Genomic DNA, 67,329 nt, shown 5'->3' with positions numbered 1-67,329 from the left:
CTTTAAGTATGGCAATAAATGAATAAATGTAAAATGGCATTCAAACTCACATTGTTAACTTTTAACACTAAATAAAGCGCTAGGTTTACCTGAGGTGGTCATTGTCATACTTTTCTGTTGTTCACCTGTAAAAAATAGAAGCCGTTTCTAATATATCAATTTGTGGTGTTTGTCAGGATAAAAACTCCTTTTAATATGGAAAATATTTCTTCTATCTCGTGCTGTTGGTTTTTATATCATTCATTTAAAAATAATTTTCTTCATGTGCTCAAAATTTTCCTTTGTCGTTTCATTATATTACACAACTTACTTTGTAAACTAATTAGATTTGTTTTCCCTCCATATATGGGTTTCTTTGGTTGTCATCAACATCTGGTAGAAATTTTAAGTCAACAGCACGTTTAGAAATCTGTTTTCTTAGAAAAAGGTGACTGATACTTGCTCAATACTTATTTACCCCACTGTACTTTTATATACCCACTGTATACAACATTTAACGAAATATAGATATATTTAATATCATATATGGCGTATAAGATCTGCATCCCTTTAAAAGTTCGTTTTATTTTTGACTGCCTGAAGATAGTGGCCAAATATCTTGCTTGTTTATTAAAGTATGAGAATGAAGTGAATCGTTACCCCAACCATGTGTTGACATAATTACAAAAACCTGGTTAATCATAAGGACCTCATCAGTACTCTGAGGTGAGTGACCCGTGAATGAAACAGTACTGATAAAAGGGCAATGCAGAACAGTGTAATTAGTTCTCACTAACAGACAAACAGTGTTCAGGCAAAGGATGTCAAACGTCACCATAAACAGTAAAACACTGCTGTTTGATGTATTTGAGTGAACTTTCTTGTGGACCATATAAAATACAAGCCACATTTAGTGTTTGTTTTAAAATGTCCATGCAGGTTTTCTATGTGTCGTATAAACATAAACCATGCAAAATTCTCTGAAAAGCCTAATTTCAGGCCATATGTTCTAATTTATGTGTAAAAGCTGTTGACAAAACTAAAGTTGTTATATATATATGACACATTGTGGTATAAGTCGAGGAGGAGTGTTGAGTGATATGTTTAATCTGTTAATTCTGCGGCTATACATGCAGAAGAATGTTCAATGTTGCAACTGAAAAATCTGACAAAGCTTTTTGTTTTTTTTCCCCCTTAGTCTGACATGCATGCACATTTTGCAGTTTCAGCTGTGGTTTTAGAAATGTGGTAAGGCTTTGAGCCTTCAAAAACACAATAGAGAAGATTGATGAGCTAGAAAATCGTTAATTTTAGCTCACAGGCATAAGCGGAGACAGAAAATATATATTTTTTTCTGATTGTTATTCTTTCTAAAGATCACACTATTGTTCTTGCAGAGTTTTAAAAATGGTCATCGACAACAAGTCTAAAATGTTTGGCACACTGTAATCCCGAATAAGTTGACAAAACTCAAAAAATTTGAGGTAATCAGTTACGTCAAATTTTTTAAGTTATGAAATTATCTATTTTAAGTAAACAGAAACATTAAGTTTTGAGTTTGTTGTACTCATGCAAGACACTTCACCTAACTTAAAATACCCAAGTTACTCAGCTTATACGTTTTAATTGCAATTAACTTAATTGTTTTAATTTTTCCAAACTTTAAATACTTAAGTCACCCAGCTCATACATTTTAATACCAATTAACTTAATTGTTTTAATTTTTCCAAACTTTAAATACTTAGTCACCCAGCTCATACATTTTAATAACAATTAACTTAATTGTTTTAATTTTTCCAAACTTTAAATACTTAGTCACCCAGCTCATACATTTTAATACCAATTAACTTAATTGTTTTAATTTTTCCAAACTTTAAATACTTAAGTCACCCAGCTCATACATTTTAATACCATTTAACTTAATTGTTTTAATTTTTCCAAACTTTAAATACTTAGTCACCCAGCTCATACATTTTAATACCAATTAACTTAATTGCTTTAATTTCTTTCAACTTTAAATACTTAAATCACCCAGCTCATACATTTTGATAGCATTTTTTAAAATTAACTTCTCCATCGTCAGTTTCACAAATAAAATAAGGCATTCGTTAAAAAAATAATAAGTGCACATTCTGTGAAGTGACTCGTTTAGTGTAAACTACACAGAAACTGTATATATATATATATATATATATATATATATATATATATATATATATATATATATATATATATATATATATATATATATCGTTGAAGTCAGAATTATTCGCCCCCATTTATTTTTTCCCCCAATTTCTGTTTGACGGAGAGCATATATATATATATATTCAGTCTTGGTTGAACTATGATTCTGTCATTTACTTATTCCAAACCTGTTTAAGTTTCTTTCTTCTGTTGAACACTTAAAAGGTTATTTTTGACCAATTAGAATTCCTATTAGAAAGTCAGTGGTTACAGGTTGTCAGCTTTACTTAACTTTTGTGTTCAACAGAAACAAGAAATTCAAGCAGGTTTGGGACAAGTGAAGAGTTAGTAAATGACAGAATTTTACATTTGGACAAACTATCCCTATATATAATAAAATGCACCTATACGAATTAAAGGTAAATAAATGTTTTGAAGTTACTACCCCAGAGACAGTCTTTATTAAGTAAAAAAAAAAAACAATCAACTCATTCTTTAAGGTTTCCATGCTACGAGACTTTTTATTTTCCATCATCCATGCCAAGCAAAACTTTTTGCACAAGTTCAAAGTCCTTTACTATATATTATGTGAAGAGCATACATTAATCCATACAAGACAAGAAAGGTCTGGAAGTGTGCTGTGGGTGGTGTCCAATTCATTCTTCAGGACAACAGAGACCCTCAGTGAATGCAGGGCCAATAAAGCATCTTCAGTCAGCAGGATTATCAATCTAAAAATATAATTCAAGGATATTAATGTAAGGACAGTATCAAAATGACTGAGCCAATATTATATGATTCATCAACTATCCGTGATTACAAATATGTTAAGTAAAAGTTTTCAAAACTTTCATCTTTTTATTAAACATGCCTAATTGTGAAAAGAATGAATGAAGTCTTACCAGGGTGTTCCTAAAGAATCTTAAGTCACGCTCACGCAGCAAGACCAAAAGACCTCTGATAAGAGTAGTCCGTCATGAACTGACATCATGCAGTTCCTGGAAATCAAGTATAATAAATGATGAATAAATGATTTTAAATCAATTAAAAAAAAAAAAAAAATTCAAATTATATTTTAATGTATACTTTAACACGTGACCCCAAACATACCTGCTCATCATAAGCCTTTAAAAGATTAGCCAGGGTATCTGCTGTCTTGCCAGTTTTGGATGCTGTTTGCCTTGAAATTGTCATCAAATTAAATAGGTGGTGGTCCAGTTGTGCAAAGAATTTGTGGGGAAAATTCTCATTTGTAACATGTTGGTACTCTGCAAACAGCAAAAAGAAACAAGAGAGAATTTCATAAAACAAACCCACACCACAAAATATACAATTCTAGAAAAAAATTTTATTAATATTATTATTATGTTTCATTTACTTATCTATTTTTTACCTCAGATAAAAAATCAGGTGTTGATCAGATGTTGAAAGCAGGATCTTCATGTTGTAAACTGAACTCAAGGTCTAGCTGAAGTTTCACTTTCCTTGTAGTTCCTATCTGTAGTCAGCAACACCCGACCTTCAATTCTGTAAGTACACAAAGTCACAGTGTCATTTAGCTGAGAGTGGAAGTAGTACAATTGCATGATGTCTAACGTTAACCTCCAAAACGGTTAGCAATAGAGCTGATTATCATGTTAGTTGCTTTGATTTGATGAACACAGATTTAATTTAAACAGTATTGAAATTTCTAAAACTGAATAGGACGACAAAGAAATTTAAGGCCTGATTTTAAAAGCTAGAAATAACAAAACTTACCTTATTGTCTAATGATGTAAAAATATATAGACTAAAATATTTATATTTTTAAGATATAAATATATTTTAAGCTACAAAATTTGCACATCAGAAAACTATGTCTTGTTTACCACGTCTTGAATATTTTGTTTTGTTATTATTTTATTTAATAACATAATTTTGTATTAATGTGTTATAGATATGCATACTTTGTTTTTTAGGCTGTTTATATTCTCTCCAGAGTAAACATTTTAAAAAATAGATTGAAAAAAAAAAAAAAAACTTTTATCATACCTTTAAAATACATTTGACCTAAATGACATTTAAACTCATTTAACTGATCGCATTAATCAGGTAATCATTGATATGCAGAGATGTCGTCTTAAGCGCGAGGAAATATTAAGTGTTGATCAGTGCTGGTGATTGAGGTAAAGTTAGTTTTATATTTACACATTCAGACTTTCTCCTTAATAATATAATTTCAGAAAGGTAATTTTTGCATATTCTTAATGGTGAAATCATATTAGCAGCCAATGACTTTCAAAGTACAACATTGTTCAGTCAAAAAAAATAGTGCATTTAGTGTAATGTTGTTTTCATGTCATACTTGCATGTGATTTCAGAACGAATAGACAAAGTACCATGGTAAACAATTTATGGAGCGAGTCACAAGTTGTTACTAAATGAATGTATGAATATAAAACCAACTTTATCTCAATGTGGTAGTGTAAATTGAAGCTCTGCTCTGTACCTGCTTAGGTGAGGAGCGCAGCTTAAATGTTCTCCGTCAGGCTATCCACATACATGGATCAGCAAGCAACAAGCTGCGTGTGACAGAGTTAAGTTTTGAGACTACGTTTTTGCGCGTCATCAGAAAATACCGTTAAGTGTTTAGGCGGAGATCATTTGAGTTATGATTAACGTTATGTTTCTTGCGCCTTTCGTTTCCGAAGTGCCTACAGATTGCAAAGATAATACCACATTCACACACTGGATGGAGTTCAGCGCAGCGCCATGACATGCGGTTGTGAGAGCGCGCGTCTCCATGACAACTTCAGCACAGGCTGAGAAATGGCATACTCGCGCCAAGATTTAATTTTTTTTGAAAAATGTAATCTGCCGATTTTAAATAATTTTGTCTTTATCACACTCTGTTAAAATTCAGAGTTAACACGTAACAACTAACGCTAACGTTGCACTGATTCTAACATTTTAAACAGCAATGTTAACGTTAGTTAGCAACAAGTGAGGCTAAACATGTTTTCTGTAATGTACGACATGTAAACGCACCCTGATTAACTGTACATTACATTAAACTGTTACTGTGATTATATTAATTAAAACATACATTTAATATTTCTTGGATTTGTAAATATTTTACTTACTGTAGTGTGAAGCGAGGCCGATCCGCCATCTTGAAAAAAACGAATGAAGCATGAGCACGTACGTAAACCTGGATGACGTCAGACGCAAAATCACTGGGCTGACAGATTTTGAGTTAATGAAACTTTAAAGAGACATTTTGTATAAATTAAACCCAGCAGAATTGTTCACCTTACTTGAAAGATTAAATTTTTTCAAACTCAAAAATAAGAAAAAGTTCTAAATACTCATCAAGGTTAATTAAGATAAACGAATTTTAATGATTTAAGTTAATAGTACTCAATTCAATTAATTAGTTACAGCATTAGGGTTTACAGTGCAATTGTGGCTTTGACAATGCAGAAATCTCTGTGGTTTTCAGCATCTAGAGTATGTCAACAGGGACTCCTGTGTGGTATTTTGTAATGGTAACTCAACATGCAATTGTATTGAGCCACTGCTCTGTGTCCTTCGGTCTCTGAGGACTGAATGAGGGGAAATTTGGCACAATAAGTTGAACAATGGAACTAAAGTCAAGCTTTCAGGTTAGCATCATCTTCTGCTCTCTGTGTTCTAATAAATCTATAAAATGATACAGCATTTTGCAGTGTTCCATGGGGTTGTCGCTGTGTTGGGGAATGTTCATTTTGAAATAAAAATCAATGTTAATTCAGCACCATAAAACAACACTTTACTCTAAAACACTGTGACACTAGGATTTTAACAATGCAGCAATTTTGCTGTTTAAGGTAATAAAATAAGATCAATAAGACATGTGGACCAACCAAGGGCCGCCAAAAAGAAAAGTGGTGGCTGATGTCGGCCAGGATGTCTCTGTCTTTGTTTTTCTATTTTAGCCCTAGAAGATGATTCTATGCTGTAGCTAAAACATTCATTTTGTTCCGTTTTTCCATGAGCATTTAAGTCCATCGTTCACTTTACTTCCTATAAAGGTACCTGAGGGATTTAGACAAAGAAAACTACAACATTATCAGATTGGCACTGCACACAGACACTAACACAAACACAGCCTGTATCCAGGACAGCGTGTTCTGTTGTTTCACTGTTTGAAAAGATGAGATTCAGTCTTTCATCTGGCACAAATCGTTTGATCCAACAGTAAAATAACATTGTCCTAAAACAACATCCACTAACAAGCAGCTGAGGAGAATTTCATCAAAGAACTGTCAACTGGAAAACCTCAAAAAAAAAACGTCTGTAGTATAATGGTTTGCATTAACTTTGGGGATTTGTCATTTATTTGTAATATATTCACAAAATATTACAAATAAATGACAATAAACCCAAGTGACTAAACATGACATTTTAAAGCATGTACAATAAAGTATATAATTGTTTAATAAGGAATGTTATAATGAACTGCTTGATTTTCTATAATTTTGCAGACTAGAGACAAATGTTCATCCTAAATTGTGGTTGCATGTTGCTCAAATGGTTTATTTCCAGACAGTTTCCAGCAACTGTTTATGTGCTAATTGTGAAATTGATAGTTTAAACTGCTTCAAGAAAAGCAACATTGATTGTTTGAACTCCAAAAAACAAAATAATTAAGAAATAAAGTCAAGAGAATAAGATAAATAATAAACAAAACTGGTCTCAAGACAAAGCCCTGCAGAACACCAGTTTTAAAAGAAAACTGTAATTAACTGTGGCCTGTGAGCTAAGACTGGAACAAATGAATACCAATATTACCTACAGATTTTTATCTTTCTAAGAATCCTGCACTTAGATTGAGAAGAATAAGTATGTATAAACGGTAGGTTTTGAATCAGCGGCTGACAAAAAGTAATTTCTGATCTTAAAAAGTGCAGTCTAAGACTAAAACTAGATTAACCTGCTAAAAACTGCCTCCCCCGCCATCTTGGTTGTATTTTTTTAGGGAATACTGGTAATGTATACTGTCCTGCCTTGCAATCAACTACATCAAAGTAACATAGAAGGTAGAATAAATAAGATGCATGATTAGGAAAATACTGCATGCATATTTTAAGCCTTAAAAATATGACATTTCTGTTTAGATCTGTTATTTACACTGAGTAATACACTCTCAGAAATAAAGCTGTGCAATCTATCACCAATCTATCACTGGGGGTGGTACCTTTTCGAAAGGTACAAATTTGTACCTAAAAGGTCTATATTAAAACATCAATTGTACATATTAGTACCTCAAAATTTTAAGAGGAACACTTTTGTACTTTTTAGGTACTATTATGTACTCTTGAGGTATTAATATGAACCTTTTAGGTACAAATTTGTACCGTTCGAAAAGGTACCACCCCCAGTGACAGATCGAGTACCTTTATTTCTGAGAGTGTAACTACTTACAGTATAAGGAGCATTGGTCCCTTTGATAAGTCAATACATCACCTCTATCTGGCACCATAACAGCAGTTGGATTTGATTTGTTGTACAATTCTGTTACAATATCACCATCTGGAAGAAATAAAAAAATATAATCATTTTAAAAATATTTTTTTATCGTCATCCCCTGCTAAGCAATCTTCCAGTGAACTTTGTGTTGTATAACAGAATTGGAGCAGCTCAGAGGATTTGGGGTTTGTTCAAGTTCCACATAAAATCAGAAGATGCCAGGAAGCCTGGAGATAGACACAGAATAACCAGGTGTATGACCTTAATCACTTAAAATTCTAAAACAAAAACACACATTCGTGTGTTTATGAATGTAATAGCATTACACATAAACAAAAGTGTTCAAATCTTTTTTTCAGGTATCATGTTTATTTTAGGATGACATTAAAAAATCTGTATTAAAGTGGAATCTTATACATACAGTTGTAATTTAATCTGCAAAGTAAATAAAATATCCATAATAGGCCTACAATAAGCAGTTTTCCATATTTTGTGATTCATGTTTTTGCTTTTCCCCATTTATTCATGCTTTTGAATTGATTTTTTGAAAAAAATAAACATTCTTGATCTTTCTTCCAACAACTTTTAACTTTGAAAAGTTAAGTGAGTGACTTTTATTAACATTTTTATTAGTTTAAAGTAATATATTGTTTAGCTTGGTGTTGTATATTATGCTACAAAAACCTTAAACCCCAGTAATAAACTGCCAGTACATTTTCTGTTATTTTAAAGACTTATTTCTCTATATATTATTTATTAAACATTATTTTATTACATATGGCTAAAAAAGTATCAGCGTTAAACTATAGAGTTGAATTTCAAAATCAAATGTCGACAGAGAAAAGATGAAGGTCCTCAAGGTGCTCAAATGTACTTTTCATCATTAATGGTGCCATCGCAGAAGTGCAAGTTACCTTTGCAAGGACACTGACACAACCTCATACCATGACAGACCCTGGCTTTTGAACTTGTTACTGGTAACAGTCTGGATGATCCTTTTCTTCTTTTGGTAGCACAAGGCATCCTTTTTTTAAAAAAAATACCTGAAATACTGATTTATCTGACCACAGTACACGTTTATAAATTGTGATGGTGCATTCCAGACACCTCTGAGTCTAGAGAAGTCGACGGCACTTCTGGACTCTGTTAAAAGAGGGCTTCCTTTTGGCACAGTACGGGTTTTACTGGCATTTGTGAATGTATTGTGGTACTGGACAAAGGTTTGCCAATGTAGTCCTGAGCCCTTGTGGTGATATCACTTATAGATGAATGAGGATTCTTGATGCAGTGCCACCTGAGCGATTGAAGATCACATTAGTTCAACTTAGGCTTGCGCCCTTGTCCTTTACACACTGAAATTCCTCCAGATTCCTTGAGTTTTTTAAATTTCATGCACTGTTGAAGGTGAAATATCCAAATGTTTTCCTAAAATTCTTTTGAGCAACATTGTTTTTAAACATTTCAATAAATTTCTCACGTATTTGTTGGCAAACTGGCCCATCTTTGCTCCTAAAGGACTAGACCTTTCTTGTATTATTTGGTACCAAATTATTATTGTAATCACCTGTTGACGTCACCTGTTCCAAATCACATTATTATTTAACCAGTTTTCCTACTAGCCCTAAATTGCTCGTCCAAACTTTTTTTGAATGTGTTGCAGGTCTGAATGACAGATAAGAAGGTATATTTACAAATGAAATGATGTTGACCAGACAAAACATGAAATATTTTGTGTTTATATTGTCTTCAAATCAATAAAAGTGTTACGTTCTTTTAGATGTTAATGTTAAACTAAGAGTATGTGACATACAATAGTTTAGTGTGTGTGACAAGAGGATGGAGAAAGAAATGACTTGAAAACCAAATATCACTGCAATAATTTATTGCCCATACTTGTAGTGAAACCAGTGAAAATATATTATACAGTGAAATAAAAATATTTACTATAAAAAATGATATATTACCTGGGGGAGAGGAAGTAGTTGGATGTGCTTATATCAAAAATAAATATAACAAAACCCACTAACTGTATTCAACAAACTAAACTAAATATGAAAAGAAAAGCATGAAAAGAAACATCTTTTACGTACCAAACGTCTTAACTAAACTACTCTAGCAAAAAAAAAAAAACATATACGAAGCAGCACATTCTCCTGACCCTACTATGAACTAATACAAAAAAAGAATTTCAGAGTTATATATGTATATCACGCGACTTACTTACTCACTCCTACACCCTCTCCAAGGTATCACTCAAACATATCCATTAACTAGACAAGTTTACAAGCAAACAGTGTGCACTTTCAGATCTCCAAACTTTAGACAAGAGCATAAAACACAAGCAAAACACATTCTCTCAGACTAGCACTAGCGAGAGAGACTGTCCTCACAGAGACCCACAGAAAGAGTAAGAGCGAGAAAGAATGAGAGATGGAAAGAGGTCGAAAGAGAAATCACCATTGTAGTTTGGGCTCTGCTTTTATACGCTACGCCGACCAGCGATTGGTGGCGCAAACCCAGCATCAGCGACCAACATCATCAGCACAAAATGCGGATCCTCCAATGCCGTTCGTACCTGAAACACACGCATGAAACGACACACCCACATACAAACAAACGCACAAACAAATACCCAAAATACATTCTATAATAAAAAATGCTTTTTTTTATTATTTGCGTTTCCATACTGTCTCAACTTTTTCTAAGTTGGGGTCGTAAATTTTGAAAAATGTCGAGATGCTAACGATTATCAGTTTCAAACATTCTTCAAATATTTATTTGTGTTCAGCATAAAAAAAAAAAAAAAGATTTGGATTCACTTGAGGGTGAGTTAATCTAGAGTTAATTTTTATTGTAGGCGAACTATCCATATAAGCAGACATACACATTAAGAACATGCACAAAAACACACTCTCTGTCTAATGGTGGCTTTGGCGCAGTTCAAACTGTTTCAATTCTGAAGCAGCTCTGCCGAATCATGCTGAAGCATGGCAAAACTGCTGTGTTTGTGTCTGAGAGCACAGCTGTGTAGGCATTGCTGGGTCAGTTGGGCTTGTTTTTGTGTGTGTTTCCCCAGGTGTTTTCCTACTTTGATGGTCAATGGAAAACCCTTCCTAGCATCAACAGACTCACTTTCAGTGGATTTAAAGGGTGAATTAGTGATTGAGCCTTCTCGTTCTGTTCAACAAGATTGTGAATCCGCAAAAATGTTGTTTTCCCAAAACTCTTTCATGACAATTTTGGTTTCCACCTAAGTTCTGTTCCTGGACATGACAAAGTGCACAGTCGACAAGGTTAAAGAGAAGAAACAGAATCTCTGGTGCAAAAGCAGCCAGCAATTCGTGAGTAATAGAAACCACATGTATGAAATTTTGATTTAAGTGGTAATACATGAGAAAACGAAAGCTTCATCTTTTCCTGTAACTCTATAGTTCTCCACAGTTACTCTTCAGGCAGGAGGGAGGAGATGTGAAGGGGGTTTGATGAGGTCAATCCCTCGCTGCTTGATAGTGAAACTGAAAAATCATGGTAAAAATATGGCCTCATGGCACACGCTACAACATTTCCTGTAGGGACTGGACTGCGAGGTACAAATCAATGATAAATCAAATTTTATCTTGCTTGTTTTTTCCTCAAAATCAGTGCAATCCATCATTTATTTGAGTTTAAAAGTTATTGCATGTCGTAAAAAGTGACAAAAAGCCTTTAGCCTTTATATATATATATATATATATATATATATATATATATATATATATATATATATATATATATATATATATACAGTTGAAGTCAGAATCATTAGCCATTAGCAATAATTAGCTCCCCTGTTTAATTTTTTATTCCAATTTTTGTTTAACGGAGAGATATGTAGTAAGATTATAAGATTTACATCTTTATTTAAAGGGATAGTTTGCCCAAAAAGTTGAATTAATCATTTACACATCCTTTAATTGTTTCTTTCTTTCGTTAAACACTATTTATTTATTTGTTTGTTTGTTTATTTGTTTGTTTGTTTGTCTGTTTATTTATTTGATTTTATTTGATTTATTGGATTTTTGATTGATTGATTGATTGATTGATTGATTGATTGATTGATTGATTGATTGATTGATTGATTGATTGATTGATTGATTGATTGATTGATTGGGTGAACTATCCCTTTAAGGCACTGATATTCATTTTTAGTTGCATATGGCTTTGTTTAACTTTAATCAATCATTTCATTTCAAAACTAGATGATGGAATGTTCTTGATTTCCTTCATTAAGTCATTTCATAACCCCTTCTTGACTTTATCACAAAACACATGTTACTACAATATAATAACACACATATACAGTTTACCTTATAATGAAGTTTAATTATGAAAAGTGTCTGTGAAACACAAATTTAATATGTCTGGTTGTGAATTACTGACACATACCTGTAGGCTGACAGATCTGCAACATCGTAATTGTACAAAAAACGTGTTTGTCGTTTATACAGAGCTAATAATGGTATTTTTTCAAAAATGTTGTTCATTTTTAAAGGTTTATTTTCAGAAACCCAAAATGGTGTTCATGGTTAAATAAATGGCCAAAACAAATTGTTAAAAAAAGGTGTTGTTTAAAGGTTTTCTCCCCCAGTTTGCGTCAATTGATAGTGGAGATGTTCATATTTTTAGAGAGTCATCGTTTTGAAAAATATGGGAGAATTTTCTTATATGGCTTACTCATGGAGTAACCCAATACAATTAAGTAACCCAATTAAGTTTATTTTACACACTGTACATGTTACAACAATGTATTAACACTTTTATGATCTGGATATTGCAATGTGATTATAAGTTTATGACTGTGAAATACTAATCTAATGAGTCTTTGTCTCTACACTCTACACTGTAAAAAATCAAAAGTTGAAGTAACTTAAAATTTTTAAACAATCAGCTGCAAATAAGTATTGGGGTTATTCTACTTCAGTTTGAAGTTGTGCCAATTATTATAATTTAGTTTTTTTAAATTAATTAATTTATTTTAATTGATTTATTTATTTATTTTTGAGTAACTTAAGTTTTTAAAGCAACTGGCTGCAAAGAAATTGAGAGTTTATTTTTTTTAAGTTGACTGAAAAAGCTGATTTTAGTCAAGTATACCTTACGGAATAAACTGATTCAGCTCAATTTCAAAACATAATTTGGCAAAACTTCAATATTTCTTTGCAGCCGGTTGCTTTACAATTTTAAGTTAACTCAACTTTTTGTTTGACAGTGCAGGAAGTACATTTGAACATTTGAAGTACAGTTGAATTTACAAAAGTAAAGTAAACCCATTGTAACTTGGAACTGTTAAGGTGAATTAATTTTTATAATTATGCTAACTGTACTTACTTTTTAAAGGTATTGAACTCAATGTCATTTTGCTAGATACAGAAAAGCTGTGGGGAAAACAAAGGTGTTTTGGAAAAAAGTAATTAGTTTACTTTTATTTTAAAAATTGAGAACAAATAGCATAATTAAAAAAATAAGATACAATGGCTTTTATTTTTGTTGCTTTTAAGGCAGTTAGTTTACTTGCTTTAAGTAACAAATCCTTTTTACAGTGTAAATGAAGACACTACACTTAAATGAAGAAATCAAAATTTTACATCTCAACAGATTTTTTTTCATTGAAAAAACAGTACTAGTCATGCAGTTGAATAGTTTTTATGAGTAAACTCAACACTGAGCTCGAAAATATGTCCACCTAACTTAGAATTTTATACTGAGTTCACAATTTGTAAGTTGGAACTTTTACTACACACTGTTTAGTAAATATTTGATCTTAAATTTACAGTAAACTACTTACTAATAATTGCATTACTTTCACAGTAAGGTACTGGATGTAAATTCATAGTAAATTACTGTAAGGTACTTCATAATAACAATAACTCTGTAAATATTTCTAGATCAAAAAAGTGCCTGTGCAAGGTGAAAAAGTTAAAAGTTAATGTGCATTAATTTCTATGGTGAATAAAATATTAATAGTTTTTGAATTCCTATAACTAAAGTGCAAAAGATGTAGCCATTTTACAGTAATTTGCTGTAATCATGATGCCAGCCTTAATTTCATAATAAAATTCTGAATACGTAAAATTTAACAGTCAAATCTTGTAAAGTGACACTAATGTAATTTACTGTAAAAAATACAGTTCTGTTGTCAAATACTAGGAATTTAATACAGTGTAAAATATAAAATATCTTGCAACAAGAAGACACTTGTTTGTGTCCTCTTGCCCTTTAAAGTAAATATTTGATCAATGCCTAAAGCTTTGCGCTATGGCCCTAAATATGAGGAGAGTAAACTAGCTTAGTTCACAGAGAGTGCATTTCAGTGGGAGCCAATAAACTTACACCACAGTCGGTTACTCAACAATAATCTAATAATAACGTCATAATTCTCTGAATACCCCTCAAAAACATCTTATTTCTCAAAGCTGCTCCTCTGTAGGCCAAATGCTCCTCATTGTAAATCAAAACAGAAACAAATTTATTTTTGATTATTCCTAATAGAAAACGTATACGTATAGAAAAAGTAAAAATCACTTTCAACACTTTTTTGTCTTTTTGTCAGTTACAAAAAAATAATTTACAAAAGTTACAGCAAAAAATATTCAAAATATCACACAGAATGGGGTAAAACGGTGGCTCAGTGGTTAGCAATGTCACCTCATAGCAAGAAGGTAGCTGGTTTCCTTTGGGTGCCGGTGTCCCCCCTTAGTCCAAAGACATGCGCTACAGGTGGATTGAATAAACTAATTTGGCTGTAGTGTATGGGCTGCATGGTGGCATAGTGGGCAGCACGTTCACCTCACAGCAAGAAGGTCGCTGGTTCAATCCTTGTCTGAGTCAGTTGGCATTGCTGTGTGAAGTTTGCATGTTCTCTCTGTGTTGGCGTGGGTTCCCTATGGGTAATATGGTTTCCCCCACAGTCCAAAAACATGTAGTATAGGTGAAGGTAAGCTAAGTTGTCCGTAGTGTATGTGTGCGATATATATATATATATATATATATATATATATATATATATATATATATATATATATATATATATATATATATATATATATATATATATATATAATAAGGATATATACAGGATATAAATGATTAAAATATTACAAAACATATTAATTTCTAGCCTACATGAAGATTTAAAAACCACTGCCTTACTTTCTTCATCTCGGGAGGCTTTTTCAGTTCATTAAATTTGCTTTTGTATAATGTTATTATTATTAGCAGTATTATTTATTATATCATATTTATATTTGTTTTATTAAAAACAAGCTTAGATTTGTCCACCTGTCAAATTTTAGACCATATGGGGCATGGCATATGTATTTGGAAATAACTTTTTTGACCACACTTTGTTTTTATTGTTCATTTATTCGTTTGCTGGAAATAAGAACTTTAGAAATAGTTTTGAAACAAATCTTTGCGCTTAACAAACGAAATAAATTATTTATAGGCTTTATTGATGTCTGTGCGGTAAGGTTTCCCTATCCACGAGAGCAAAAGTAAAAGTGAACTTACTTTACGTCAATATATATAAGATATTATATATTTTTCATATGTAAAGATATTTACGTATTGCTCTACATCTTGTATGTAGTGTGTAAGCCAGGCGCACTTTGTGCCAGACAATAGATCGACTTTGTTCTGGTCTAAAGAACAGACTATTTACAGTTTCTCAAAATAGCAACGCACTAAAACACGCCTGCTCTTTTAGACCAGAACGCCTATGGGCGCACATTTGAGCGCAAATGCATTTGCTATTTAAACAGTATGGCGCAACACCTCAAAATGACCCTTGCGCCGAGCTAAAAGTAGCAAAAAGCGTCGCGCCTTGCGCCACATTGCCTCGGGTGTATGATAGGGCCCATAATCTTTAAAATAATAACATATAAAAATGCAGCAAATATATGACAGACATTTACAACAGCAGTGGATCATTAATTAAATCTCTTTCCACAGAGTGAAACATCATCCATCGCAGTTGTTTAGGTTGGGCACAAACAAAAAATATATATTAATATACACTGCTCTATCTTCGTTTAGGAAGAATTCCCCCTTCCACCCTATCTCCTCCTTTTCCTCCCTTTTCTAAAAGGGAAGCTCTTGAGACCTATCTGATCTCGGATCTCCTGATATGCTCATAGCATGCCAAACCTGCTATAAATGCTAACCATATCTAGGTGGGAACTCTTAAAATATAATTTTCTTTGAAAATGTATCTTTTTGCAATGAATTTTGTTTTGTATTTGTATTTCATGTTTTTTGTCACTTAATTTTAATGTAGTTTTGTTGTGGTCAGTTATCTACAGCATAAGCAAAAAGGATGAATAACATCTGAGACGAAACGCTTTAAAACAAGTCCGCTATAGTATAAGCTTTAGCGCCAAAACTATCCATTAAACTGGTTTCATGGTTTCAGTTTAATTTGTTTAATCAAGCGATATAAGTAGCATGAGCTGAACAGTCTTTACAAACTATTCCCAGCACTGATAGTATTCTTAGATTACCTCAGAAGAATAAACTCGGTCTGAAGGATGAGAGAGCTCAGAAACGCGTTGAGTGTATAGAGAGGCTCGCCGCATGTCTCGCCATGATGTGCGATTTTTAAAATGAGAGTCTGAATAGGCCTATTTGTGCCAGTCTGTGAGATAAAATTGGTTAAAACACCAATAACGAAGGGCATCGCATAACAGGGTTTTATACGTCCTGCAATATGCAACATCAAGAGGGTGACTCCATAAGTAAGGTAAACTGCACACACTTGATAATGTTATGCATGGACGTGTCTTGAGGCTTGTACACACCGGGATGTTTTTCGTTTGTGTTTTTCAAGAAGTTTTTCCGGATTCAAACCCAAGCGATTTTCACTGGCGTCGAGCAGAACAGTATGCAAAATCAGTCCTTGATGTTAGATGGAGCTACACAACTTCAAGCTTCTGACACCCACTTGCAACACAGAAAAAGAAGACAAAGTTGACATGCTTGTTGTTATGAATGGTTCAAGTACCAGCTTCAGCTCTAGTGATGAAGAAATGATTACTGTTCATGAGTACAATAAGCAGCTCCACGTTCATCATCTCTGGGCATTTTCTTCAATGTGCGCTCGCATTGACAGTTTTGCACTTGAGCGCCTCCAAGTGCTGTTTACTGTAACTTCAGTAGCTCCGTGCACGTGAACAAAAGTGACAACCTGATTGGTGGAGAAGGTTTTGATGTGGCACATCAAAAAAAAAAAAAAAAAAACGAGCATTAGGTGTTTTTTTAAAAATTACGCTTTTACACCTGGCCTTTTGCGCGTTGGTGTGCTTTGCTCATTGATGCCCTTTATTTAGTCATGAGACGGTAAACGTCGATGGAATACGCTAGCAAAAAAACGTCTCAGTGTGCACAGGCCTTTACAGCGCAAAGCATTACTTAACCTTTAAATGTCAACGCTTAATCAGTCATCAATAAGGTATAAATAAAAAGCATCTCTAAATAAAATATAAAAATTGTGTCATCATTTAGGGGCCGATCACATCGAACACGCATTTACAGTCCCAAAAACACGAGGCACACCACACTGTCTTTTTTGTTAAAGGTGCAGTAGGTGATCTGCTAAAAAGCTAACTGCTTAGCATATTATCTTTGGACGGCAGGGAGGGACTGTGATTCAAAGCCACACCCCTGAAATCGCGAGCGCGCACACCACGTCACAACAGCCCACAGACAACCCACTAGTTCATGTCACTCGCCAGTTAGTTAGTGCCAGCGCCATGCAGGAATTACATGTAATACTTTGCCACACTTACATGCTATTTCAAAGCGAATATTCAGAGTAGCATGGTAAACAGTATAGGAAGGCTATCATTGTTCAAAAATGACCCAATGTGAATATAAAAGCAACTTCAGCTCAGTAAAGTAGGTTAGGCGGAATAGCGCTATTTACTGGTGTTTTGTTGTTAAACTAAATATAAATCTACATTATAGATGCTGTCAAAGAACCTTATGAATCTGAAAATAATCACATTAATCTTTCACCGGGAGATTTCAGTGGCTGAACAACACGTCTGTGCATATAAGTCATTCATAACAGAACACAATCTAACATAAAATAGTTTCAAAACAGAACATCACCTGTCTAACAGTAATACTTCAGCCATCTTGTCGTCCTTCCTCCAATGTGCTAAAGTAACTCCAATATTGATTCAGGTTTTTAAAAGTTTCAATTCAGCATTTAAGTGGTCCGTCTTGTGACCGCGCGGCCTCTTTAAGGGCGAATTATACCCGTACCTGACTAAACAGTAATCGGCCCAAGCTCGGCTGTCCTTCGGCGCATCCGGCTCCGACTCGGCATCTACGAGCGGCCCGTAGCTCACTCGCGCGCATGAGTTTGTGATGCAGACGGGCACTCGCTAATGGTGGATCTGCGTGAACAGATGCGCAGAAGTCAGAATTTACATTTGCTGACAGACAGTCTGACCTGCTTATCGGAATTAAGGGAGATGATGGTCCGACTCTATTTAATTTGATGAACATTTTTTAGTTTTATGCTTTACCCAGAATATAAAAATACATATAAACACATTTAGATCATTTACTGTAATCATTACTATTGGACTGTGAAGAGACTTTCAACCAGCACAACAAAAAATGTTTCTGAAGACAATCACCTACTGCACCTTCAACAAAAAAAAGGAGCACTGTGCGCTATTTTAGGTCGCTAGTTAACGACTGAATCAGTTGGGTATTGTGCGAGAGGATTGTGGTTGATAATGATATAATTTTAATATCTAATATTTTTGTGATAATAAGTCACACAGTTCCACATAACTCAAAACAGCAACTACAAGTCTCTCCTCTATCTTCAAATGTCTCTGTTGTTGTTTTGACAACACAAACACTCCAGGCACCTCAACAGAAACACCAGCCCTTTCTTTAATTTGAGTGGAAAATAAAACAGACGCGACTGACGTAACGCCCTATTCACACGTGTAGGCTTCAAAGCTTCCCATTCATTTTGAATAGGTGACGACAGGTGTTGCCGAACTGCATTGTGGATCCGTCGGCGCCGCTTCAGAGGCATTGTTTGCTGCAGAAGTTGGTACTTGCTCAACTTTTCAAGCGCCGAAAGAAGCGTCAGCCAATCAGATCGCTGTATGCAAATACACCAGCACAGACAGTGGCCTATTGCTGACTAATTGTATTGACTACTGCTATAATGATCGCATCAGCCCCACCCAACTTCAAACACACCTTCTGACAAGCATTGATGCTGAAGCCCCGTGTAAATGGAGGTAATGCACTTTTTGCACTCAGAGTTGACTTTTTTCAACTGCAAGCGCACGGCGCACAAGGGCAAAGATGGAAGGCGCAGCAGGTGGTTAAAACGTGAGGTGCGCAGGGCGCATAAGTAGCACGCAAAACGCTCACAGCCATTAGTAAACCATTCAAAAGAGGCACCTCTCAAAGCATAAAGCACGTTCATCGGCCCCTAACTCACATTTTCTTGTTCTCACCTATTTTACTTTATTCTGATGTTGAACAATAATATACAATAACTTGTAGGGTAATGTGTTTAGTTGTTAAAAACTTGAACAGTAAATGCTGAATTAGGATTGTTCTTTTTTTTTTTTTCAGACAGCTAAAACATTTCACAAAATGTGTTCAGCTGCACAAAAAGATTGCCATGATGAAAAGCCTTTAATAATGTTTAAAGATTTGACATTTCTCGTGATATTTATCTATATTAACTGTTAATTTTTTTGCCATATCACCCAGACCTAATTCTACTATTATTTTTGTGAATAATTTTGTTTTTATTATTGTTTCTATACAAGACATAGGTTTCAATTTAAATGCATACTGCTTCAAAATGATGGAGTAAAAACTGAATTATTCCTCTATTGACAAAAGTCGGATGATGCTAAGTCAAATCATGCTATGAATGTTGTTTGAAGGCTGTTCACGGTCACACTTTATTTGATGGTCCGTTTGTTGAATAAAAGTTTAGTTGCATCTTCATGTCAACTAATTCTCATTAGATTATAAGTAGACTGTTCAGTTGGGGTTAGGGTTGGTTTAAGTTGACATGTACTTGCAAAGTGTTTTATAGTCAGTTAAATTTGTGTTGAAGGAGCATATCAACAGATATTAAGCAGACAGTCTACTAATACTCAAATGGACCATCAAAATAAAGTGTTACTCTGTTCACTCTGTGTCAGTATGTGCTTATTTATGAATGTTTGCTTGTGTTCAGCAGATTGTTTGTGTTGTGTTGATAATTCACAGCATTCCCAGCATACCGCTTCAGAATTTGTTGAGAAACTGACTTTTTATTTGTTTATTTTTTAGCTCATGCTGGTTTTACCTGTCAGCCCTCCTTCTCTAAAATTTGAGCACATTGTTAGAGCTTTGCGTCTAATACCATTATGTGTTTGGCACCGAGATTCTTCTAAGTCTTTGATTCTTCCAATGCATTACTTGAGCATTAACTGCAAGATGAAGTTGAGCGCAAATTGCACAAGAAACACAAGCAAGATTGATTCATATTTTTATTATCTTTGATCTCAAGGCTCTCATCACTTCATCAAGCCAAGAGCGAGAGAAAAAGATGATGACACGAGGAGGAGACCCTCTCCATTTACATCTGGCTGAACATCAGGTTAGATCACCTCCATATGTACAATCTCATGAAACTACTTGATCTTTCTGAACATCTCTGAAGCTCTAAGGATGTTAAAAGTTATGGTTGATTTCAGTTTTTTGCACAATCAATGTTCTTGTTGTAACTATGGTACCATGCTGTTTTTACATTGCTGTGGTTGCTGATGAATCCATAATTATAAACTATGATCCATGTGTTTGTTGGGATAGTTGATCATGCATCAATTATGGTCTGCCTTAGTCATGCTTGCATAGACACACAATTGTTCAATTTATGTCTACTATAAATATGAATATGTTTATTAAGTATATATGTTTAATAATCTTTTATGTCGATCCAATAATCAGGGTTGCCAAGTCCAAGAAAATTTTACAGCCCAGTCACAACTCAAAAACCAAATCAAAAGGAATGAAAAGTAGCCTGTTTTTTTCCCTTGTCCAATCAGAGTCAATTACTGCGTTCTCACAAAGAAACTGTAGCTTGTCTGATATTTTTTAATAAACATATTTGTAGAAACAGTACACGTCAAAGTAACTTTGGGAGTAAATTCGTGCCCACACTAGAGTTCGAGCATGCAAAATTCTGTTGTACCATGCTTCAAAAAGGGGTAAGATGAATCAAGTTAATGTAACACTAGAGCAAGCAGTTGCTCATTCATTTATTCATTTTCTTTTCCGCTTAGTCCCTTTATTAATCAGGGGTCAACACAGTGGAATGAACCGCTAACTTATCCAGCATATGTTTTACGCAGCGGATGCCCTTCCAGCAACAACCCACGACTGGGAAACGCCAAGCATTCATTCATTAATATTCCTTCTGGCTTAGTCCCCTCACTAATCTGGGGTCGCCACAGCACAATGAACCACCAACTTATCCAGCATATGTTCCACACAGCAGATGCCCAATCAGCTGCAACCCATCACTGAGAAACACCAAGCAGTTACACCATATTTTACATTAATGTACAAAGAAGTCCTGTTTTGAATTCTTTTTCTACTGGGCTCACGCGTTCACGTGATGCAAATTCGTAGGTCAGAGTTCACCAAGCTTAAACTTTGAAACACATTTCCCTCATTTAAAGGTGTTGTATGTAAGTTTTTTATTCTTCTAAAGCATGAAAATGCCATAATATGTTTCCAGATCTTTAAGAAACATGCTGTAGGTGAACATACTTGTTTATCTGAAAAACAATGCTGAATCAGGTATTTTTAGTGTTGGGCAAGCTGCCTGAAAAAAGTAGTGAGCTAAGCTATTAGCTACACTTTGTAAAATGTAGCTTAACTACACTAAGGGCATACTCACACTATGTACAGTTGCCTTGAACCGGGCCAAAGCATCCTTGTCCCCCCTTTCGTCTCCCCTGATGGCCCACATTCACATTACATTCGGGCCTGGGCATGATTACCTCATCGATAATGAGTTCAGTGAGCGATTTTACTCAGCACAGTGGAGATTTCTTCAGTTATATTGTTGAAGTCGTTTGATATTCAGTGACACGCAGTCAGATATTTCGCCGAACAGATCAGCTATTTTTGATGTTCATAAACAATCATAAAATCCTTGTGCTCCAGGTAATAGGAGGTTTGCTGAAGGTGCAGCTGTCATGCAGTGAGGGGTTTGCCCCTTTAATAATCCATAAGTTTGCGTTCACTGAACAGTAAGAATGATTAATAAATCCATATCAAACAGTCCTAAAAAAGTCATGTCTCGCTTTCAGTTTTGGGTTCAGGCACGTTTTGCACTCACACAGAAGTGAACTGTGTCGATTCAGATCACTCACACTTCTCAAACGATCTGGGAAATGGGCCTGGGCACGGTTCGGATAGCATAGTGTGAGTAGGCCCTAAAAGCTACCCTCTGGGAAATGTAGCAAGCTAAGCTAAAAGCTATCTGGCAAAAGTAGCTTAGCTACATCAAAGCTATTTTTGCATTTTCATTTTTAATCAGAGCAACTTAAATCCAAGTCAATCAGATCTTAAAACTGATCTTAAAAAATCTGATTAATAAAACTGTCAATGAATCATATGAGGCATAAATGTTCTGTTCAGTTATTTACTGTAAATAATATGCTGTACCAAACAGAAACAATCTATAGTACCAGCAAAACGAAAACTCCAATAAAGCCAGGTGTTACCATTTATAATACTATAGTAATTTATAGCAAAGGGAAATGTTTAGGAATAAGCATTATATTATAGTACGCGAGGCAGTGGCGCAGTAGGTAGTGCTGTCGCCTCACAGCAAGAAGGTCGCTGGTTTGAACCTTGGCTCAGTTGACATTTCTGTGTGGAGTTTGCATGTTCTCCCTGCCTTCGTGTGGGTTTCCTCCGGGTGCTCCGGTTTCCCCCACAGTCCAAAGACATGTGGTACAGGTGAATTGGGTAGACTAAATTGTCTGTAGTGTATGGGTGTGTGTGTGAATAGTGTTTCCCAGAGATGGGTTGCGGCTGGAAGGGCATCCGCTGCGTAAAAACTGGCTGAATAAGTTGGCGGTTCATTCCGCTGTGGCGACCCCGGATTAATAAAGGGACTAAGCCGACAAGAAAATGAATAAATGAATGAATTATAGTACATATTTACAACTATTCATTAATGAATTACACTATATAATGTAGTATCATTAGTAACTATCATGAACTAATAGTAATTACCATAGTATACTTTAGCCAACACTACAGTAAAGGTTATTTTATGTCTTCATTGTTTCTTAGTATTTGCCTGTTTGCAACCCTGTTTGCCTATTGTGTTCACCTGTTGCTTGTTTATTTTCTCATTTAGTCCTGTCTTTTAATATGTTGTTATTCAGTTTTGTATTTTACAGTGTCAGTGTGTCATTCTTGTTTGTTACATCAAATATCTAAATCTATATGTGCTGCAGTGGCATCTGACACGAAATGTTGTACTGTTTTACTTGTACCGTTTTATCATGGATGCCTCTGCAGTCATGCAAAAAGCACTCTTAATATGTGGGGCACTACATGTGAGCAGTTACGTGTGCCACTTAACTCCACGCTGTTAAATTTTAAATTCCTTGCTGTTTCACATTACCTAAAATCAGCAAATAAACCTGGTCTCGACAAAGGCACAGTAATCAAAAACAGGTATGAGAAGGTCATGCAGTCCAGTGCTCTAGTGAGGAGCCCCTTTAACATGAAGTTTTCCCGAGAGACTTTATTGGGTCAGACACAATGAACTGAACCGAAACCAGATCCTCCTCAAATCTCCTGAGCATCTCGCTCAACTTTATTTTGCCCTCGTCTACACACCAGCGTTATAGTTACAAATTTGACTTAATTGGTTTCATTTTCTTGTAGGTTCTTAACGTTTCAGACATTTGTTAGTTTGCCCACGTTTGGATACTAGCTTAAAATAAGCATTTTTGTTCTTTAATATTTAAAAATATACATAAAATGAATATATTTGAGACTAAATCTGGGGTTTTTTTGTCAAAAAACTGGAAAATGGTCTTATTATAAGTGTTTATTTCCTGTAAAATAAAATGTTGATGGTTAGATTTGTCCAAATTGTCAGCATTATATATAATTATTATTATTTATTATATATTTTTTTTATTCTGTGTTCAGTTTCAACCAATCTTTAGAAGATTAGCTGCAGAGCTAAAGTTAATTTTAGACATTCAGGCCTTTGCAATTCTTTCAGCTTCATCTACTTCTGCAAAAATGCTTCACTAGAATGCAAGGCGTATCACACTCTTAGAAGAAGTTTGGTTAATATAGTACCTTAAGCAATGCAAATATTTAATGAAAATTAAAAGAGAAAACGGAAACAACAAAAAACAGATTCCAAATTCCAAAAGTAACTTTCACCAACACTGATTTTCAGTCATTTTTGTTTAATCATTATTTTTTTTCAGTTTTAAGTTAGTCCAGTGACCACTGTAGATTTTCTTTTTTCAATGAAAGAAATGGACCAACAATTTTGTCAGCTTACAGTATGTACTATATATTTGATTTAATATGCAAATCTCAAGCTCCAGCTGCGGCCATTTTAATTGTTTTGTTTGTCCTACCTCGATACTGCCTGTAGATAGCATCAAATCTCTGTTTTGACATCCCATTACACTGAAAAAAAAATATTTATTTCATTAACTAGAAAAAAATTAAGGTGATTGTAAACAATTTACATGGGTTGAATTTAAACAAACAAATTAAATTATTTGTTAAACAATTACAAATTAAGCCCATATAAATTGTTTGCATTTGCAACCACTTACCTTAAAAAATAGTAAATCCATGAATCAAGCTCACAATTTTAGATGGGTGAACCTAGAATTCAAGATTGAATTATATATTTGGATGCTTTATGATTGTGTGTCGTTCTGGAGAAGCTCATATTGAAAGTTCTGTAAAATGTCAGGTTACAGAGTCTCATGTTGTCATACTGTATATTATCACATACAGCATTTAGGATTAAACCCCAGGCCCCTGTGCTGTATCAACACTACAGTTTGCTTGACTTACCAAGGTTTTCAGCAGCAGGTTCTGTGTAAACTAGCTGTGGTGTGATTAATCTAACACTGTGAAGATAAAATACCTGCATGACAGTCAATTTCGGGTGTTTTCAAGTGTCCTCCTCTCATATGGGCTCATCTGCATAAGTAAACTATCAGGCTGGTTTGCTGATGTGTGAACAGAGCAGCTGCATTAATGCTTGTTTGAGCTGCCGTGATTTACTCCTCATATAAAGAGTTGTGAATGGAGAGAGAGGATGGAATCTGCCCTGAAAGGCCAACTAGCGTCTTCCCTCAGATAAACGTTGTCACGGTATTCATTGTGTCAGGAGATTTACACACAGTGCTGTGTTTGTGAACCACAAATCTACCAGAAAAGCATTGAGCTCTGAATGTCTTTAGATCAGTGAATGAACAACAGAAGCAGGCGGTCAGCTGCTCAGTAAAGGCATCTGGACTCATCGGCTTTGGTAGAAATACCACAATGGACAGAAACTCTTTAAAATCTGTTCACATTAAGCATGCTTTGCAAAGAGTTATGTATCTGATATGCTGTATGCTATTGCATTTTAAATGCAATTTACATTTTTAAAGTTTTGAGAAGTTTTCTTAAACCTCCGTGTCCTATGTTCCAATCCTTGCGCGACGCAATTGTTGTTTGCTAGTTACAGCTCAACGCAAGTGTCATTTTGACGTTTTGCACCACTCTGTTTAAATAGCAAATGCATTTGAGCTCATATGTGCGCCCATAGGCGTTCTGGTCTAAAAAAGGAGGCGTGTAAAGGTGCATTGCTGGCACATTGCTATTTTGTGGAACTAAAATACACTGTTCAACAGACCAGCTGAGAGGAGGTCTAAAGTCCAGCTCAGAGTGCGTTAGTAGTGCGCCTCGCTTAAACATTGCTTAATACACACAGGATGTACAACAATATGCAAATATCTTTACAAATGAAAAAGAGTTAAAGGATTAAAATATTACAAAAAATATTATTTTCTATCCTACATGAATATGTAGTAAAATATGAGTAGTAGTATATTTATATTTGTAGTCATTTATTTATTTTTTTTGTAGTAATAAATTTTATCAGTAGTATATTTATATTTGTTTTATTAAAAACTTTATTAAAAAAGCTTGGATTTGTCCACCTGTCAGGTTTTGGACCAAAGCATGTGTATTAGGATATAACTCAGTTTTTTGACCACACTCGGTTACTATTGTTCATTTATTTGTTTGCTGGAAATTAGAACTGAATTTAGAAATAGTTTTGAAACAAATCTTAACAAACGAAATTTATTATGTAGGCTAATGGATGTCTGTGCATACAACATGTTTACTTATCCACAGAAGAAAGTGAAAGTGAAAGTAAAGAATGAGGAGACTCATCTTTCATTCTTGCGCTGCAGATGTTCTGTTAAACTGTGTTCTCGCTAATGAAGTGCTCAGTTTTTCCACTAACAGTACAAAGTCTGCCGCGCGACGCAACTGACTCCTGAAGGGAATGGGAGATGAGACTCTGTTTGGTTTTATTCTCAAAACACACCTATAACTCATAAAGAGAATATGCTCAACCCTGTTAGACCATGTGCCACGGCACAAAGCCCGATTTTCCAACGTTAAAATAGCAAAAGATTCTGACATGCCCTTAATTCTTTTTCACCCTGCACTTATTTGGACTTTGCGCCTAGATTGTAAAAATAGAGCCCTTAATATTTTGACACTCAGTGCTTAAACTAGGTATTGCATTCTTGGATCAAAACAAATAGAAGTGCAGGTTGCCAGATTGAGTACCAAAAGGAGCAATTCTCACGATCGAACCTAAAGGCTGATTTAAATCGTGTTCTATATATAAAAGCAACAACACACGATAGAAGGAATATTTACCATAGTAAAAGGAGTTTTTGTTCTAACCAACTCCTTTAATTGATAAGCTTGCAGTTGATCAGCAGAACGCAGTAATTCTCTTTTGAAACAATGAAACATGAAACAACAACATAAACAGAGAAGGTGGAGAACAAATGCTAATTTTGTTTTGTTCAACTTTATTTAACGTTTGCAATATGTTCGCATGCAATCTGGAAACTTAACTATTTTGTCTTGTCAGTTTAGTGGCTAATTTGTATGACTGAACCCCAACCATCATTGAGGGATAAGCAAATCGAACTAAACTCTATATTTCTTACTAGATTTCATATGAATTAGCCACTAAAATAAAACGTTAAGAATTACTGGAAGATAGCGTTTAATCTTTCCATATAATGCAAGTTTGTACCTTGCTCACAAGGAAATTGCAGTGTTTGCCTGGCCTAACAGTTGCAAGTTGTGAGTGTTTTCAGAGTTGAAAATCCAGTGAACTATTAACTAAACATTCTCTCTGACTGATCATTTAAATCATTCAGTGGTTGACTAGAGACTTGCTGTGATCAAATCATTTGGACTTTTGAACTGTTAACTGAAGAATTGCTTTAACCAGAACATTTAAATCCAGTGAGTAGTTGAACATTTTTGAAATACCATTGATCAGTGGCAATTATGTAATATATATGTGTGTGGATATGTTAGTTTTACTTTCTTTGAATTGGAAATCATCTCCAATTCACTACTACTCCTCAGTTTATCAATGTCAGACTTTCTTGCCTATATAAACACTGAAGACCTTAATCATAGAAATTAAATGCAACACTTGACAATGGTTTTCCATGTTTAATACTGTAAAACTACCTAAATTGGTTTGACTAGAGTACTGAAATGTATAGTTTGTGCAAAACCTCCACATATCTATATACATTCACAGGCCACTTTATTAGGTACACCTGTCTTATTTCTCATTAAATGAAATTTCTAATCAGTCAATTACATGGCTGCAACTAAATACATTTAATTATGTAGACATGGCTAAGATGATCTGCAACAGCTTAAATCAAGCATCAAAAATGGGGAAGAAAGGTCATTTAAGTGACTGAATGTGGCATGGTTGTTGGTGCCAGATGGGCTGGTCTGAGTATTTCAGAAACTGCTGATCTACTGGCATTTTCATGCACAACCATCTCTAGGATTTACAGAGAATGGTTGGAAAAAGAGAAAATATCCAGTGAGTGGCAGTTCTGTGGATGCAAATTCCTTGATGTCAGAGGTCAGAGAAGAATGGCAAGACCAAGGTTCCAGCTGAAAGAAATACAACAATAACTCAAATAACCACTTGTTTACAACTGAGGAATGCAGAAGAGCGTCTCTGAATGTACAACATGTCCAACCTTGAGAATGGGCTACAGCAGCAAGGTGCCACTGCTGTCAGCTAACAACAGGAAACTGAAGCCACAATTCGCACAGGCTCACCAAATTTGGATCATAGAAGACTGGAAAAATCAACATTCAGATGTTAGGGTCAGAATTTGACGTCAACAACATGAAAGCACGGATCCATTCTACCTTGTATCAATGGTTTAGGCTGGTGGTGCTGGTAAGGGATATTGTCTTGGCACACTTTGGGCCCATTAGCACGAGTTGAGCATTGTGTCAATGCCACAGATTACCTGAGTATTGTTGCTGAGCATGTCCATCTCTTTATGACCACACTGTACCTATCTTCTGATGGCGACTTCCAGCAGGATAACGCACCTTGTCATAAAGCGCAAATTATCTCAGACTGATATCTTAAAGATGACAATGAGTTCACTGTACACAAATGGCATCCATAGTCACTAAATCTCAATCCAATAGAGCACCTTTGAAATGTGGTGAAATGAGACATTTGCATCATGGATGTTCAGCCAACAACCCTGCAGCAACTGCATGATGCTATCATGTCAATATGGACCAAAATCTCAGAGGAATATTTTCAGTTCCTTGTTGATTATATGCCACGAACCACGAAGGCAAAAGGGAGTCCAACCCAGTACTAGTAAGATGTACCTAATAAAGTGGCTAGTGAGTGTATGTGTTTTCTGTCTCTGTCATTTTAGTTTGCGTTGTTATTGAGAGGAAAGCATGCAGTGCATATTTACAACTTGACACCACTTTCAGAATGTCTACTAACAGTAGTCAGTATCCATGGTGTTTAAAACTCATTTTACCATTAAACAAAGAATGGGGAAAAAGAAAATATATCAGGGCCTTACAAGATTGAGTAAAGCGTCAGACCTGATACCAGTTTCTACATTCCTAACAATTTACTCCATCCGAAAATAACGTAATCATTGCTGTCTTCAATCATCGTCTTCTGTGTGTGTTCGTTTGCGTACTGTAGAGCATGCATGTAAATCATCTGTCTCCTCCTGTCACTTTCATCCAAGAATGGGCCTCTCTTATGTTCTGCTACCCTCCATGTTCATTCATTTGTCAGTGAGATGAGTGTCAGAAAAAGCACTCTCAAGAGACACATAGACAGAGTGATGGAAAAAGATAAAACAGCTAATAAGGCAAAGCATAAATAATGGTTTGGTGCTTTTCGGGGGATCCCAGTTAATCAGAGCAGCTGTTTTTGATTACTTCGGCCTGTTGGGAGGGATGCATTATGAACCCCGTCCACAGAGCGTGGAGACTGTAACCCCAACACTACGTCAAGCGGGATGGGGGTGTAGGGTTGTTTGTGTGCTTGTGTGGGATGGGGAGGGAAGGCAGAGGTAGTGACCGGGCTGCTGAAGAACTGTGCAGTCTGCTTTTTATTAGTGTGTGGAGCATTTGGGTTCTGGCCTAAAGTATCCCAATATCCTCTCCTATAATCCACTCTCTCCCGCTGAAGGGATCCAGCTGTGGGTCAGCGCTAGGGGAAGGATACTCTGAGGCCTTCAGAATCAAAAGTGACATTTACTGCAGGGAGCTACATGGCGTTTCATTGCTTCATCTTGTATTAGGACTAGAGCTGTATGTTTTAAATAAAATGCTATCTTTTAAATTATACTAAGAGCTTAGCAGATTAATAGATTTTAGATAGGGCTGTACCATACTGAATTTTGGCAGGAATGAAAACAAGTTTGTGAAATTAGTTGATTTATACTCTTCTCTTTATGGAATCTTTATGTTAGTTTGTGCCATTGTAAAGACTGTGGGCCCAGTCACATAGTATTGCCAAAAGTTTTTGATACCCTTCCAAGTCATTGAACTCAGATGTTTCAATAAGTTTCATGACCACAGTTGTATAAAATTAAGCACCTATGCGTGGAGACTGCTTCAACAAACATTTGCGAGAGAATGGGTTTTTTTAAGAGCTTTTTGGACAATTTCATGCTCCTATCTTTTTTAGGGATGGCTCGTTTCTGTTACAATGTCAATAAATACATGGATGAGCAAGTTTAGTGTGAAGGAACTTGATTGACCTTCACAGAGTCTTGACCTCAATCAACAAAACACATTTAGGATGATTAAGAGCTGAGATTACCTGATCTCACAAAAAATAATGATCCATATGTCCATAAACATTCCTAAACATGTAAAAAACCTTCCATGAATAGTTTAGGATTTTAACTTAAAAGGGTTAGACAGTTTCAAATGAATTCCTACAGATTATGATCAGGATGCCATTAATGTTCATGAGCATGTAAACCAGAACAAAAATTCTGAAAACATTTGCTAGTATAGTGTATCTGGTGCCAATCAAAGAAGTGGTTTCTCTTAGGAGCTTGCTCTTATCTTGTTTGGGAATGGCTCATTCCTGCTCCAAGGTCAATATTGACATGGATGTGCAAGTTTGGTGTGAAGGAAGTTGACTGGCCTTCCCAGAGTTTTAGCCTCAACCTAATTGAACATCTTTAGGATCAATAAGAGCTGAGATTGCGAGCCAGGCCTTCTTATTCAATTTCAGTGCCTGATCTTACAAACGCGCTTCCCGAAGACTAGTCCAAATTCCTGTGAACACATTCCTAAACATGGAAAACCTTCTGTTAATAGATTTAAGCTGTTTTAATTCCAAATGTTGATAGTTTCATTTGCATTCCTTTGGCTTAAGCTCAATATGCCATTAATGTTCAGAAGCATGTAAAGGGAGATATCCCAAAACTTTTGCCAATATAGTGAACCAGTCACCAAGCAGAGAATAGGCTTCTCTTAGGAGCTTGCTCCTATCTTGTTTGGGAATGGCTCATTCCTGCTCCAAGGTCAATATTGACATGGATGTGCAAGTTTGGTGTGAAGGAAGTTGACTGGCCTTCACAGAGTCCTAACCTCAACCCAATTGAACATCTTTAGGATCAATAAGAGTTGAGATTGCGAGCCAGGCCTTCTTATCCAACAACAGTGCCTGATCTCACAAATGCGCTTCCTAAAAAAATAGTCCAAATTCCCTTGAACACATTCCTAAACATGGAAAAACTTTGTGAATAGATGTAAACTGTTTTAACTGCAAAAGGTTGGCAGTTTCAAATGATTCCTATGGCTTAAGCCCAAGATGACATTAATGTTCAGGAGCATGTAAAGGTAGATATCACAAAACTTTTGCCAATATAGTGAACCTGGCACCAAGCAGAGAATGGGATGATCAACCCTGTTCCTGGAAATCTACCATCCTGCAGATTTCAGCTCCAACCTTGATCAAACACATCTGAACTAATTAATCAGGGCCTAAACAGTACTTGATAATTACAGGCAGGTGTGTTTGATCAGGCTGAAATCTGCAGGAAGGTAGATCTCCAGCAACATGGTTGGTCACCCCTGACCTACAACACATTTGCAACCCCTTAGTTATGTGCAAAAAATTCCTCAACATTTTAGCAATTGCCCAGTAACCTTTCATATCACTCAGAATACTCAAACTTTTGCACTGAAAGTCCTTCAGAACGGCTTAATGTTGTAGCCACAAACCAATTTCCTGGCAAAAGCCCACAGCACCCCAAAAACCTCTATGGATAATGGAATAATAATGGAATAAAGGTTTTTCAGACCACCTTACCTAACCAGTCAAAATGCTATGTATTTGGGTACAATGCCCAAAGTTTCTACCAATTTGTCATTCACAACATTCATAATTTAAAAAAAACAACATTATTCTGGTGGTTTTGGCTAAAAGTTGTTCAAAATATTTGGTTTGCTATTCAGCAGCATTTAGTTCACAGGAACATCATCTTTTACAACAGCACATGGTTAAAATAAAACCAAAGTCTTTTTTGTAGTTAAACTCAGACCTTGCATAGATTTATTGTCATGATGTGATTGTAGATTAGTAAAGTAATGAATTGAAACAAAGGTTAATCCAAAAGGAAATACATACCTTATTGTTTATTAAATTTCAACATCCAATGGCAAGTCTTCAGCAGCAGAAATATTTTCAGTGGCATGGGGCATATATAGTCAACTTAATGCCTTAAATGCAATCATTCCTTTACCTTTACTATTAATTATAGCACAAAACTTGAACAAACATCTCACATCTTATGTATGTGCTTGATCAGTGCATTAACTGAAGAACGAAATTAGTAAACCAATGAAATCACACGGCATTTTAAAGCATTTTGAGCCTCATTCACACCACAAATGACTTGGTAAGGGAAAATACAAATGAATTTTCTGGGCTCTAAAAACAAACGTCATGGAGGGAAAGCACGACTTTTCATGCAAGACTGGAAAATTGCTAAATTGCAAGGTTAAATTTTTTTCCTCCAGCTTCCATCACTTTTTCTGAAAATTGAAAATAAAAAAAAAACATTATTCTGGCTGTTTTGGCTATAAATTGTACAAAACATTTAGTTTCCTCATGAGATCAGACTTGTAATTAATATTTTGTTATTACATTTACTTAAGGCAAACCACTTAGGCCCAATCCCAATTCTATTTTTGTACCCATACCCCTTCCCCTTGCCCTTCCCCTTGGCCCTTACAACCGAGGGTTAAGGGGAAGGGCTTCAAAATTAACAATTAATTGAATTGGGACAGCACTACAGCACCAGCACATGTCATCATATGTCATCGCGATCTTTTGCTTCATATGAAATCAGATGATCACAACTTTTTTAGTGATTCCAGTTGTGTTGATTTTTAGTTTTTATCTTCAGGAAATCACTGAAGGAATATATTATGTTATCATAACAATCTAATGTGGCCATATTCATCTATGTATAAACACCAAAAACAACATTAACTTTATAGCAGACACTGTAAAAAGCTCATTCCCAGCCACAAGACATTACTGACAGCGTATTCGAGCATCATCGAGTGACAAAATGTTGTGGGACTGCTATACAGGAGCTATTATTATGGATATAGATTGTGAAATTTAGCTGTTTTTTTTTTTTTTTTTTTTTTTTAAAGCATGACAGTAAACACAAACACGGTTGTTAATATATTAAAACGTGCTTGTTTGTTGTAAAAATTCATAATAATGACAACAAATACTAATTTGTGGATCTCATTGCTTCCAGGTGCAGCTGTGGCTGGTGTATTCTGGGCAATTTTCTTACTCCTTGATTTCGAGTGTGATCCTGAAAAATCTTCGTTTGAAGGGGTGTATACCCCTTGCCCTTAGCCCTACGCTCAAGCTTAAAAGAAATGGGACACCACTACCCCTTCACAGGCACACACAAAACGAGGGGAAAGGGGAAGGGCTAAAATTGGGATTGAACCTCGGTGTCCACAACTCACTAATTATCTAACAAAACGAATACTTCTCTAAATAGTTGCACTATAAAAACCTGTATTTGTTATATTTCACATACCCTTTGATGTCTTAATTATTCAATGTAGCCTATATAATAAATCTGTAAGCTAGAAGGATGACTTCTGACTGCTGTCTGCCTGCGAATTTATCCCAGAATCAGTAATATGACGCCTAGTTTGGAGGGGTTTGAGTAAATAAACAATTACCCATAAACAGATTACTTTGAAGCAGATATCAGCACCTGAGGATGTTTGCGAGCATATTAAGATACCAATCCCAACATTCGTCAATCTATCAAACATTCTTTCACTGTGTTTCACACAAAGATATGAAAGAGATCCATCCGATCACTCAACTCTCTCACACAAATACATTTCATACTCTCTCTCTCTCTCTCTCTCTCTCTCTCTCTCTCTCTCTCTCTCTCTCTTACACACGCACACACACACACGCACACACACACACATACACACACACACACACACGCATACAAACACAATTCCTGACTGACTCCCAAGGGAAGGGCCTAGATTTATGTATGTTTATTTACTCCAGCACTAGCAGTCTCCTGTGGTCTCGCGGCGTTCAGGATTCCCTAAGGAAAACCAGGAATTTCTTTCACCACAGATTCAAACACCCGACCGCACAATTCCAAAGAGCTCTTTATCACTTCTTCTCATCAAAGAAAGTCTATATCTCGGATCTTAATTTCCCTATTTTGTTAAAGGCTGTGTGCTCTAGTTTCTCGGCTGGTCCTTTAACTCATATCTGCAGTTCTTTTTAATGTGTTTGAGGGGTTAATTCTGTATTTGTTTCATGTTCTGGACAGATTCTGCTCAGATTTAGTATTTTAAAGAAGATAACTTAATACAGACATAATATTTACTTCAGTGTGGACTGAATGTAATGTTTTTAGACACATCCTTACATGCCATTCCAATTAGATTTTTTTTTTTACATTTCTTTTACATGCAGTTAGTAAAGGGATAGTTCACGGATAGTTTTTTTTAGTTCAATGAAAATACATTCATTATTTATAATATAAAATATACTCAGAACCTCACATGGTTTCAAACCTTTATACAATTCTTTCATCTGTTGACCACAAAGGGGGAAATTTTGCAGACAGATGTAAACCTATAGACCCCCATAGTTGGAAAAACGAATATTATGGGAAAAGTTTCTTTTTTTGTGTGTTCCACAGAAGAAATAAACTCAAACTAACTTGTAACAAGTGAAGAGTAAGTAAATAACATGTTTTCAGTGAACTGTAACCCTTTAAGAATTTTTTTTTGCTCATTTAAGTAGGACTTAAAGATTTATGAAGAACCTAACAACCTAACATTTATGTAAGTTTTAACAAGTGTAATGTAACCAAGTTAGATATTATGAGTATGGAAAATGGCTTTTCCTGCATTTATTCTGCTTCAGGAGTCAGTCAGTTGACTGTAAACAACACAACAAACAATGCAATAAATAGTTTTGAAGAAAAAATTGCTTTGTCGTTGAACCTGAGAAAAACTTGAAAAATAATCATAATGACGTAGTCTCCATGCTATACTAATAATAATAATAATGATGAAACCATTTTTAACTGCGGGGACATATCTTTATTATACAATTTGGCTGTATTATTTGTGTCAATAATACAAAAAAAAAAAAAAATGCTGGAAAAATAATTTTATATTTATTGTCCCCCCTACTGTTAAATCAGATTTACGCACATGTCAATGAGTAACCGGTCTTGGACTGCAGGGTGATATGGCTGTGGCCATATTTACTAGAAGATCGGCTATCACTCTGATGAACTGTGTGCTTGTATACTCATCAACAAATGACCATTGCATGCTTACTTGTCCTTCTCATCGATCTAGAGGAATGCTTACACTTGTGTGGTGTTTACCAGAATATCAGCTATCTACTAGATGAACTGTGTGTCTATATACTCACCTGCTGGGTCTCCTAAGAGCGAACTTTATGTGAGATCGATAACATCTGCTATTGACACTTATATTGCTGTGAATGAAGATCACGACGGCATATATATCAACGATTTAAATTGCCTTTGTGATTAGTGACTTTGTTTTGAATAAAACCTGTGAAAAGACCATCTCTGTCTTCCTTATCTACCAGCGTGACAAAGACACATACATTATTTTCAATTCCAAAGGATACAGCTGGAATCACTATGTAAAAACTAGTTTTTGTTTACATTTCTTCTGAATTGTACCTTAAAAACATCAAATTGTGACATAGCAAAAATGAAGAAAAACAGCTTTTATTAATACACTCAAATAGTGTGAATGAATTTTATCTTCATTGTCGGACCTTCATTTAGTTATTTATATGAAATTATTATTTCATTTTTTTTTCCTCCATGAATTGTCAGACTTGAACATTTTCAGTAAATAGTATTGTCAAACCAAAGGAAAACAAAACTAATATGATATATGGTAGGCAGTTAGCTCTCTGCAACTCTCAAATGGTCGCCCACTAAAACTAAAGCCTGATTTATACTTCTGCGTCAAGTGACCTGCGTAACCCACGGCGCATGCAACGCGCGTGGCTGTGCATTTATACTTCTGCGCGCTGTCTCTGTTGGTCTGCATTAACACTTCCGAAACGCTGGTGGGCAGTGAGGTGTAAATGTTCCTCTGTGTCGAGTTTCTTCTCTGCTGGTTTGTTTTCCTGAACACTTCCAGGATGTAAAAGGGGCTCAAAGTTGCTCATTTTGAGGCAGCAACCGGCGGACGTGCAGCAACTTTAACTATGAGGTAAACACAAAACAAAACTTTCCATCCGGAGCTCCTTCACGGGATTCCACACTTTTAAACAATCGCTACATTGGGTTCGCGCCATTCGCGCGGCTCTCGGTCCCGCCCAGACTAGTCAGCGCTACCAAGCCGACCAATCACAGAGCTTGCGCTACGCGTTGTTGCAACGTGTAGTTACATTTTTTGAGAGGTGCACGTCAGTGACGGCCACGGCGAAGGGCTATGCGTCAGCGCCGTAGCATACGCAGGTGTTTGACGCAGAAGTATAAATCAGCCTTTAGCAGGGCTGCCGAAAGTGGTGTTAGTGAGGCCAGCAGGGGGCGCTCAACCTACGGTTTGTGTGGGTCCTAATGCCCCAGTATAGTGACAAAGACTCTATACAGCTCAGTGAGCAACGTCTTTCGCATGAGACAATATACCGAGGTCCCGACTCTGTGGTTGTTAAAAATCCCAGGATGTCCTTCAAAAAAAGAGTAGGGGGTTTAACCCGCTACATCCTGGCCAAATCTGCCCACTGGCCTCTGTCCATCATGGCCTCCTAACCCTCCCCATATCAAAAATTGGCTTCATCACTCTGTCTCCTCTCCACATGCAGCTGATGTGTGGTGTGCGGGCTAGCACAAAATGGCTGCCGTTGCATCATCCAGGTGAATACTGCTCACTGGTGGTGGATGAGGAGATTACCCCTCCCAGATTAAGGAGTTTGGGGTCATTTTCGGAGTTCTTCATGGGTAGATTTGAGTTTTGAGGTTTTGATAAATGTTTAACCATTTACTGCATATTAAATATCAATACTAATTCCATTCCTTTTTGTCAAGTGTGGCAGTGAAAATGCAAGTCAACAACCTGAATACGCACCTTAACTACGTGAGAGTGGATTTTCTGATCAATCTCATATCTATACAACATTTCTGTTTGAGATTTCCAAATGAATGCTCCTATTCTCAAAATGCACGCATATATGTTTTGGATTTTCTTTGATTCTCGGGTCGGTCCTGGGGTTTATTTATTGTTCACAGAAAAATGATGTTGAAATTATAATGATTTCATTGTGTCCATCTAAGTGAAGTTACTAAACCTTCTTTTAGCATTCTGACAACATGCTTACAACACCAAACAATACAGTGAGTTAGAGAGTTCATGGCCACAACTAAAAGAATCATCAGATGAAAGGAAGGCCAGAATATTGTTAGCATGACCCAAATTAAACACAACTGTCGGACAGTGACTAATACGGCACCACTGGGAGCCAAATGTGTCCAAAACAACCTAAATATTCTGTGCACAAAGTAGGCAGAAAAAATTGTGTGATCTTTCCCATAATAACCTAGACTTTTTTTTTTTTTTTGAAAACATATTTGTGCATTATTAAATATGATGAAAAAACATATTATTCAATTTAACGTGAAGATGATGGGCTCTATTTTGATGATCCAGACACAAAGTCCAAAGTGCAGAGCGCAAAAGCATTAAGAGTGTGTCCAGATCCACTTTTGCTATTTTAAGGACGGAAAAATCCACTTTGCACTTTGCGCATGGTCTAACAGGGTTGAGCTTATTCTCTTAATTACTTAAAGGTGTGTTTTGGAAATAAACCAATCAAAGTCTCATCTCCCATTCCCTTTAAGAGTCAGTTGCGTCGCGCTGTAGCTTATATGCTATTTACATGGTTTACTTTGTAAGTGGAAAAACTGAACACTTCACTAGCAAGAAAACAGTTAAACAGAGCATCTACAGCGCGATAATGAGAGATCAGCCTCCTCATTCATTAATTTCACTTTCACTTTCATGGATAGGGAAACATGTTGTATCTACAGACATCCATTAGTCTATACATAATTAATTTAGATTTTTAGGTGCAAAGATTTGTTTCAAAACTATTTTTAAATTAAATTAAACAAGTTCCAATTTCCGAAAAATTAATAACTGAACAATAATAACGAAGTTATTTCCAGATACACATGCTATGCCCCATATGGTCTAAAACCCGACAAGTGAACAAATCTAAGCTTGTTTTTAATTAAACAACTATAAATATGCATATAATAAATAATACTACTAATAATAATAACATTATACAAAAGCAAATTGTCATGAATAAACTGAAAAAGCCCCCCGAAATGAAGGCATGGAGGCAGTGGTTTTGATATTTATGTAGGCTAGAAATTTTTTTTGTAATATTTTAATTCTTTTTCATTTGTAAAGATATTTGTGTATTGCTGAACATCCTGTGTGTATTGAGCAATCTTTAAGTGAGACGCACAACTAACGTGCTCTGCGCTGGACTTTAGACTAGCTTTGATCCGGTCTAATGTGCAGTGTATTATAGTTCCTCAAAATTGCAACGCGCCAGCAATGCGCCTCAACACGCCTCCTTTTTTAGACCAGAACACCTATGGGTGCACATATGAGCGAAAATGCATTTGTTAATTAAACAGTGTGGTGCAAACGTCAAAACGACTCTTGCGCCGAGCTGAAACTAGCAAACAACAATTGCCTCTCGCCTGGTGCTACATTGAGCCGGGATGTATAATAACAGTCCAATATGAAGAATATGTTTACGCTTCATCGTTCATCTTTTACAAAGTGTGCCATAATAGGAATCATGATTCTAGGTGATTCATGAACACAGCATGACTTTATGAGCTCTGTGTTTGTGCTGAGCCCAATGGTGAAAAATCTATTGAGGTTGAAGGAGTTCATGCATGTCGTATTTGTGGTGCACTAATGTGTTTTTGTGTGAGTGTGTGTGGCTGAATCAGGCAATCAGCCATTTACAACAAAGAGATCCTCTTCTCTTAGAAATACCACCCTTTTTAAACTGAAATGCACATCTAAATGTTTAAAAAGAATTCGTGTTGGCCTCTGCGCAAAAAGCTCCATGTTTTGAGTCAGATCATGTTTTTATCACTTCTTTTTTCAGTGTTGTGACATTTAAAGTGTCAGTACTGATGTGTGTTTTTATACAAAGAGCAGAGCGCACATTGGGATTTGGCATTAATTTGGTTTGTACATCAATTCGTTCTGGTCCTCAAACTACATCAGTTGAGTAGTGTTCTAAGAGTGCTGATTCCACTAATTTTTCCATTTTTATCACCCGTTACTTGTCTTTGTTTCAGAAATATCAGCCTGTGTAAGATGTTTTTTAAAGTCTACAATTTAATTGATTTTTTTAATTGATGTTTTTGACTGACTTTTTAAATTTTTACTAAGTAATTGGGTTGTTCGAGAACAAACAAGTGACGGGATGATTACAGTATTGAAACAAATGGGTAATAGAATGATTCGTTCAAAACTCTAGTTCATTCAGATACAAACAAATAAAAAAAGAGTGACCCTGGATTAGAAGACCCTTATTTTTGTCTTATGCTGCACAGATATTGTATAGGTCAAAATGATAGATTTTATAAATAAGTAAAATCATTTAAATATCATTTAAAGGCCACATGTTTTACCCCTTTTTTCTTTTGTGTCTCCAGAATGTTTCTGTAAAGCTCAAAATACCTAGCAGAGTATTAACTATACCTTTCTGAATATGTGGTATTTGATCTGTTAGGACAGTGTAGCTGTTTTTTTTTTATTTTTTTTTTTATGCAAGATAATTAATTGCACAGATAATTAAATGAATCTCCTTTACTACAGTAAGAACTTTTCCAACTGTTTTTGATGTAATTGTTGTGAAGTTAATTCAAGCCTTTCTGCAACGATGAGTCACACATAATGCCGTTACAAAGTTTGCGTGGTTGCACATGTTCATACAAACTCACACACAAGCATACATGTTTAACTTTGCACTGGATACACATTAACGTCCACTGCTGTATGGACATCCATTAGGTTAATGTAAAAAAAAAGAAACCTTATTTAAAGTTTAGCACAACGATTTTGCTGTCTTTATTACACACATGCACTGTTTTAAAAAAATGTTTTAGGGTGTTTTTACACCTGTGAATTGATTTAGTTGTTCCGAAACAGGGATTAAAATTGTTAAAATGTTGGTCTTTGTTCTTGGTGCGATTTGCTTTCACATGGCAAAGTTTCTAAATGAACCAAAAGAGCTAAAAACAAGTCATGTGTGAGTTAACTCTCCTTACATTGGTCAGAGTTTCAGGGTTTATTTTGCTGAGTCTCGCTCAGCTGTTATGCGTCCTTCTTTTAATGTACAGCGATGAGCAATAAGCTGAAAGCTGCACTTTAATTTTGAATGGGGACGCCCACAAACATCGTCACCAGATATAAATGAGAGGTAAGACTCTCTCAGGCATAGCCCCTGGCTAGACTGCAGTTCGGTCAATGTTCCTAACAAATAAACAGCTCTCGTTAATAGTTCAGCATGCTTTCATTTTTTTTATTTAACATGAAATGCACATTTAGGAATGACATCCTGCCCTACTCATAATTCTCTCTTTTTTTATAGCCATATATGCCTATTACATATCCATAATACACAGTGATAAAGCCGGGCTCTGATCGTTTTGCTGTGCCAGATGAAGTCGCAAGCTGTCAAAGACAGCCCTATTCTCTCACTTTAAGCTGCATCCATGAGCCCTCACATTTCATAAGCTTTACATTGCTGTGTCAGAATCCTTGCTAGTAAAATACAGCCATACTTTAGAGCGCGTTGTTTAAGCACAGGGTCTGCTGTCACAGGGTCTGCTGTACTGCACGCATTGTGTGTGTGTGTGTGTGTGTGTGTGTGTGTGTGTGTGTGTGTGTGTGTGTGTGTGTGTATGTCAACTTAGAATCCAACATGGAAATCATTTTTGTTATTGGCATTGATTGTTTCAAAATTCAAATGGCATTTAATCAACTCAAGCTCATTTTGGAAACGTAGCCCCGCGGACGTTTCTGGAGCCCGTGATTTACGTGGCCGGAGGTACGTACGGACGCGTTAAGTTTTTTTAAAGTGAACGCTGCGGGGCGGTGTGGCGCTGCTCCGCCCCTCCTCTTCACGCTCGGCCGACGGCTCGCCTCCAAGTGGAGGGCTTTCCCGATGCAACCAGTTTGTCCGCTTAGCTCACAGCATTGCGTCGGCGGAGCCGAAGCCCCGGAGGAGGAGGAGGAGCCGGCCGCAAGGACGACGACCGGGATCGAGTCCGGGGAAAAGCGGTTCCCAAAATCAGGTAAGACGAAAAACAGAATCCGAAAAATAAGGGCGAGAACGCGGCGAGATCCGACAACTTGGTCGAAATCGAAGACGAGGGCTTTTGCTTTTTTTTTTCTGGATGGCTTTTGCGAACCGTCGCTCGGGTTTAGGGAAGGAGGAGGAGGAGGAGGAAGAGGAGGGCGGCCAAGTCGGCCAATCTGGCGGCTTTTCGCGCGAGAACGGCGCGGGCGCGATCGGCGCGCGCTCCCAAGAGGCGCCCGAGACGCGAAAAAGCACGCACAGCGACCTCTCACGGATCCGCGAAAACAAAAGCCGCTCTAATACGTTCCTCCCGGGACGTATCTCGCGGTCCGCAGAAACGTCCACGGGGCTATGTTTCCACAATGAGCCCGGGTTGCATTTAATGCCTGTGCTTTTATTTCTGGAATAAATACGGCGTTTTGGGATTAATCATGATTAATTATGATTGATTACATTTTGTGATTACTCATGATTTGTAACAAAAAAAGTGTGATTAATTACATACATTTTTTTAACCATTTGACAGCCCTAATTTTTATTTACAATGTTTTGATGTTGCTATGTAATTCTGATTGAAAATAAAAAGATTTCTGCCATCTTGTTCTCTTTTGCAGCTTGTCTAAAATGTAAACAAGCTCTTCATTGTTGTACCGAACACAAATTAATGTAAATTTTGAAATAATTTGATGTGAATTATGGACTTACTGTAAAACATTTGGGTTTGGGGTGACATTTTATAGGCTTTAACATTTTAAATAAGTTATATGCACCCCAATTTTGGGTACAATTTGGAAAAAAACAGAGAGTTTTTGAGTTCGTCTTTGCAGGAAAAAAATATCTTGCCAAAAATACATTTTTTTCAGTGGTTTTCATCCTTCAGTCTAACTGTTTACTTTGCTGGATAATAATAGTAATGACATAATAATGACAAAAAAAAAAAAACACGTTAAACACAATTTCCCAATGATTGTGCACAAAAGTATCCAATTATTAATGATTAAAAGTAAATAAATACATCGACATCCCTAGATATAATATGTGTTTCTTAAAGCATTGGCCCTATAAAATATCCGAAACCCAGAGTTGGCAGTAATTCAAAGTGCGTGGTGAAGCGAAGCAGGTTTGCAGACTTAAAAGCCCCGAAGGCATCTAGAACATTAGCACCACTCAACACTAATTACCCACTGGAACAGCAGCTCATAATTAGCCTTGTCAAAAAATGTGATTAAGCCCAAAATCCACATCTATACAAATGGCTGTATCCCTGACCTCTGCTGCTCTGCCCGCGATTTGCCCTGCAATGTTAAAACTATTTAAGAGGGTGTAGCGCCCAGTCCAGCCAGCAAACACAACAACTCAAAACATGACCGCAATTGTAGATATTTGCCAGATGTTTGTGAACTAAGTGCTGTTTTAGAAATTAAGCATGTTTTACATAAGGACTGGAGAAACAGGACTGGAGACATTGTGGGTTAAGGAACTAACCAATGACCATCTATCATCACTGAAGTCTACTAATAGCGGCTGAAGGGCCTGTACATTTGAGGAAGTGTTGACTAATGAGTCATTGTGTCCAGTTACTTTTCCTTCACTTTCAAGTGAGAGTTCTAAGCAACATTCCCGGATCTAATTACAGTAAACATAACAAACTCGCAGCATATAGCATTAGATGTCTCTAAGGCGATTATACTTAGACACAAACATTTCCACAGACCCCTCTGTCACACACTTCCAGTAATCTGATCTCTAAGGTATAGATGAGTAACTGCAGACTAAATTCTGCAGAAGTGAACTGAAAGTGTGGCCAATTAATTTCTAGGGTGAAATAAAAACTCACTCTACTTACTATACGTTCCAAACTTCTACAATTCGTTCTTTGGGTGCATGAATCCATGTCAGAAAGTCTGTATATATATATACAGTTGAAGTCAGAATTATTAGGTTAACTGGGCAGGTTAGGGTAATTAGGCAAGTTATTGTATGATGGTTTGTTCTGTAGGCTATCAGGGGGGGTTTACACGTTAAAATGGTGTTTAAAAAAATTAAAACTGCTTTTATTCTAGCCAGAACAAAACAAAAACTACTTTCTCTAGAAAAAAAAAATTATCAGACATACTGTGAAAATTTCCTTGCTCTGTTAAACATCATTTGGAAAATCAAAAAAAAAAAAAAAAAAAATCAAAGGGGGGCTAATAATTGTGACTTCAACTGTATGTATGTATGTGTATATATATATATATATATATATATATATATATATATATATATATATATATATATATATACACATATATATATATATATATATATATATATATATATATATATATATATATATATATATATATATATATGTGTGTGTGTGTGTGTGTGTGTGTATAATATATGTATATGGCTCCAAAATACTGGCAGTGTTTTTGTAGTTTGTAAATGGTATATCATCATTAACGGTTCTATAATAGTTTATAGTGTAGCATGTGGAAAATTCACAAAAATTCTCACACATTTGTACCAGCAAATTATCAAGAATACTTTATTTTATTGTAATTTTAACTGCATTAAGGCTGCAGAACTGTGTCGAATTTGTTTCTTTTATGGTATTTCATGTTTTCTGACACTCCAAACACACATCTGAATCAGTTCATTTCTGTTTCTGTGCATATAATGTACAATGACCACGACAGTCAAATCAATCAAACTGATTGAGCGAAATTTGTAATTACTTTGGATTCTTAATTTATACGACTGAAATAAAATACAATAGATCAGAAAAATAAAAAAATAATGTTTTTCACTTCATATTTTGTTGAAAAAAACTCTCCTTGTAACGAATTTCGTTTGATGTAATTTGTATCTTCAATTTAATGTATTTTTGTTCGTCGGTTATCTACAAATTAAACAAAAAGAGTGACGTCCCAGCAGGCACAGGATGTCAACATGACGTCAGATTGACATTGTACCCCAACATCGTGGGACATTGCATTTTGTTTGGAAATGAAAATTGGGTTGACGTCAGGACCCAACATCAGGCTGACATCAAAGTCCAACGTTGAATATGTACTGCATTTTGGTTATTTTCACAACCTAAAAACAACAAAATATTAATGTTACAGCTTGACATTGTGTGGACGTTATCAATATGAGGTCTATCAGATGTTGGATTTTGGATGCCAAACCTGACGAATAAATGTCAGTATTTGACGTTAATATGACGCTGGTTTAAGATGTTGGCTCCACATTGGATTTTGGTCACTTTCTAACACAACCTAAAATCAACTAAATATCAACGTCATGTTGTTTTTGGAGGTTTGAATAACATTGTGACCTAAATCTAACCTAATATTAACATCCTAAATGTTGTGTGTCTGCTGGGGTGTGTTAAAAACTGTGAGAAAAAAGGGAAAAAAAAACATGTTTGCTATTTGTTCAAACTAAAATGAGTTGAAGCAACACAATTTTTGAGTTTTCTCTCATTCACAATGAATAGTTCTCCTTTCAAATAATGTTACAAAGAGTTTAGCTTAAAGTAATACAAACCTCTTTTGACTCTAAATTAAAATGTAAAGCTCTTTTAAAGCAAAGCAGTGCCTGCTTGTGGAAAAACAAATCATGTGGCCATAGAAACATCAGCACCAGGCAAGAAGATAATAAATAAAAGTACTTCTATTCTGTGTGATGTGTAACAGTGAGTGAAGGACAGCTTACCGTTTCTTTCAAAGATAACAAAAACCTGATATCAGTGAGAAAAGACAGTCTTGATTATTGGCTCGGTGTCTGTGTTTATGTGTCAGATATGTTTAAGTTAAAAAGAGTAAATCTACCAGTGGAGGGATAATATCTTTCTAGGTTAAAATAACAGGGTGAGGTGTAAACAGGCAAGTGTATATGCAGCCTGCTGTGAATGTGTTTGTGGTTAAAATCAAACATAAAAAGAGGGGGAAATCTGGGTTCGCCTTTAAATGTTTTACATTTATCAAAGGACTGGTGTGATGTTGTATGTTGTATCCATAAGCGGTCTACAGAAAAACCTTTGCTAGTTATCAAATGAATAAAAAATGAACGCAGCAATGGTTATGGAGTGTTACACATGTCTATAAAGTGCATGACACGACCTCATGCTGATTATTTTGGTATCTTGACATTAGAGCTTGAACATTGGATACATCTGCCACTATCAGAGTAGATGAGCACCTCGCCATACATGGTTATAAATCTATCAGTGTGGCTTACAGTCAAATTCAGGTGAAAGGTTGAGTCTGACTATGTGTGGGCTTAGTCTGCCCTCTGGTGGATGTGTAAAAGTTTGAAGCCTCTCATTTGTATAGTTAAAAACTATATGTTTGTATTAATACAAATAAAAAAATAAAAACATTTAATCTAAACACAAATCTCTTTTTTAACTAGAAAACTAGTTTGGCAGCAATATTAAGTTGTTTAGTCAGTTATTCAGCAAGTAAGGAATGCTTTCTCCCTCTCCTCTCTCACAATAGACAAAACCCAAATGAGAGTTTTTAATTGTTATTATGGGTTAAATTGTTTAATATATCTACAGAGGTGTCTATAAATATCATACTAATACAGCATCATTTGTTGGTTGTTTTTTAAATCTTATGTTGTTAAAATAGATTTTCATAAAGTAAAAAATTATCATAAAACTACAAACAATAAAGGTATTTGTACTTGTGGAATCTTGGAAATATGGAATTTTTATGCAAGTTTTTTTGATGACATGTTATTTTCTATTAATGATGTCATCGTGCAACAGATATTTGGTATCCAATTCTGTAATCACTGCTAGTAGATGTGCTACACTGAGCCCAGAGGTGGAGCTGCACCAGGAGACCCACTGATCCCAGAGGTGGAGCTGCACCAGGAGGCCCAGTGGGCCTAGTGGTGGAGCTGACCCAGGAGACCCACTCAACCCAGAAGTGGAGCTGCACCAGGAGACCCACTGAATCCAGAGGTGGAGCTGCACCAGGAGACCCACTGAGCCCAGAGGTAGAGCTGCTCATAGAGAGGTTGTAGTTGCAAGCACGGTCAAGAGAGCAAAATAAATAAATAAATAAATAAATAAATAAATAAATAAACAGCAAAAGGTAAGATCATTAAGCACTTTTTCATAAAATACTTTATAAAGTTTTTCAAGCATGAATAATGGAAACTATTATCTAGATTTTTAAATATATTTTTCAACTATAATGTGATGTGGATCCAAAAAAATTGCTAAAAGTCTGTTCATTATTTTATGAGACAATTAATTCCATTCCAAAAAAATAGAATAGATAATAATTTTCACATTTCTAAACATGATAGTTTAATCACTAATTTCTAATAACTGATTTATTTTATTTTTGCTATGATGGCAGTAAATAATATTTACTATATATATTTTGCAAGATATTAATATCCAGCTTAAGGTGCAATTTAAAGACTTTACCGGGTTAATTAGGTTAACTAGGCAAGTTAGGGTAATTAGGCAAGTCATTGTATAACAATGGCTTATTCTGTAGCCAACTGAAAAATAAGTATTGCTAAAAGATGCTAAAAATATTGACATAAAATGTTTATGATTACTATTATTAAAAACTTATTTTTATTCTAAATAAAAAAAACAACAGATAAGATATCCTTCAGAAGAAAACATAATGGAAATACAGTGAAATTTCCTTGCAATCTTGAACATCATTCCACAGAAAAAAAATAAATCCACAGAAGGGCTAATATACCTATAGTGGTTCAGATTTTTACTTGCCCTGCCAAAATTTTCACTGGCTCCACCAAAAAAAAGGAAGTTAATAGCTATTTTTTTGCCACATTTTAAACAATGTGTCAAAAATAAAGTCTGTGAATCTAGAATTTTAATATTTAAAATAAATTGTAAATAAAAGTGTTATGCAAACAAAAATAGCAGTACAGAAAATGTTAAAAAAAGGTGGCTGACTTGTCAAACTGGTCGCAAACTGTGCAAAATATCACTTCATTTTAATTTTGTTCTGTTAGTCACACGTAAATGTCTACTTCCAAGACGTTAGAAACAGACATTTTCTTTTAGCCTTATAATTTGATGTTGCCTCCATGTTGCCGTTTCTTCGCTGTACTGGTTTTTACTAGGTTACAGAAAAAAATATCATGGTCAATCAAATAAGAGGAACTGGAAAGCAATATGGTGTTTACGACATAACAGAGAAGGTAGTGTTTAAAAACTTAAAAGCACAAACTCAATTGACAAATAGTCACAGACAAATTAAATGTTAGTGACAAGGCAGCACTGTCCCAATCGGGCCAGTAATGATCCGGTCTACTGTCCCAAGTGTCTCTCAAGCTGGCCCTGGGCCACTGGGCAGTCCTTATTGTTGAGCCTTGTATATATATATATATATACTAGATCTTTTTCAAGACACTTCTATACAGCTTAAAGTGACGTTTAAAGGCTTAACTAGGCAGGTGAGGGTAATTAGGCAAACGATGGTTTGTTCTGTAGACTATCAAAAAAATATATAGCTTAAAGGGGCTTATAATTTTGTCCTTTTATTTATTTATTTATTTTTTAATTTCAAACTGTTTTTATTCTAGCCAATATAAAACAAACAAATCTTTCTCCAGAAGAAACAAATATTATCAAACAAACTGTGGAAATGTCCTTGCTCTGATAAACATTATTTAGGAAATAACTATAAAACACACAAAAAAAAAATAAAAAATTCAAAAGGGAACTAATCGTTCTGAATTCAACTGTATGAGGAAAACTTTTAGCAATATGGGTAAATCGTGAAAAACATTAATTGCAATTTGTAACAATTTATTATAACATCATCCTCATCATACTTCATGTAGAACATCTCAGTTTTAGTATATCTGACATCTGAAGAGGAATACAACAGTTTCAGTTAAAAACTGATTTATTTACATCAAGCAAATATTCTAATTTTGTGTAAAAGTCCTAAATAGCTATTTATGTGGATATATTTGTTAAATGTCTGTTTATTACGATATAAGGCAATTCATTGCTGTTGAAAAACTAGATTAAAATAGTACATTTCATTCTAAAATTTAGTTAATAAATATAAAACATTGTAGTCATACAGCTTTGTCAGCCATCTTCTATTAATGATGTCATCATGGAATTCTATGTTCTAAACATGCTTCTACAGTTTATATAACATTATAAAAGTTGTAAATGTATTTGCTTTTTTAATCAATCTTATGCTTCTATAAAATTTCAATAGAACATTGCAATTATTCTTAACGTGTTTGTACATATAAAATTTTAAGCAATTGCTTTAATCTGGTTTTATTTAACAACAAGCTGTAAATTGCCTATAATAATGTAGTTACCTACTGTATGAAATGACAGGGTCAATAGATTTATACCAGGATAGGGAAACATTTCAAATTCTTTGCTTGGAAATCTGTCTAAAATTTATTCGAACAATTTGTCCTGGATATGTTCAAATCTTTCTGTTTTTAAAAGGAACAAATACCAACAAAATGAATTTTAAGAAACAATTTAATTGTCAAATGCACATGTTTTAAAGCAGTTCATAAAGTCACTGAAGATGACAGTGACAGCTTTTAATCCAAGGTTTTTGTTTTCCTCAACTGATTATAACAGTGAACTACACATACACACCAAACATTTTATACATTACAATCACTAGTACAGCAAGAAAATAAAGTATATTGGTGCATCAAAAAACTGAATGTGCCTCATTTCTAGTCAGATTATTAAAAATGTTTTCAATTCTTGACTTGGGCTCACTGGTGTAGCTGCACCAGAAGACCCACTGAGCCCAGAGGTGGAGCTGCACCAGGAGGCCCACTGAGCCCAGAGATGGAGCTGCACCAGGAGAACCACTGAGCCCAGTAGTGGAGCTACACCAGGAGACCATTGGGCTCAGAGGTGGAGCTGCACATAAAGAGCAATTGCAGTTGCAAACACAGCAATACTCTTGAATTACTGTCTGAAGTTCTTTTCTGCATGAAACAAGAAACACAATATCTGGATTTTAAAAATATTTTAGTACTTTAATGTGATGGTAAAATATAAGTCAAATTTATTTTTTATCAAATTCTGTTTTATTTAAAAATTATTTAACTGTCCGCATATCTTGGCAGCATGCAACAAAGGGGTACAATGAGACATTAAGCCACAGCTGACAATATGGAATTTTGGGTTCTTAATAACATGATGCCATTTATATCAGCTCAGTTATTGAACAATTATATTACAATATAGCTACAATCAAACAAAAAACATGAAAGCACTAAATGGATATCCATGTTGATATATTTGCTAAAATGTCTGTTTATTACGATATAAGACAATTCATTACATTGTTGAAAAATAGAATAGATATACTAACAGGTTGCAGAATTAAACTTGTAATTCAGTTTGACTCCACAGTTCTCTTATATCCACATATATTGACTGTTGTTTTGGTGAATATAAACTACATTTTACTCAATTAGTTTTATTTTACAAACATTTAGATTTTTTTTTTTTTTTTTTTTTTTTACTTTAAACCATCAATGCGCTATATATAGTTTAGGTAAAAATTAGCCCTCCTGTTAAACAGTATTTTTTTTCCAGTTTGTTTAAATTGGATTATTTTTTCAACACATTTTTAAACATCATATATTAATTACTAATTTCTAGGAACTCATTTATTTAATCTTTATTTATATTTATTTATTTAATCTTTGCCATTATGACAGTAAGTTATATTTTACTAGACTTTTTGCAAGATACTATAGTAGTATCCAGCTTCAAGTGCAATTTACAGGCTTTACTGGGTTGATTGGGTCAACACAGCAAGTTAGGATAAATAATCAATTCATTGTATAAATGGTTTACTGGTTCTGTGGTTTGTTCTGTAGCCACTTGAAATATATATATATATATATATATATATATATATATATATATATATATATATATATATATATATATATATATATATATATATATGTGTGTGTGTGTGTGTGTGTGTGTAGATTCTTAAGGGGGCTAATAATGTTGACTTTACAATGTTTTTGTTAAAGATAATGGATCTCTCTGGATTTTCTCCTGAGGAAAACATTTTATAGGAAATACAGTGAAAATAAATCCTTGCACTGTTGAACATGGGCGACGCAGTAGGTAGTGCTGTCGCCTCACAGCAAGAAGGTCGCTGAGTTGCTGGTTCGAGCCCTAGCTCAGTTGGCGTTTCTGTGTGGAGTTTGCATGTTCTCCCTGCGTTCGCGTGGGTTTCCTCCGGGTGCTATACGGTTTCCCCAACATGCCAAAAACATGCACTACAGGTGAATTGGCTAAGCTAAAATGTCCGTAGTGTATGATTGTGTGTGTGAATGAGTGTGTGTGTGTGTGGATGTTTCCCAGAGATGTTTTGCGGCTGGAAGGGCATCAGCTGTGTAAAAATGTGCTGGATAAGTTTGCGGTTCATTCTGCTGTGGTGACCACGGATTATTAAAAGGACTAAGCCGACAAGAAAATTAATGAACATTATTTGGGAATTATTTGAATACTTTTGACTTTAACTGTGCATACGTGTATGTGTGTGTGTGTATAAATCGTGTACATTTATATATTCAATTGATCTCGTTGCATAAAATGTCTCACAACATGCCTGAGGCTTTTAGCGCATGGCTGTCATTGTCAGCCATCTTCTAATAATGATGTCATCATGGAATTCTATATGTTCGATAAATGCTTCTACAGTATAAGTGCTATTTAACATAAAAAAAAAATCATTCCTGTTTTTACTTTTTTGTTATTAATCTTATTCTTCAAAAAAAACTTCAATAGAACATAAAAATTATTCTTTAATGTTAAGAGTTTTTTTAATATAACATTCCAAACATTAGATTTTGTCTGGTTTTAATTATTATTAAGCTGTTAATTACCTATAATAATTAATTTACTTATATAATGACAGGGTGAATGTCAACGTCAATGGACAGGGGGATATTCTCAATTCTTGGCTTGGAATTGTGTCTGAAATTTATTCAAACTTTTATTCAAACTAGTTGTTCTGGATATGTCCAAAATATCTTTCTATTTCTCAAATAGAGAACCACTAACAAAAGGAATATTTAGAAAACTTTTGCCAAAATGGCAAACATTTTAAAGGAGTTCAAAACATCAGTAAAGATCACAGTGACCATTTTTAATTCAAGGTTTTTTTTTTTTCCTCCACTGATTAGAATAGTGAACCACATATACTACACCAGACGTTTTATATATCATAACTGAAAAAATACATAAAAAGAATAAAGTCTATTGGTGCTTCAGAAAACTGACTGTGAGCATTTATTGTCAGATATTTAACAATATTTAACTCTTGGCTTGAACTCATTGGTGGAGCTGCACCAAGAGACCAGATGAGCCCAGACATGGAGCTGCACCAGGAAGCCCACGGAGCCCAGTGGTGGAGCTGCACCAGGAGACCCTGAATGTCAAGCAATTGCAGTCGCAATCACAGCAACGCTCATTTATACATTACTGTCTAAAGAGCTTTAAAGCATGAATTATGGAACACATTATCTAGATTTTTTAAATATTTGTAGTATTTTAATATGATGCTAAAATTTAATTCCAGTAAATTATTTACAAAATACCATTTTATTCAGTTCTATGACTGTCCATATATGTAGGCATCATGCAACAAAGAAGTAAAATGGTAAAACTGCCTATTAGCAAAATGGGACAATTATGGAAAATATTCAGTGCTAATTGTAACAACTTATTATCACTACATCCTTGTTCTACTTCATTTTGACACTTCAAAGTTATAAATATGTCGACTATATCGGAAGTGAAACATAACTTAGTTTCAGTTTAAACTGATTTCTTTACAGCATGCAATAAATTCTACGTATTTTGTGTAAAAGCCATAAATAGTTATTTATCTTGACATATTTGATAAATATCCTTTTTATTATCATATGAGTCAATTCATTACATTGTTGAAAACATAGAATATATATTCTAGCAGGTTAAAATGACATTTTATTTTAAGTTGTAGTTTATAAATTATTCAATTGTAATTGTAAACTGTATCAAATATTAAATCATACTATACTGTACATAACCATTTATTTATTTTTTTTATTTTAAGCTCCGTTGACCTCCATGTATAAAATCTTTAACAATGTCTGGTGCATTTAGCATATGACTATCACTGTCAGCTATCTTCAATTAATGAAGTCATCATGCAACAAACACTTGGAATGCAAGATTGTAACCACTGCTACTATATGTACTACACTGAGCCCAGAGGTGGACCTGCACCAGGAGACCCACTAAGCCCAGCTGTGGAGGTGCACCAGGAGACCCACTGAGCCCAGAGGTAGAGCTGCCCGTAGAGTAGTTGTATTTACAAGCACAGTCTCGAAAGCAAAATAGCAGCAAGAGGTAAAGTCAATAAACACTTGTTTATGAATTACATTCTAATGCTACAGTCCCCCTAAACTAGGCCTAGCAACGCCCATGACCACTGCTACTATTTGTCCTACACTAAGCCCAGAGATGGAGCTGCACCAGGAGAACCACTGAGCCCAGAGATGGAGCTGCACCTAGAGCAGTTGCAAGCATAGTTACAATTACGTAGTTTAGCGTGGGCTGCATTCAGGGGGTCGGGGGTGGCATCTGAAAGTGCAGGCCTACGCCACTGCATTTAGGTCTACAACTTGTTTTTAACAAATAAAAGCTCCTAGTCTTGCACAATTATTTTTCTGTGAGAGCAACACTTAGATAAACATTATCCCTTACATATATACACATTACTGCAGTGGCAGGCCCAAGTGCCCTCTAGTAATCCTTGCTTGTAAGAAACCCCAATTCCAAAGTGTATGCAAAGTTTTGAGCGTTTTTGAGCATACTGGGGTCAAAAAACACCTTGCATATTAATCAAAAAATCCTTAGGGGACCATTGGGGCCTTGCAGATGTGCACAAAATCCTTGATAACAGATACTGAATTTTATACAATAGTCATTGCTCTAATTTTACACTCATTTTGAGGAATATATGCTAATACAGTTTGTAATATCAGTTATTTTTATTCCAAAAATTGACAAGCTGACATTTTAGGTTTATTAATACTATTGAAAATAATTATTCAGTAATACAAAAATGCTTAACAAAACATTCTCTTTTTTAATCACAGGCATACGAAAAGTTCATAAGTCACAGAAAATTGAACAGAAATAATCATCTTGAACAACATAAATTAGGCCATTTTAAATACACTCTACAGGTTTTTCTGTATTCATGCTTTGTATTGTAAATGTGGATTTTGAAATCAGGAAATCTGTTCTTTACAGTCTTAACTCTTGTGAACAAGCGGATGAGTATGACGGAGTGATCATTTTCACCGCTTCTCCAGTTTCTTAAACTTGGCCTCTGTGAATAAACACACAAACAGAATTATTTATTTACAAAGGTCTGACATGAAATACAGAGAAAGTATTTCCCAACCAAGCATCATATGAAAATGAGCTCACTACTTTAACAGAAGAGCATCTATTTTGGTCTAATATCGCCATCTAATGTTCATCCAGCGGTTCCCAAAGGGGGTGTTTTGAGAATAAGAGAAGGTCATTTGGTAATTCATAAAAATCTCATAAATATTTTTAGCTATCAAAATCACTATATTTTATCCTTAACCTACAAAAGACAAAAAAAAGTATTTATGTTAAAAAACAACAAACTTCATGAGCTAGACTCAGTTTTATACAATTTAAAACGATACACAGAGCTCATCTCAAAGGCCAAACTTTCTAAAATTTACGCCAGTGTTTCAGATATGTGCGATAAATGTAAACTTTCACCATGTAATCTTAGTCATAGGTTTGTATTTTGTCCCAAGTTGCAAAATTATTGGATTACTTTCTTTAAATTGGTTTCTGATATTCTGAGGGTCAAGTTAGCTTAGTTTGCCCTTTAATCGCGATCTTTGGTGTTCCCTCTCAATGTCAACCTTTAAACCGGAGACACGCTGACATTGTGGCTTTTGCATCTCTTCCCGCTAGGCGCAGTTGTCTTGGACTTCCCCACAACCCCCCTCTATTTCATTGTGGCTCAAAGATTTGGTCTTCTTTTTAAAACTTGAGAAAATTAAATACAATATCAGAGGTAGGGGAGAACAGTTTTTTGAAAAATGGCAACAATTTATTGCATTCTTTAATCACTTAAAGGGGTGGCCCAGAATATAATTTTAAGGCTTGGTTGTGTTTATAAGATGCAAAGCATTGTGTGCTCATGTTTCACTTGAAGGAAACCACGTTATTTTTTTCATAAATCTTACTTTGATTATATACAGCTACTTAAGCTAACATAAAAATGACTGTCATAATTCCTAGTTCTCCGAAAGGCCCACACTCAATGAATGAACTCATAAAATGTGCTGTGATTGGCTCCACGTCACACCCATACAAGCACGCACTTTTGTGCTGTGTAAACAGTCAACTTTATGCCCACTCTCTAAAATAAAATAAAATCTGACAAGTGCAAATGGGATGTGGCTATTTCAAAAGAGATCGCCATAATGTGTGCGTGTGTGTGAGAACGTAACACGAGAAGCGCATGTGCACTGGACCGATGTTTATTTTTCTTTTTCTCTTATTATTATTTTATAATAAACAGTGACGCTGCAGACAGAAGAATACAGCACAAGATGTGGGATGAGACCTGTGTGAGCCTTGACTGGTTTTTCTGCTGCTACACGAGTTAGGCGAGCTCTTCTATATTTTTTTTTACTCAATGCGTTACACGACGTGTTTCACATATATTCGGAATATGCAGGTGTAAGTAATATGAATCATCCACATATCTTTTGCAACTTCATTATCTGAGATGTGAAACGCATGGAAAAGCTGCCTAAAGACAATCAATGCAAAATGTTCACACAGCTATAATACACATCAACTAAAGTTTAAAATACGATATCATAGTGGACCACCCCTTTAAGAGGATAAGCTCAACCCTGTAAGACTATGCGCCACAGAGCAAAGCAGATTTTTTCATCCTTAAATTAGCAAAAGTAGATTCTGACACACTCTTAATGCTTTTGCGCCCTGCACTTTGCACATAGATAGTCAAAAAAGAGCCCTTAATATCTCTATAAAGATCTGTGGTTAATAGAAAGTTTTGCTTTTTTTACTCACCCAGTTTTTTTGAATAAGTGTCTAGTTTATAAGCTGCCTGTTCCAGAGCCGTAACCTGCTCTTCGATCTGGTTAATCTGATCCAGATAAGGCTGCAAGCTGGCATCTAAGAGAAAAATGACCAAAAAGAAAAAAATATATATACACACATCTAAATAAATACCTTAAATGAAATTTGAAAAAGGAATAAATGTTTTAGGATGATCAGCATATAGCTAGCATAATCGCTTTTCAGAAATCAAATCAAACTTATAAAAATTACAAAATAAAGGTTTAGATGTAATGGTTAAGCATCTAAGCATTAAAAGTGCAATACAATTTGTGCATGTTAGGTGCACTGTTTAATTAAATCTGAGCCATATAAATATGGCAATTATACATTTTCTTATCATTTATTCCAGGGGTCACCAACCTCAGTCCTGGAGGGCCGGTGTTCCTGCAGGGTTTAGCTCTAACTTCCCTCAACACACCTGCCTGGATGTTTCAAGTACACCTAGTAAGAGCTTGATTCGCTTGTTCAGGTGTGTTTAATCAGGGTTGAAGCTAAAATCTGCAGGACACCGGCCCTCCAGGAACAAATTTGGTGATCCCTGATTTATACACAACACCCAATAACATTAACAACATTTTTATAGCAAAAATAGCAAATCTCATAGATGTTACGAATTCATTTTACTTTTACATTTTTTAACTTGCATCAATCCCTCAAACCACTAGTTTTAACCTGTCTTTATTTTCTTTTTATTTCTTTAAAACCTGTTTTAACACATTTGAATCTGTTTTTAATCATTTTTGTTCATGTTTTTATTGTTTATGTAGAGCATTTTGAAGTACCATTGTGTATGAAATGTGCTATACAAATAAACTTGCCATGCCTTTTTATCCATTTGTCAGCAATAATTTAAAATCATTTAAGTAAATGTGATTAAGTGATTAAATAAATGTGTTAAGTAAATAAATAATCAAATTTAGTATGGTCACTTATTTCTTCAGTAGGGCACTTATTTGAGTATTTCCATAACATTTTGTTTTCACAAATGTTTATAAAACACTGCATTGAATGTGCTTTGTGTATTGTGTAATCAATCACCAAAGAGGAACTTCTTGTATTTGACCAAAATATGTTGGATGGTTTTGCATATTAAAATCTCACATCTTACATTTCTGATTGAGGTCTTGCAGATTTCGGCTGATGTTGATAGATATGTCCTTCATCTCCATGTACTTCAAACTGGTGAGTTTGTTCATGTTCTCCAGGAGTTTGTAGTCCTCACAGGTAGCTGAAAGAATGACAGAAATGAAACACAAAGCTGCAATATACAAATATTTTAAGTTATTCTGCTATTATTATTATCATCATCATTACCAGTGAGCTCTCCCTGCAAGAAAACCGACATTTTGTCGAACATGTCTCTGCAGAGCTCATTGATATCTGGTTCAGCGGGTTCAGTGGCTTCTTCTGCCGTCTCCACACCTCCGTCATCTACAAAAGACAGCAAACATCTTTAAAGAACCTTGACCTAGAGAACCGGTCATTTCTGAGCATTACATGTAGACTCTAGATGCTTACGGTGCTCAAAAGAGCTGTCTAGCAAGGCAGCTTGCAGTGTTTTAAAAACCTTTATGGCATTTGTATATGGCAAGCCATTTTAAAGTTTAATTTATACAACAAACTAGAATCTATTTTCATGCTACTAGTACTAATTATTAGTCATTAGATACTTTTAACTATTAAATAGACACTAATACTTAGTAATCATTATATACGATTACTGATCTATTTAATATGTATTAATGCCACATTAATGTTTGTACTTACTTATTTGATACTGGGATTTATTTCTGACAGTAGTGACTAGTTAATCCTAGATGTCAAAATAAAATAAAATAAAATAAAATAAATAAATAAATAAATAGCCGTTTTAGCTAGTATGTATTCCAGTTGTGATTGAACAATATTTTTTTGGTCCAATCCCAAATCATCCATTGTTGATGTCATCCATAGTCTTTTGCTCAAGTATTCCAATAGTGACTAGTAATGTACTAGTAAGCATTCATTAAAGAATCATATGATGTTGCTACAAAAAAACATTATGCTGTGTATTTGGTGCATTTGTATATTGTTATATGAAGTTAAAGTTTACAAAAGTTTTTTTTTTCCCATAGACCGTACATTATTGTTGTTTGTCTCTGCTCCATCCCATGATGCCACGCAAGAGAAATTATGAATGGGATTGAAGCAATGAAACTGTGCAGGTAGGTCATGTAAGCCTGGTGATTTTCAAAAATCAATTAATTTTTATTAAACCTTAAGACTTACTGTATTTTATCAATAATCTACTGAAGAGAAAAAAATAGTCGTTTATAGTTACTATAAGCTATATAGTTACTATAGTAGCTTATAGTTAATAGTGCTATTGGATTGCGACTTCTTGGGTAATTACATTATACTGAAGGCACAGCAATACTGTCAGATGCATCAGATAGATTTTATAACACCAATTTAAACTTTCTAGCCCATTTACAGCACTGACATACATAAAAAAAAACAAAGAATAGACTTGGGTCTATTGGTGTGTGTTTGCGTCATTGCATACAAGGTTTCTGTATTTATAACCACCACCTCAGAGAATATTGGGGGTCACGAGTCACTGGCATTGTCATTTTGGGGGTCGTGGGCTGAAAAGTTTGGGAACCCCTGATGTAAGTCATGTGATATTGACAAAAGGCAGACGTAGTACATCCAGATTCCATTCATACGACTCGCATTCATACTATATAGAAAGTACTTTTCTAACAGTTGTGTAGTTAACTCAAATGTAGTGCCTACACTCTCAGAAGAAATGGTGCAATGCTTTTAAATAATGATTTATGTTTTAATATGGAAATTTTTCATAAAATCACTTTACCTTTATAGTCTTATTTATTTTCATAGGTGTTGTAATAAAGTAGTTGTCCAACACTATTGTACCTTTTATATGAGAACAATTGTGTACCTTCATTAGTTGTGCCATAAAAGGAAAAAGAACAGTATCATAAGAGGTCTTTTCTGTACTATATAAGGTACAACCTTTACAAAAGAAAAAAAAGAACATTATTTGTACCACAGTGTACCTTTTTTCTGAGGGTGTACTTTAGTATGCAATTTTGGACGGAGCTTCATTGTTCTAAACTTGCGGTGTGCTTTGATTGGCTAGCCATCAAGTGCATTGTGATTGGCCAAACACGTCGCGTTTGACAAAAAAAAAAAAGTTACCTTATACTACCTTCTAAATTCACGTCTGCTTCTGATCCAGAAAATGTAGATGCCAAGCATCTTTGCTTTAATCAGCTTTATCAGCATGATCTAAGCATTATGTAAGAAGGTTTTATTTTACAAAATGAGCAATATTATCTTTTGTAATCGTAGAAACAACTGTTATTTTACTGTTCAGATCTGCCATTTTATTGATCGTACATGAATAATGTACCTTTCACAACTGGAATAAACACTAGTCAAAATTGAACACTTAATATCTGAATAACAGACGACCATAGAAGCCACTGGCACAAATGTGACATGATGATTCTGTTGTTACCAGTAATAGTCACTAATGAAATAAGTACTAGTAATTAATAAAGAACTACTGAATAATTTACTAGTTTCTAATAAGTACAAAGTGTCTAATCAATGAATGTCTGATAAACTAATATATCTAATAAATAAGTAGTATCTAATAAGTAGTATTTAGAAAACATGTATTAATAACTTTAAAATGGTAATTACGTGGGCGACACAGTGGCTCAGTGGTTAGCACTGTTGCCTCACAGTAAGAATGTCGCTGGTTTGAATCCCAGCTGGGTTAGTTGTCATTTCTGTGTAGAGTTTGTATGTTCTCCCCGAGTTGCCGTGGGTTTCCCACACAGTCCAAAAACATGCGGTATAGGTGAATTAAATAAACTAAATTGGCTGTAGCGTATGAGTGTGTTGGTTGAAACATATGCTAAGTCGAAGGAAAATGAATGTTAATTACAAGGTAATGACCTTCAAAAGGCACCTCCACCTCCAATAATAATACAACCTCTGCCTTTTGACAAAAATTAGGCAGGTAGTCATGTCTAGGCCCACACGGAATCTGTGCGCGCAGAATTCCGCAGATTTTTAGCCCATCATTAGTTCTGTTTATTTACTCTAGTAACTGTGTGTAAATCTATATCTATTCAGGTTTTTATTAATTAGTCATATTATTGAGTAATGTAAAAATGTTCGTCTGATTTATGTACACCTCAGCCTCATTTTGAGACAGGAAAAACATGATTATTTGAGTACTAGTCATCTAATAAATACTAATACTTGATGGTAAAATTACTAAAATAAAATATTAGTAGCATAATGGGTGGCACGGTGGCTAGCACTGTTGCCTCACCACAAGAAGGTTGCTGGATTGAGTCCCGGCTTGGTCAGTTAACATTTCTGTGTGGAGTTTGCATGTTCTCTCTCTGTTCGTGCGAGTTTGCTCCCGTTTCCCTAACAGTCCAAAGATATGCGCTATAGGACAATCGAATAAACTAAATTATGCATGTTATTGAATGTGTATGGGTGTTTCCCAGTACTGGGTTGCAGCCAGAAGGGCATCCGCTGTGTAAAAAATATGCTGGATAGGTTGGCGGTTCATTCCATTGTGGTGAGTCCTGATAAATAAAGGGACTTAGCCGAAGGAAAATGAATGAACGAATAGTAGCATGTTACTAGAGCTGTCACTTCACAGCAAGAAGATCGAAAGTCCCGGCGCTTACATCCACTGCATAAAAAACATAACCACAATTGGCAGTTCATTTCGCTGTGGCAGGCCCCGATAAAAGCAGGAAATAAGCTTGAGTGAACTGTAGCATGAAAATACTTGCAGGCTGTGTTTCATTGATTAACTGTTAAAACGGCTTGCCATATACAAATATTTAAAGACAATACACGAAATGCGTCTTTCAAGAACAGAATAACAGAAATATATCCAGAAACAAGTTGCATTAGTTAAAAACACAACATTATCGACAGCAGCAACGTAAAGAGAATCACTGCAGAACTTAACATGCACAGTGACTAGCACACAAACAGTGTTGTTTACAATTGCAGCTCACTGTTATTACTGGGTCTTTTGGGTTTCTGGTTCTCTGTCGTGTCGCTGGTGGTCGCCTCTCTGCTGTTCTCGGGCTCGGCTGTGAGGTTGAGCTCTGTCGGGGGAGCCGGTGCTTTACTGATGCTGTCCATCGCCGCGGCCTCATCCCCCGTAGCGGCCATTTTCACATCACATGAGCAGGACCGGTTTCACGTGATTCCTCGGTTCCGTATTTTTATTTTTATTCTCTTGTGCAGTGAAACGAAAGGGACTATTTTAGAACCAAACAGATTTATGTATGAAGTGTCAAGAAGGTGAAAAGTATATTAATATTTTAATTTAAATAGTCATATTAGTTGATACCACTTTTTTGTGTATTTTTTCCTTGCATGCATCTGATACATTTATTAAATAAATTTGAAAACAAAATGTGGGCCATTGATTGATATAATTTATTAACTGTATATCAAGATACACATGTTTTATACAGAGATAGGTGGGGCTGTGTCAACTCTGCCAGTTGAAAAAAAAACTGAAGTCAGCAACAATGAGCTACTATTACATGCATTTCCGGTCAAAAGCTTTTCAAAATAATAGTAGTTGTAATATAATTGTATTATTGGTATAAAAGTTCTTTTTAATTTATGTATTTTAAAGTAATTCTGCTGTGTGATTCTGCCATTGTATTATGTATATGTATGTTAATGTATTTATTTTGTTTATTTTTTATTTAACATTTTAAAATGTTAAATAAAAAAATGTAAAAACTGAGTATTTGTTTCATTATTTATTTGTATGCTTTATTATTTTATTTTAGTAACTGTAGTTTAATAGTTTTAATTTTAGAATTTAGTATTAATTAACATTTTGTAAATTTGTTCTGTGGGTGACATGGTGGGTGTCGCCTCACAGCAAGATGGTCACTGGTTTGAGGCCCAGCTAGGTCAGATGGCATTAATTTAACTTAAGTTTAACCTAATTAAATAATAACTTCCTTGGCAACCTACAACTTATCAATCTTACATCAATAGAGCAATCCCATTAAACCCCCATAACAATCATTTTAATACTATATAGTACAAATTTAATTAATCATATTCGACTGATTTTTACAATTTTATTCATTTACAAGGCTTGATGTATTTGTATATTAACTTATATTATTATATTTACATCTTACACATGCAATTGTTTGATTGTAATCATCGTTATTTATTCATTTCATTTTTTTATTTGGCCTTTATTTTGAAAAATATTCCGGTCTACACCCACACGGCGCTCCTTCGGAGTGTCTGGCTTCACAGGCCTGGCGTGGCCCGCTCTGAGCCCCGCTGCCCTCCGCCTGTGACGGGAATCCATCGTGACAGGATACCAGCAGCACCAGCGACTGTAAACATGGCGGCGTGCACAGCCGGATGCCTGTGCGATGTGCCCCGGTACTGAAGCCCCGACCACCGACACACTTCCATGATGGAGACCGAGGAGGAGCAGCATATGACCACGCTCTTGTGCATGGGCTTCCCAGACCCGGTGGCCATCCGGAAAGCCCTGCGACTGGCCAAAAACGACATCAACGAGGCTGTCGCGCTGCTCACCAACGAAAGCCCGGGACTAGGATACGGCTACGAGCCGATGGAGAGCGGCCCTTCCCCGGGCAGCGGAGATGGCGAGAACAGCGGGCGCACGGTCACCGGAGGGTTTGATCCTCCGCCTGCGTATCACGATGTCGTGGAAAGCGAGGTATGGCTATGAAATAAAGCATTTGCACGGTTGCTTGAGGCGGAACCACTGCTGCTGTCAAAAACCGGAGGGAAAGGCGCGCGCACGGCTTGACCGCCCCTGTTTGTGCATGCATTACCTGTTGTGCGTGAGCGTGCACCACCTGAGGAGAATGTCAGGGTGTTCTTTTTTTACCCCTGCGGTTTTTGTGTGTGCATGCGTTATGAATCGGTTCAATAGAGGCGTTCATTCACATGGCAGCTGAAGTTGTAGGATATTTGAGGGGGGGAGGGGGATGGGTGTTGTGTGTAGCCTTTAAATGCACGGACAGTAAGTTTTATTTGAAAATTGAGCCAGTCGTGTGTTTTTTTATGTTTTTTTTTTGTCCAGATCAATAATTAAACCAGGGTCTTTCTTTGCTAAACATTGCGCAATAGCCGGAAACGTGTGGCTGATGATTTACGTGTCAGGTTGTTGAAATGTCATGATTTCAGCATGTCAGTTGTTATATTGTATCAAAAGGTGCATGGACGTTATGGAGGTAAAGTTGTCTTTATTCACACATTTGGACTTTCTCCTTAATAATATGTTTCAGAAAAATATTTCTTTGCAAATTATAAATAGTGAAATCGTATTAGCAGGCAATGACTATTAAAGTACATCATTGTTCTCAGGCAAATAAGTGCTAATGTTGTTAATGTTGAAGCCATACTCGCATGTGATTTCAAAGTACCATGGTAAACAAAACAGGGAGCGTGTCACAGGCAGTGGTGGAAAGAGTACTGAAACATCATACTTAAGTACCATTACTTGCCTAAAAATGTAGTAGAGTAAAAGTATCTGTTGTAAATATTACTCAAAGTATGAGTAAAAAGTAGACCTTTCAAATGTACTTAAGAGTAGTGAGTATTACACTGTAAAAACCTGAAGCATTTACATGTCATTTGTGGATGTGTAAATGTAACATTCTGTAGTGCATTTAGTTATGGCCCAGCAGGCACACAACCTTATAAGATGTTAACATTAGGTTAGATCGGGGGTTTTCAAACTTTTAGGACACACGTCCCCTCCAAGTTTGTCCAATTTCACTTGCGAAAGTTGAACAAATTAAGGATAAAACACCCAAAATTGCATAAGCCTCTGCAGGAAACTTTAATTGCCTGGTGATGCAATATTCAAAAAACACTTCACGTAACACCTTAATTTCACAGGGTGGGCCATTTATATGGATACACCTTAATAAAATGGGAATGGTTGGTGATATTAACGTTCTGTTTGTGACACATCAGTATATGTGAGGGGACAAATTTTTCAAGATGGGTGGTGACCATGGTGGCCATTTTGAAGTCGGCCATCTTGGATCCAACTTTTGTTTTTCAATAGGAAGAGAGTCATGACACATTAAACTGATTGGGAATTTCACAAGAAAATAATTATGTGCTTGGTTTTAACATAGCTTTTTCTTTCATGAATTATTTACAAGTTTCTGACCACTTATAAAATGTGTTCAATCTGGGGCCATTCTTCATCTATGGAAACCTCAAGGCCACTGGCTTGAAATTGCTACATGATGATGTGTTTCCTTCTTTATGCACTGAAGGTGGCACGTTCCCTGAGTTTTTCCAGCAAGATGGTGCACCACCACATTATGGGTGTCAGGTCCGAGCATTCCTAGACGAACAGTTTCCTGAAAAGTGGATTGGTCGTCATGGGCCAGCTGAATGGCCCCCAAGGTCTCCCAATCTGACCCCCTTAGACTTTCATCTTTGGGGTCATCTGAGGGGAATTGTCTATGGTGTGAAGAGACCATTGTTTTTCTTGTAAAATTCCCAATAAGTTTGATGTGTCAAATGACTGAATGACTCTCTTCCTATTGAAAAAACAAAAGTTGGATCCAAGATGGCCGACTTCAAAATAGCCACCATGGTCACCACCAGGGATTTACATTAACACCCGCCAAATGCGGGTAGATTTTAGCTTTGGCGGGTTAGACAGTCACTCCCACTAGCCACTTTGGCTGGTTGAAAATAATTTTTAAATTGTGGTTTTCTTAAAAGCAGGGTTTGACTATAAGAATGACCCAATATGCGTGCAAATGTGATCTTAGAATGGAGAAACAGCAGGACTAACAATAAATAAATAAATAAATAAATAAATAAAAATAAAATAAAAATAAAATAAAATAAAATAAAATAAAATAAAATAAAATAAAATAAAATAAATGCATTCGCGCGAGCAGAAGAAAGCAGATGAATACCGAATGAGAGGATAATCACTCGTGCTAACAGCTGATGTGATGCACGCTTCTGTTTCCTTCCTTGAAGCACGCGTGCCTGGAACGCAACTGTGATCGGATCTCTTTCAAATAGTCAGGCAAAAAAGTAATGCTAATGGACACACAGTCTTGCTGCTTTCAAGAGCTCCAAATATGTCTTTTTGTAAGCAGCACCGGTTGCTTTCGCTTTGAACTGATTCAGGGCTCGAAATTGCGACCATTTTGGTCGCATATGCGCCCGAAAATTAATCTATGCGACCTCATAATATATTTGGGCGCATTAGTGCGACTGCTGATAATAGTTGTAGTGCGACCTGTCTTGATTTTTTGTAAAAACATGCTGAATCGCTCTTCACTGCCGCTATATTGGTTCATATTAGCTGTCAATCACTCAAGGTATTCCGCTGTCAGATGACAGGGAAGGAGCTTTTATGACCACGGTAAATGCAAACGGCAGAAGAGTAAAAACTTAAAGCACACAGGTTTGCAAACCCCACCTAAAATTGAGGTGCAGATGAGAGCGATCATGACACGTCACGTGGTGAATAATGATCCGCCAGCTGAGATCAATCGAGTACGCGCTTCATGGAGAAGGCGCCCGAATCTCCATGCGTTGCATTCACTGCGTGTTCAGCGCAAATGTCCGCTAAAAGTCAAATCTAATACTGTACATATCATTGCCAAAGAAGCTCGCCTTTACTAAGGTTACACTGAAACTGCGTCTCATAACAAACAGCGGTATTCCGCCGGTGGTCATTGCAAGAATCTTGCGCTGCCTGCTCATAAATTGGGTCGGCTGACTCGCCAGCTTTTCCACTAACACAGAAACATGAAGATCATCTCAGACTGAACCTTTAAATTGACACAAACTGAAACCAAAACTTCTAAAGAGTGATAGAAGTGAGACTTTACTTTCTTTCTTTTGTCTATTCTTTTTTGAGGTGTATATTATTTTTATTTTTTTATTTATTTACTGATGACTGCTTTGCAGCTTTCATCATTGAATTGAATGATTTATTATAATCTTTTGTTTGTTTTGGAGCAGAAATATTATTTATTAAATTGACATGCATATAAAAACAGCAGTACAAAATAAATATTTCTTACTGCAATGCTTCATTTTTGTTTGATGCAAACTATACAATTATTTTTCATAAAGTAACAGACTTTTTATAGCAGATAACCTACATTCATGCACATTCAAGGCAGTATCATAATGAGAAATGTAATTCATTTTTACTATTATTGTCATTTTCATCATCATTAATATTCTATAATTATTAGACATTCATTTTGGAATTATTGCACACAAATATCAATGTCTTCGCAGCATTAGTTAGATCGTTTTTTCTGGTTTTTGTCAGTCCTATTGACGTTGTTTTAAAATACAATAAATCCCTTAAAAAGCAATTTGCAGCGGTGCTCAATCATTTTTGGTGGATGCTCCTTAATTTTTTCTGATGCTCCTAAATTTATTTTGGTGCTCCTAAATATTTGAAGTTGGGAGCACCGGTGCTACCAAGTAAAAAAGTTAATTTCGAGCCCTGTGATTATTAATTGGCCTTAACCTTGTGATCATCCTTCCATTATAACACAGTATGTTTTTCACCTGCTTTCTTTTGCTTACGGTAATTTTTGTTTATATGGTTTAATTATCATTTTTTACAACAACATTGCTTTAATATAAGAATAACTCTCCATTTATGTGTAGTTAACTGGTGATCTGAGAGACCTTTAGCGAGGACAGATTACTGTGCATATTTTTGATACATGACAATAATTATTTTTAAAAGTCAATTGCTTTTCTTTGTTTTTTTTTAAATAAATGTTTTGTTAAATAAAAAATATATAGTATACAGCTTTATTTAGCTTGTTTGACACATTTAAAATTTGTGGCTAAGAAATAATTTTTGTTTGGTGTGGTCAGAGATAAATTAGGTAAATCCTTTATTTTGAGTTCTGAAAAGTCATGTGAATGAAACCATGACCCATTTGCTTATACACGACACACAAAACGTGAAATGAATGAGAAGGCATGTGGACATAACACTAAATCTAAATCAAGTAATTTTAGCATGTCAAAGTCATATCTATGCATATACAAATATTTTCCCAACAACAAAATTGTGGCTAGTAAAAATGCATTGTGGCAAGTAACGTTGGAAAACTACTAGTCACTGTGGCTGGTGATCAAAAAAGTTAAAGGTGCAGTAGGTGATCTACCAAAATGCTAACCGCTTAGCATATTATCTTTGGACGGCGGGGAGGGACTGTGATTCAAAGCCACAACCCCTGAAAACGCGAGCGCGCACCGCATCACAACAGCAGACAGACAACCCACTAGTTCAGGTCATTCGCCAGTTAGTTAGTGCCAGCGCCGTGCAGGAATTACATTTATTACTTTGCTTTACTGTACATGCTATTTCAGAGCGAATATTCAGAGTAGCATGGTAAACAGTATAGGAAGGCTATCATTGTTCAAAAATGACCCAATGTGAATATAAAAGCAACTTCAGCTCAATAAAGCAGGTTAGGCGGAATAGCGCTATTTACTGGTGTTTTGTTGTTAAACTAAGTATAAATCTACATTATAGATGCTGTCAAAGGACCTTATGAAGCTGAAAATAATCACATCAATCTTTCACCGGGAGATTTTAGTGGCTGTACATCACGTCTGTGCATATAACGTTAAGTCATTCATAACAGAACACGCTTAGCTAGCACAAGCATAACATAAGCTTAGCCTGACTTAAACATTTTACTAAACAGAACATTACCTGTCTAACAGTAAT

At 35.5% G+C, this 67,329-nt stretch overlaps 2 protein-coding genes and 3 long non-coding RNA genes across 11 annotated transcripts in view; 3 read left to right on the top strand and 2 right to left on the bottom strand.

Annotated features, from left to right (window-relative positions):
* Positions 1 to 2,657: 2,657 nt before the first annotated feature.
* LOC147839020 (uncharacterized) lies at positions 2,658 to 5,333 on the bottom strand. 2 transcript variants are annotated; one of them, XR_015518091.1, is made up of 5 exons: positions 5,289 to 5,333; positions 3,560 to 3,693; positions 3,277 to 3,434; positions 3,069 to 3,164; positions 2,658 to 2,897 (listed from the first exon to the last, which is right to left on the bottom strand). It is a non-coding gene; the product is annotated as an uncharacterized LOC147839020 (long non-coding RNA). The 2 variants fall into 2 exon arrangements; XR_015518092.1 differs by lacking the exon at positions 5,289 to 5,333 and adding an exon at positions 4,655 to 4,727.
* Positions 5,334 to 10,729: 5,396 nt separating this feature from the next.
* Positions 10,730 to 11,227, top strand: LOC147839019 (uncharacterized). Its single transcript, XR_015518122.1, has 3 exons — positions 10,730 to 10,806; positions 10,912 to 10,997; positions 11,088 to 11,227. It is a non-coding gene; the product is annotated as an uncharacterized LOC147839019 (long non-coding RNA).
* An 8,823-nt stretch (positions 11,228 to 20,050) lies between these two features.
* On the top strand, positions 20,051 to 33,504 carry LOC147839018 (uncharacterized). The gene is made up of 2 exons (XR_015518104.1): positions 20,051 to 20,329; positions 33,150 to 33,504. It is a non-coding gene; the product is annotated as an uncharacterized LOC147839018 (long non-coding RNA).
* A 19,825-nt stretch (positions 33,505 to 53,329) lies between these two features.
* On the bottom strand, positions 53,330 to 60,749 carry bloc1s2 (biogenesis of lysosomal organelles complex 1 subunit 2). 2 transcript variants are annotated; one of them, NM_001033101.2, is given in 5 exon segments: positions 53,330 to 53,688; positions 55,452 to 55,556; positions 56,611 to 56,730; positions 56,817 to 56,933; positions 60,566 to 60,749. In NM_001033101.2, coding segments are annotated over 5 exon segments (534 nt in total). In that variant the 5' UTR covers positions 60,726 to 60,749; the 3' UTR covers positions 53,330 to 53,656.
* Positions 60,750 to 61,928: 1,179 nt separating this feature from the next.
* usp24 (ubiquitin specific peptidase 24) overlaps positions 61,929 to 67,329 on the top strand; it is a 150,281-nt gene continuing 144,880 nt past the window's right edge. For all 5 annotated transcript variants that reach the window (XR_015518055.1, XM_087297922.1, XM_087297921.1 and 2 more), the window contains exon 1: positions 61,929 to 62,283. Coding sequence is in view for 4 of the 5 variants with exons in the window: in XM_087297922.1 (XP_087154048.1) it covers positions 62,011 to 62,283 (273 nt within the window). In the remaining variant the exon portion in view is untranslated. The remainder of the gene's footprint in view (positions 62,284 to 67,329) is intronic.

Source organism: Danio rerio, chromosome 20, assembly GCF_052040795.2.
Source record: "Danio rerio strain M-AB ecotype USA chromosome 20, GRCz13ab, whole genome shotgun sequence".
Classification (NCBI taxonomy): domain Eukaryota; kingdom Metazoa; phylum Chordata; class Actinopteri; order Cypriniformes; family Danionidae; genus Danio; species Danio rerio.
Note: the sequence above shows the minus strand (reverse complement) of the source record. Positions and strands in the feature narration are given on the sequence as shown.